This window comes from Diadema antillarum, unplaced genomic scaffold, assembly GCF_040938485.1.
Source record: "Diadema antillarum isolate AM-2024a unplaced genomic scaffold, OU_Dant_1.0 scf00000055, whole genome shotgun sequence".
Classification (NCBI taxonomy): domain Eukaryota; kingdom Metazoa; phylum Echinodermata; class Echinoidea; order Diadematoida; family Diadematidae; genus Diadema; species Diadema antillarum.
This window is the reverse complement of record NW_027270944.1, coordinates 669,070-741,158: the sequence shown is the minus strand read 5'-3', so window position 1 is coordinate 741,158 and position 72,089 is coordinate 669,070. Positions and strand designations below refer to the sequence as shown.

The window sequence follows — 72,089 nt, the reverse complement described above, 5'->3', positions numbered from 1 at the left end:
TTCGGTTTGAAGACTATAATTCCTATCTATAAAATACGCATGGTTCAGTGTATTTATCAAGCTGTGATACATCTAGGATTTGTCCTGAGGGTTTGTTTAAAAAGCATGTCATTGTCTAGTATGTAGGCATGCAAAAAAGTCAGACACCGACCAAGTTGTGGCATTCATTATTTAGTCAGGTCTCTCCCCTTCCCCGCTATCCTCATTGGAGATTAGACTGAGACGAGCGAGTGAGAAATACTTAGTGCACTTCCACACTGCAAAAACATCGGTGTTAGATTTAGCACCACGGGTGTTAAATCTAACACCGATCAAGTGTTAATAGAGGACCACACCCACAGGTGTAGAAAGTATGTTGTGATGGTGTTGAAAAGTGTTCACCTGGCACTTCATGGCGTTATTTTGACATTGCCGCTGGTGATATTTTTGACTCTGCTCTGGTGTTAATGCAACAATGACACCGCGTGGTGTTGATTTGATATTGCTGGTGTTAATGTTAATGGTATGACACCCGCCCAGCTTCAATAGGAGACCACACCAACTGGTGTTACTGTGGTGTAAATGTGTTCACACCTTTTTTTCAAAAATCAAGTACTTCATCGGAAAATTCTTGATCGTCTTGTTGAAGTTAAAAATCAACAAGAAAAAACAGTAACTAAGAAACTATTCCAAAAACAATTTTGTATTTTGAAGTGACACCCGGAGGTGTTGATCTAACACCACAAATGAGCACCGAAAATTTAACACCAGCTCGGTGTTTCATATCTAACACTGGACTTTTTGCAGTGCAGAGGTGTATTTTCACAGCGTGACATGTTTGAGAACTATAGACTATGATGAGTCATGTACCTCAGACTCCTAGCAGACCTTCAAATAAACATAACTTATAGTATAGACAAAAATAAACATGTTATGAGCTTTCTTGCATTGTTTAGTTTAGAAAGTTGTCAAAATGGGAGCAACGTTGCTGTACGTTCTAGGGAACAATAGACCATTATGTACGGTATCTTCAGTTGCTAAAGAGTTAGATGAAAAGAAGTCAGAAATACTACTGATATACAGATGGTATAACGTGGAAAGTTATATTAGACCACTCTACTCACGGACTGAAAGTATAAAATTTTCATTAGAATTTTAAAACGCGCCTGACACTACTTCACCTGACATCTGCACAATTAAAAGAATATTGAAGTTATGAAGCGGGTCATGCAAAAAGCTGTTCCAACAATACAAACAGGTAGTTATCAGTAAAACTAATTAGAATTCTCCAAAAGTTCGTAATGCAGAAACCAGATAAAATAATTGCGCTTCAGAGCATATGAAGCTTTTAAAGAATATTTTAAAGAAAACAATTTAAAGAATAACCATAATGACCGCCTTGAAAAAGTTGTAGACGTAAACTTTTTAAGAATTCTCAACTCACGAAACTGATGGTTTAGAAAGCTGTAACACTGGTACTCCACTCCAGTGGCGTATCTAGGGAAAACGGCGCCCGGGGCAAGCGCGAAAATTGCGTCCCTAATTTCTGAAAAAGACTAGTGTTCAACCCCAACCCGATCCCGGTAGGGACTTTAAGCAAAGTCCACATGATATGCTTTTCAAGCCCTTAAAAGGGGTCTTTTGAAAGTGATTTAAATGTAATGAATTTTGATAAATTTTGGCGAGCGAGCGCAGCGAGCGAGCCGAAAATTTTTGTATTGCAGCTGACAAAACATGGAATTCTTGTCATTTTTTGCTTATCAAATCTTACAATTCTAATCAAGATAGTGACGGCCTTATAAGATAACGATTTATCTATACCAAGAAACTGAGTACTTTAAAAATATTCTAAATCAGGGGGGCATTTCATGAAGCATTTTGTCCGACAACTTTTCGGACAAAATTTGCTCTCAGCCAATCAGAAGCAAGGATTTCAGTAGCTTTTAACAGTTTGTCGGACGAGATATCTGACAAATTGCTTCATGAAATGCCCCCCATGTACGCGCGAGTGAGCCGAAGTTTGTATATTTCCGCGTCATCATGACGTTTTGTTCTTATCTCCTTTTTGTTTTGATAAATTTTGGCGAGCGAGCGCAGCGAGCGAGCCGAAAATTTTTGTATTTCAGCTTACAAACCATGGAACTCTTGTCATTTTTTGTTTATCAAATCTTACAATTCTAATCAAGATATAGTGACGGCCTTATAGATAACGATTTTTACCAACAAACTGAAGACTTGAAAAAATACTCTAAATTAGTACGAGTGAGTGAGCCGACATTTGTATATTTCCGCGTCATCATGACGTTTTGTTCTAATCTCCTTTTTGTTTTGATAAATTTTGGCGAGCGAGCCGAAAATTTTTGTATTTCAGCTTACAAAACATGGAACTCTTGTCATTTTTTGCTTATCAAATCTTACAATTCTAATCAAGATATAGTGACGGCCTTAAAGATATCGATTTTTACCAACAAACTGAGGACTTGAAGAAATACTCTAAATTAGTACGAGTGATTGAGCCGAAATTTGTATATTTCCGCGTCATCATTACGTTTTGTTCTTATCTTGTTTGATTTTTTTGGCGCCCCCTCCCGTATTTTCGAAACCGTTGGTGCCTTCTTTTGATCCAATTGGCGATCGCTTCAGAACGAAAGAAATTGCAGCCGCTGCTCCGTGAAACATTTTGCCTGCTAAACATAAAATGACATGTGTGAACACAATAGACATTGTCATTTTGTCCGCGCCATCATCACATTTTGTTCTCACCTTCTTCTTCTATATAAAATTTAGAGAGCGAGCGCAGCGAGCGAGCCGAAAATTGTTGTATTTCAGCTTACATAACATGGAATTCTTGTGTGAACACAACAAACATTGTCATTTTGTGCGAGTCATCATTATGTTTTGTTTTTATCTTTTTTTGATTTGGTTTTCTGCCCCCCCCCCCCCCCACCATTCTTCCCCCCTTCCGGTGAGTTGTTTCTTCTTCTTCTTCTACTTCTTCTTTTTTCCTTTTTTCTTCCTTTTTTCTTTTTTCTTTCTTTTTCTTTTTTTTTTGCGCCCCCAAGGAGTGGCGCCCGGGGCACGTGCCCCCCTTGCCCCCCCCTAGATACGCCACTGCTCCACTCACAAAGCTTATGATGTGGAACGGCACAATCTCATGAAACACCTGGACAGGTAGGCTCTCGTTCACTACCGGTCGGTTGTCCCGATTGTAGCCCCGAAGTATATGGTTGAGGATGGATCGGGTGTCACCGCTTACCCCTCTGAAGTAGACGAAAGCTTGGAGATGGAAAAAACACACACACAAGTTTTTAGGCCTCATAATAACCTGAGATTGCACACTACGCACTTCTACCTAGTATTAAGTGGCCAGCAGCTTCACGTGTTTAACTTATTGGTGGGTATAAAGTACTTTCAGTGACCTAGTCCTGCGGGTTTTCACTTTGTTCTTGAGTAGTAATACCACTTATATTTTGTTTTCTCTACAGTACTTTCACGTCTACATCTGATAGCAAGTGTGTGTGTGTGCGTGTGTATGTGTTTCTATCTTACTTGTATTGCCCGCTGGTTTCTAAGCTATCGTACCGTTTTATAGGAGATTTGGTGAGTGGCATTAAGTCAGTGCACTAAGTCAGGGGCCCAGCCCCCAACCCAACCTACCCTGTCACCGGTATCGAGACCCCTGCAAGTGGTGCACGTTATGCAGCGAGGTCGAGATATTCATGAGGGGTAGATGTCTTGCTCTAGCTGTGCACTATTCGATTTTTTTTTCCACACAATTACTAAGCTTTAGAAGTAAGTATTCACACATCTAGAGCAAAAAAAAAAACAAAACAAAACACACACACACACTATAAAAAAAAAACCCAAACCCCTCAAATCAGTATGTGGCATGGTAAATAGCATCAGGTGCTTGGAGAAAAAAAAATGCAGAGGTATCTAGCTATCAAGCGCACATTTAATAAAGGCACTTAACGAAGAAAAAAAATTCTAGTTTGAGAGACTTGTATTTTCAATTGTCCCTGAAAAGTTCTAAGATGTTACCTGATAACATGCACAGAAAAACTGTGCGCCGGTTTGCAGCCATACTGATCTTTGCTAGAGAGAGAGAAAAAAAAAATGTCAGAGAAACCATTTTAACTGACTGTTTTAAGCTTTTCGTATATTTGATATTGTTAATGAGTTGAATTTTTTCCTATTCCTTCTTCAATTCGTATTCTTTCTTTTTTTTTCTCAAAAAAAGTCAGATCCACTGTCATTGTATAAGGTGCAAATAGAGATAACGTATCACCGTCCAATGAGAGTTCAGTTACTGAAACGTCATAGAAATTCTGGAAATTGACGCTAGATTAATTTCATATCTGTATCTGATGGCTCTATAAATCATGTCCTACATATAACGAGACGATGTATGATACAGATATTTTGTTACTTTGACACCTAGATATCCTCTGTTTTGCCAGAATACTAGTAAATATCAATGGGATGAAAACTTACAAATTGAATATGTCCCCAGAAAATTCAGTAGGATTGCTCAAACTTACTTTCATGATACAGTACAACATAATTATAGGCTGAATGAGTTGTATCATTACAGCATTTACATCATTCAGTGCGAGATTACAGGATATGAATCTTCAGCAACTTCACAAAAAGAAACAGTGAAAATACAGAAACAGAATACGAGACCCTTTTTTAATGAGCTGATGGATCATCGTTATCAAACGTTTTTTTCTTTTCTTTTTTGTTTCGATAATGTGCAATAAGATAGAAAAAATGCAAGAGAGACATAATCTATCTTACTTGAAAGTATAAACACGAAAAGACTGCAATTTTCTGAATGAATTCTTCGTCTTTGATTTAATAAAACCACGGAATAACTTACCCGACTCGTACGTCTATGTAGCTTTCATAGCCATCCTCATAAAAGCTTGGTTGGAAAGTCAAAAATACGCAAGACGGGTTTGCCGCAAGGCGACGAACTACCCCGAAGACACGCGAGTCACAGCGCAAAACCACTCTCCCGAGATACGCGAATTGTTCGAACGTTTTAACCTAGGAGTAGTAAAGATTTTATCCCGCATTGTGTCAGGAAAGTGACAAGTTTGTGCGCGCGCTCTGCTTTCCGTCCAGCCAAGAGATTGTATACAATCTCTTTGACATCAACATATTTTGCAAACCACACAGCGCAGTAACTTTGTGATGAGTGACTCGGTGACGTCATCATTCAAGTACTGACAACACTATTGACGGCATCATACGTACTGCGAACTTTATATGGTTGCCAAACTCCAGCAAGTTATATAAACAATCAACGGAGGAACATTTTAACAGATAGATAGATGAATAGATAGACAGGCAGACAGATAGATAGATAGATAGATCGATCGATGGATAGATAGATAGATAGATAGATAGATAGAAGGAAAGATGAATACCGGTAAATAGGTAGATCTATAACTAGATAGATAAGATAGATAGATAGCTAGATAATTGATAGATAGATAGATAGATAGATAGATAGATAGATAGATAGATGTAATAAAGAAAGAATAGATACTAGTATATAGATAAACATAGAATTCTTTGAATCAAAAATGTGCATAGAACATGTTTGTTATCAAACCCATCTGAAGGAGGGTTTATATCAGGTACCATTTTTTTTTTTTTGAATTCTTGCTTGTATGATCAATCGGCAATAACCGTCAAGAAAGATATTTCTGATAGAGTACATGTAGGTAGTACTTATACGTGTGCCAGTACTTGTATTATCTATTTGCGAGTGCATGTGTATGTGTGTGTGTGTGTGTGTGTGTGTGTGTGTGTTTGCATGTCCATTTACTTTAGCATTTCTGTGATAATACTAATGGTATTTGTAAACGAGTATTTCGATCCCACGGCAATATTATGATATAAACATGGGCCCTGCTGCATAAAACTATGGTAACTGCATGTACATTATAATGGTAACCCTACAATCGATGGTAACTACAATAGCAATGCTATTCCCACAGCTCATCAAAGCCAAGAAATCACTGATGGTTACCACTGATTGCAGAGTTACCATTATCAGTTTTATGTAACATGACCATGGTGTGAAAATTTTCATTGCCATGCACATATATGTGTATCATCCATCTGTTTTACTATGTACACCTAAACACGAAAGTATACATTTACATGTGCATGTATACCCCTAAGCCTACCTGCACGCACGCAAACACACACATCATATATGCATTTAGATATGAATATATATAAATATATATATATATATATATATATATATATACATATTACCTTCGTGCACACATAATACCTTCCCACACACACAAAATCATATGAATGTAGATATATATATATATGGGCACATGGGCATGTGGTGTGTTTGTGTTTGTAATATACATGTACAATTGATATAGACTATTTTTCTTTGAAGAAACACACAAAAATATTCAGGTATAAAATTAAAAAACAAGGTTTTGTTTAATACAGTAAAAATATGTCTATATCCATTGAACGAAAGGAAAATCAAAAACATAACATGCGATCCATCCTGCAACGTGAAATGTGCCAAAACTTCGAAACATCTGTATAAATCCATCTCCAACACACAGTCCTCGCTGTTGCAGGAACAAAACATTTCCCCCTCTTTCCACAAATGCGGGATGATTTCATAGTTTGTTTTTTCTCCTTCCCCAGCTGCTGTAGATAGGCTACATACAAATATAAGCCATTAAAAAAGAAGAAGAATCATACCAATATGTGGTGGGGAAAAATAAAAATAAAAAAACCAAACATGACAAGGCCTGGTTGGTTGTTGAACAATAAGCAAAATCTGACCGCATCATTTTCACATCTTTTTTGTTCTTTTTGTTCTCATTTCAACCTTATTTGTATAACACACAGAGAACATAGAAAAAGAACATGGAAGGCTGCAGCAAATATTTGATGGCAAGCAGATATTATAGGTTAGAGCTCGGTACAATATGAACCGTGTTTGGAATGAGAAAAAACAAAAATCAGTTTGGCACCTGGCACGGACACGTAATCACAACATAACAATAATACTTTGGGGTCTTCAGCTTTACATTCTTACACAAAGAGTGAGACAACTTAGACTAAGTATGACAAATGTTCCATACTGGTAATAACAATGATGAAAGCAATTACAAGATATAAGTGAAAGAAATAACGAACCACTCTGCACAAATCCACATCTGAACAATACAAACTAAAGACTATCTCACACAACTAAGTTTTCCTAAGAATAGCACCTGCCATCACAGCGCTACCTACCATGAATCAAAATGTGTGGTGAAGCAGTTATCTTGAACACTTTTTGTTCTACTCTTGACATCAAAATCTGGAAAGGGGTTGCCTCCCCGATAGAGAATACATGCAGAATGCATCTAAAAGTTGCTGAAGTAAAATTCTACAAAAAATATTTCAACTATGGGTTTTCTTATCTTCCAATCACACAATATCGCCAGTGTGTTTCGATAACATTTTAATATAGTTTTGAGAAAAAAATGGCGAATAGCAAATACAGACATTCAACAATGCACTGAAAGGCACTAAACGTTTCAACACCTTATCTCTACATACTACAAATCATTAAAACAAGGCAAGTGCCAAATTGTGTCTCGCCCATTCGCGTACAAGAAATGTTTTTCTAACTCCCAGAAGTTCATTGACCTGCCTATAACCTTTGACCTTGTGATGATCTTTAATTCCCCAAGGGACATCTACCGTCCAAGTTTGGTCACAAACGGACTTAGGGATCAAAAGTTATGAGCCACAATCGAAACGCGCCATAAAAATTTGACATTGGGCCCTAAAAGTTTGTTGACCCCTTTATGTGACCTTTGACCTTGTGATGACCTTCACCTCCCAAGGGACATTTACCATCCAAGTTTGGTCACAAACGGACAAAGGGATCAAAAGTTATGAGCCACAATCGAAACGCGGCATAAAAACTGAACATTGGGCCCTAAAAGTTCGTTGACCCCTGTCTGTGACCTTTGACCTTATGGTAACCTTCAACTTCCCAAGGGACATCTACCATCTAAGTTTGGTCACAAACAGACAGATACATCAAAAGTTACGAGCCATAAACGAAACGCGCCCTAAAAACTTAACATTGGGCCGTAAAGTTCATTGACCTCTGCCTGTGACCTTTGACCTTGAGGTGCCCTTCATGTTTGGTAAACTGTGTAACTTTGTATAAATACTCTTCCCTCCAAGTTTGATTGAAATTGAAATCCTCAGTAGAGAGTTATTCAAGTTTTTGTAGCGTTATGGACAGACGACGGACGGACGGACGGACGGACAGACGCTGCAGGCGATCCCTTAGTCTCCCCACACCTCCGGTGGGCTCGACAAAAATAGAACTGTCAATACGGCCACTGGTATGCCTCCTCTATAGCGCATCATTCTCCCAGTTGGTCTACAGTACATCTTGACAATGTGTGACAACAGTTTTACATGACTGGACAGACCTTTGACCTTTGACCCTTGGACAAAATCTTTCCTTACAGAATCAATGTGCAGTGACGCTTGTATATACGTGTGTAATTTCAGCAGTAAATAAAGTCATTTTAGCATTTGAATTTGACCTTTGACCCTTAACCTATGACCCAAAACTGCCCAAGACAATGATTGTCAAGCCATCATATATGCATATGTAATAAGTTTCATGAAGACACCTTGAGCCATTCCCAAGATATGGAAAATAAGTGAAATTTTAGCATTTTCACTTGACCGGTGACCTTTAGGCCCATGGCTCAAAACCTTTCCACAAGAATCTTTTCCTGGTAGGACATATGTATACACAAAAGTTTGAAGAAAATACCTTCACGCATGGCAGAAATATGGGGAAAAAAGTGAAACTTTAGAATTTGACCGTGACCTATAACATTAAGCTGTGCGGCCCAAAAGTTGATAAGCACAGCTTCGTTGACTCATACATTCATATGCCAAGTTTCATTTGGATACCTCAAATTGTTCTCAAGTTGTGTCGTCCGCAAAATTGATGACGGACGGAAGTACAGATTGATGGAAAGATGGAGGACGGCCCAAACACATAATGCCTCCGGCAACACTTAAGTGTAGGAGGCATTAAAAAAGGGCAAAATCAGTATCAATGAGGCTTCCCTATAGCTCTGTTATCCAAATACATAAATTCTGCCTTCTTGTGTCCACTTGATGTGTACTCAAACGATCCCTGTATCTCCTCATGCAATCACTACACAGCTCAATAAGTATTACATTTCATTCCCAAGATCATGTCCAATGATCTTGACCTATGACCTCACAGATTGACAATTTAACCATCTTTGCACGAATGAAGCATCTTGCCACTTACATAATCCAACCTATTCAACCACGTTAACTTTCCTGGACAAAGTTATGGCTGTCCAATGCCTTTCTTTGGTTTTGTTTTGTTTTTTTTTTCCCTCTCATCCTCTTTTTTTTTTTCTTTGCCGAAGACAGTGACCTTTGACCTTAAAGGACTTACCCACGCTGCCCTAAGTGCATCCCTTCATCATGGAACACACTAGGACCACGCATCAGCATAATCTACTGGGCCTTTTCTCACAAGTAAATTCAAGGTGCATACCCAAGACGGACATACGGACTTGAGGACAACCCTAAAACAATGTCTCTAATTCCATACTGCTTGAATGAACAAAATATCTTAATAAAATTTCTACACATATAACTCAAGTAATTGTTCTGGTATGCAGTTGTCTGATCAGCACTCTGTTCACAGTAAAAGATCAAAAACAATGACCTGCTTTCATAGGGCCATTTTTGCTGACCCTTTCTTTCTATGTATTTGTTTGAAGAAGGGCAACACAAAATAGCCCTTTGAGACCCAACCTGCCCATTCCTGTTAGATAGGGGAAAAATGAACACAAATACCCTACCATCTCCCCTTTTGTGTCTCCCCTTTTGGTTGAACTCTTCAACAAATATAATGGCAGTACCTTTGTCCTACATCAACCACATATAAGTGCATGGTTGCTACATCTTGCAAGTCACTTTGAGAGTACTAAGGAAACTATAACATTCACAGTAACCAAATCATCTACTCTGGCTGCATACGAGGATAGATCTATAAAATGAAAACAAAACTTCAGTAACAATGAGTCTCTGTTCTAAAAAAACAAAACAAAAAATAAAACAAAATGATTACTCACACACTTTCAACTTCATGCATATCTACAACTCTGTAACAATGGAAGACGAGGTTCCCTTTTGGGCACAGGGAAATGTTACCAAGAGTAATGTGACATTGTACAACAAGAGAAATGTCCAATTTTTGCTCCATCAACCATACTGCTCCAATACATTTAAGAGTAGGTTTACTGTTCAGCCAAGGAGATACACATGAGCCGAAAACAGCTTTTCAAGAAAAACAAATAAGGATAAGGAATACAAAGCCAGTACTCTTATAGCACAGAACAGTTCTTAATTAAATAAGAGGTCCAAACACGAGTGACCGTTATGTACATTATATACAGGTTATACAACACTGATACCTAAAAAGTGCGAAGCTAAGTCTTGCGAGTGGAGTGCAAAGGTATATGATCACAAACACAAACATGCTCTCACAGTTAATCTACGGCTCTAACTCCCTCAGAAAAATGAAAGAAAAGGCACACGAAATGTCCAATATAACCATTTGCTTGGGCTAGGGCTTTGGCACAGCAAACTAACCCATGACTAAGAGTCTCACTGTATAAAAGACTTCCTTTACCATTCATCTGCAATAGCAGCCTAGTCCCTAAAAACAAAACAGTGCCTGAATATGAAAAAAAAAAAATCACACCGAAAAAAAGAAGAAGAAAAAAGGACAAAACATCACGAAGCAGCCCTTTGTTTTCATTAAAACCTTGCTTTCATTTGCAGACATCTTCTTGGAACAGCGTTTAAAAGGCCTGTGCCATCTTTCACATTGTGCTTGTGTATTTGAGACAAAAAACAAAAACAAAAACAAAAACAAAACTAAAACAAGTAATGTCCTCACATTTCAAGAAAAATAGTTAAACAAGAGACCCGCGGGTCTAGCGCTCACCTGAGTATCGCAAGTTCACCTTTCACGCAGTCACTAATCTAAATTATTCACAGCTCTACCAAAATTTGACCAGGCATTCTCAAGTAGAAGATGAAACTGTACAATAAGGGCCCAAATTTTTTAAGATTCCTTAATTGGGGGGGGGGATTGGGGCCCCCTGGGGCCCTCTGGGTGGGGCATGGTGCCCATTTTTATAAATTGAGATCCTGACCCCCTAGGGATGCTACCTGCCAAGTTTGATGAAAATACATCATGAGGTTTTCAGGAAGAAGATGAAAATGTACAATTCAGGTCCCCATTTGGACCTTCCCAACCAACCCCCCCCCCTGCCCCCAAGAGGGGCACCCCTTGATCTCCTATGAACAAACTTGAAAATACAGTCATTAATGTACTCACTCATAGTATTATCTTACCTCTATAACTTCTGATTCTAGAGAAGATTTTTAAAGATTCCTTCATTTTGGGGGTTTGGGGCCCCCCTGGGGGCCCCCTGGGTGGGGAATGGTGCCCATTTTAAGAAATTGAAATCCTAACTCCCTAGGGATGCTACCTGCCAAGTTTGGTGAAAATGGGTCATGGGGTTCTCAAGAAGAAGATAAAAATGTACAATTTAGGCCCCATTAGGACCCCTCCTCACCCCCCTCCCCTGGGTCCCAAGGGGGGCACCCATGATTCTGCCATGAACAAACTTGAAACTACAGTTATCAATGTACAAACTCATAGTATTAACTTAGCTCTATCACTTCTGGTTCTGGAGAAGAAGATTTTTACAGATTCCTTAAGTTTGGGGCGTTTGGGCCCCCTGGGGGCCCCCTGGGTGGGGCATGGTGCCCATTTTAACAAATTGAGTTCCTAACCCCCTAGGGATGCTACCTGCCAAGTTTGGTGAAAATGGGTAATGGGGTTCTCAAGAAGAAGATGAAAATGTACAATTTAGGCCCCATTAGAACCCCTCCCCACCCCCCCTCCCCTGGGTCCCAAGGGGGGCACCCCTAATTTTGCCATGAACAAACTTGAAACTACAGTCATCAATGTACTAACTCATAGTATTAACTTAGCTCTATCACTTCTGGTTCTAGAGAAGAAGATTTTTACAGATTCCTTAATTTTGGGGGGTTTGGGCCCCCCTGGGGGCCCCCTGGGTGGGGCATGGTGCCCATTTTAACAAATTGAGTTCCTAACCCCCTAGGGATGCTACCTGCCAAGTTTGATGAAAATCGGTCTTGGGGTTTTCAAGAAGAAGATGAAAATGTAAAAAGTTTACGCACGACGCACGACGGACGACGGACGACGCACGACGGACGACGGACGACGCACGACGCACGACGCACGACGCACGACGCACGACGCACGACGGACGCCGGACGAAGGGCGATCGCAATAGCTCACTTGAGCCTTTGGCTCAGGTGAGCTAAAAAGGAAAAAAAAACCAACCAACAACAAAATTAGAAATCAACAAACACCAAGAGTTGCGCAACAGGCTGAATCAGCTCCGTTAAGGGAATACAAATGGTTAGTCCTGGAATGGTAAATGTCTCTCCAGCGAATGAGAGAGCGAGAGATGGCGGATTAGAGTCACTACTAGCCATGCCGGCTTCCTCATGGCTCCTCCTCCTCCTCCTCCTCCGCTGTATGTCCTCTCGTTCTTCCTCTCCCTACAGGAAGAAGAGTCTGTCGGAGAGCTCCAGTGACGGGGCCAGGTGGAGGTTCTGCCCGACGAGGTAGGCCAGCTTGTGGGCATACTGGCAGGGGGCTGGCACTCGCACCGTCCCCGGCCAGTTGTAGTAGAGGTGGGTGAGCTTGTACGCCAACCTGGCGATAAAGGAGACAGATATATATATATACACAGAGAGACTAGTTATCATGCCTTTATTTTGGCTGTAAGAAAATTGCGATTGAAGTAACCATTATGACGGCCAATAGGCATATATGTTAGTATACAAATGAATAGGCGACAGCTTCGGCTCCATGACATTTGCTCCTGCGACGATTGCTTTCATGAAATATCTGCCAGCTAAGCCAAATATGAATTCTACCCACAAACACAACCCTAGCCCTAATCCTTATTCTCACATCACACTAGACCTAAAACCCTAACCCTAAGTCCTTGGAGGAAATAAGATCAGAGCAACTGTCCCACAAGCAAATGTTGTTTCACCATCTGCTTCATTATCCAATTTTATCCACTTCTTTTCATCAGATTATAGTTGAGTGTAAAAATTCTTAATCTACAAAAAACAAACAAACAAACAATGACAACTGCAAATTTTGTGATCTCATTGATGGATCCTGACCTTAATATCTATGACTGCTGCTTTGAAACTAGACAGGAGAGCTCCAACACTAACTTACTCATATCTCTGTGACTTGGAAAGAAAAAATATGAAGGAATGCATCTCAAAGCGAAGAAACAACTGCAGCAGAAAATTTGTCATCAGAAACTTATTCCTTTGAATAGTGTACTGAATGATAATTCAGTTTGACGTGTCCCCTCCCCCTCCATTGTTGGCAAGTATGATCCTTTTCCCATTTAGAATTTCGTCACAAGACAACCCGTCATTCAAAATCTTGAAAGAGCACTGTGTGATAGGAGAGGGTCTGAGTGAGTGACATAAAAGGTTCAAAGTTTTGCAAACCTTTGTACATGGTCGGGCCGGAGCTTGGTGCTGTCGTGCACGACGACGTAGTGGGTCGGCGTGACCGTGCCCTGGCGCACGTGTTGCGAGACCAGGAAGAAGTCGTAGTAGTTCCGCCGCGTGATGGTGTGGTCAATGACCATGCCTGGCATGGGGTTCTCATACCTCCTGTTACGCTGTATATGTGTGTATGGTGGTCGTAAGTTGTGAAAGTAAGGGGATACCAGCGTCAGTATGCATTTTAAAGTGTTAGTACCACATGATGAATCACAGTTTGCAACTGTTAGTTAAAAACTGGTAAGCTTAGTGTAATGTAAGAGTGATTTAATTTTGCAAGTCCTTCTGCATTTCAATAGTGGCACAGACAAATATGACTTCAAACTACTTTAAGCTGTGAGAAGTGACTATATTCCCCCTGTGTCTGACAAACTACACCAAAGATTATTCTTTTGCATGTCACTCTTCCACAGAAACACACATTCATACTTGGACTGTACAGACAGCATCGCTTACATCTATGCTCAATTCATTTCTAGGACCATCAAATATCTATAAACAAAGCAGTCCCCTGAACACATGTCAAAAGAAATGTTAAAAAAACCAAAATAAACCAGATATCCCATGTCGAGGAAGGACAAGCTAAATTTAACTATCCTCTTTTGTACTGTAAACACGCAATTGCACTGTAGTAGATGGAAAATAATAATAATAATGATAATAATAACAATAATAATAATAACAATAATGATGGTAATAATAATAATAATAAGGAAAAGTAGAAATTACGCGGTGCGTAATATATGTCCCCGCCGAAGTAGCATTTAGTAGCAAAATGTACAATATTGGTAAAAAGATCAAGGTCAAAGGTCAAAGAAGTCAAAGGTCAAAATTCTATGTAGAAGTTTTGAAGCCCTTACCTAGTGCCATCACTTAAAGCAAACGGAATCAAAATCGGGTTAGAAATGGCGAAGGAGTAGCATTTTGTAGCCAATGTACAATATGGGTAAAAAATCAAGGTCAAGGGTCAAAGAAGTCAAAGATCAAAATTTTGTGTACAAGTTTTGAAGCCCTCACCTAGTGCCATCACATAAAGCAAACGGAATCGAAATCGGGTTAGAAATGGCGAAGGAGTAGCATTTGGTAGCAAAATATACAATACAGGTCAAAAATCAAGGTCAGAGGTCAAAGAAGTCCAAGGTCAAAATTCTGTGTAGAAGTTTTGAAGCCCTCACCTAGTGCCATCACTTAAAGCAAACGGAATTGAAATCGGGTTACAAATGGCGAAGGAGTAGCATTTTGTAGCAAAATGTACAATATAGGTCAAAAATCAAGGTCAAAGGTCAAAGAAGTCAAAGGTCAAAATTCTGTGTAGAAGTTTTGAAGCCCTCACCTAGTGCCATCACATAAAGCAAACGGAATCAAAATCGGGTTAGAAATGGCGAAGGAGTAGCATTTTGTAGGCAATGTACAATATAGGTCAAAAATCAAGGTCAAAGGTCAAAGAAGTCAAAGGTCAAAATTCTGTGTAGAAGTTTTGAAGCCCTCACCTAGTGCCATCATATAAAGCAAACGGAATCAAAATCGGGTTAGAAATGGCGAAGGAGTAGCATTTTGAAGCAAAATGTACAATATAGGTCAAAGGTCAAGGTCAAAGGACACAACTGAAATTCTGTATACAAGTTTCAAAGCTCCCATGTAGTGCTATCATATAAAGCAAACAGAATCAAAATCGGGTTAGAAATGGCGAAGGAGTAGCATTTTGAACATTTTGATCACACACGGACGCACAGACAGACGGACAGACAGACGGACAAACGGACACACACACGTACGGAGCCCGTTTCATAGTCCCCTGCTCAAACTCGTTCGGCGGGGACAATAATGATAATAATAATTATAACAATAATGATGATGATAATAATAATAGTAATAATAACAAGGAAAAGTAGAAATTACGCGGTGCGTAAAATATGTCCCCGCCGGAAGTAGCATTTAGTAGCAAAATGTACAATATCGGTAAAAAATTAAGGTCAAAGGTCAAAGAAGTCAAAGGTCAAAATTCTGTGTAGAAGTTTTGAAGCCCTCACCTAGTGCCATCACAAAAAGCAAACGGAATCGAAATCGGGTTAGAAATGGCGAAGGAGTAGCATTTTGTAGCCAATGTACAATATAGGTCAAAAATCAAGGTCAAAGGTCAAAGAAGTCAAAGGTCAAAATTCTGTGTAGAAGTGTTAGCCCTCACCTAGTGCCATCACATAAAGAAAACGGAAATGAAATTGGGTTAGAAATGGCAAAGGAGTAGCATTTTGTAGCAAAATGTACAATGCAGGTCAAAAATCAAGGTCAAAGGTCAAAGAAGTCAAAGGTCAAAATTCTGTGTAGAAGTTTTGAAGCCCTCACCTAGTGCCATCACATAAAGCAAACGGAATCGAAATCGGGTTAGAAATGGCGAAGGAGTAGCATTTTGTAGCAAAATGTACAATATAGGTCAAAAATCAAGGTCAAAGGTCAAAGTCAAAGGTCAAAATTCTGTGTAGAAGTTTTGAAGCCCTCACCTAGTGCCATCACATAAAGCAAACGGAATCGAAATCGGGTTAGAAATGGCGAAGGAGTAGCATTTTGTAGCAAAATGTACAATATAGGTCAAAAATCAAGGTCAAAGGTCAAAGAAGTCAAAGGTCAAAATTCTATGTAGAAGTTTTGAAGCCCTCACCTAGTGCCATCACATAAAGCAAACGGAATCGAAATCGGGTTAGAAATGGCGAAGGAGTAGCATTTTGTAGCCAATGTACAATATAGGTAAAAAATCAAGGTCAAAGGTCAAAGAAGTCAAAGGTCAAAATTCTGTGTAGAAGTTTTGAAGCCCTCACCTAGTGCCATCACATAAAGCAAACGGAATCGAAATCGGGTTAGAAATGGCGAAGGAGTAGCATTTTGTAGCCAATGTACAATATAGGTCAAAAATCAAGGTCAAAGGTCAAAGAAGTCAAAGGTCAAAATTCTGTGTAGAAGTTTTGAAGCCCTCACCTAGTGCCATCACATAAAGCAAACGGAATCGAAATCGGGTTAGAAATGGCGAAGGAGTAGCATTTTGAAGCAAAATGTACAATAAAGGTCAAAGGTCAAGGTCAAAGGTCACAACTGAAATTCTGTGTAGAAGTTTCAAAGCTCCCATGTAGCGCTATCATATAAAGCAAACAGAATCAAAATTGGCTCATAAATGACAGAGAAGTAGCAAATTGAACATTTTGATCACACACGGACGCACAGACAGACAGACGGACGGACAGACGGACGGACAGACGGACGGACGGACACACGGACACACACACGTACGGAGCCCGTTTCATAGTCCCCTGCTCGAACTCGTTCGGCGGGGACAATAATAATAACAACAACAACAACAGCAGCAGCAACAATAATAATTGTAATCACAATCATAATAATAATAGTGGCCATTTGTATAATGCACAGATCTATCCACCTGTCGGTGCTAATGTGCTAAAAAAAAAATGAAAAGAGAAAAATATGGATGAGGGTGGGGAGAGGAGGGGGACGGGAGGGGGACGGGAGGGGAGGGGGAGAGGGGAGAAGGAGAGGGGAAGAGAAGGGAGGAGGGAAGGGGTATGAGGAGAAAGGCTTCAATGGCAGGGGTGGACTGGAGGGTGTGAGCACTCACATCTATGGCAAAGATGCGAGTGTTGATCCGCTTCTGGACGACTACGATGGCTAGCTGGGGCTGGTAGGTCTCGCCAAACATGGCGAAGCACTGGGAGAGCTGCTCCTGCTCGTACGTCCCCACCACGTTCAGCTGGCCGTCGCCGACGCCATCGCGGAAGATGACGATCTTCTCTGGCAGGCAGTGGTTAATCTGGGGTGGAGGAAGGGTGAAGGGAAGAACACCCAGATGCAAAATATGTGTACTTATAATCATGAATACGGAGAAGAATAACAGGCTACGACAACTTGGAACAAACATTTAATTTAAGCACAAGCAGGGCTTAATACAGTGCACTCCTATTATAAGAAACATGGTTACAATGAAACTCTTGATGCAACAAAAATCTTGTTACAATGCAATAAGAATTAAGGTGCCAAAATCATGCCTGTATATCTTTGATACTTAATTGTTGAGCTATAACAAAATTTGAATATAAATGAAACTAGAAATGTCGCTATGGCGACTGGTATGCCTCCGCCATAATTCATGATTCTTCTAATAGGTCTATAGTACATGTGGACAATGTGTGATTACATTTTCACCAAATTTTCAAAATATTAAAATGACATGTTTGTCACAAATGTATTGAATGTTCACCTTCCTTGACCTACATGTATGTTTAATTGGATGAATAGGAGAGTATGTATTTGGGGACTTAAGAACTTTAACTTGACTTTGACCCTTCCATAAGTTTATGCACTGAGTAATTTTCAAGGTATGGAGAAAAGTGCAGTTTATGTATTGAACAGTAAATTATCATTTCCATCTGGCCTTTGATTTATAAGAGAATCACTGTCAGGCAGAACATACATAAATATGTACTAAGTTTCAAGATAACTTGAGCCACTTCCGAGATATGGAGAAAGAAGTAAGTTCAGCACGTTCACTTGATCTTTGACCTTTTGACCTTTGACCTTCTTGGCCTAAAAAAAAATCCCAGAGAATCTCTATTGGGTTATACATGCATACATCAAGTTAAAAAAAAATAATCCTGCTGGCATTGCATAAATATCAGGAAAATAGTAAAATTTTGAAGTATTGCCCTTGACCTTTGACCCCTGACCTTTGACCCCATGAACCCCAATTCCCTAGATAACCACCGCCGGTCAGTACATGCTTATATACTATGTTCCATGAAGATACCTTGAACAATTTCCAAGATCTACAGAGAAAAAAGTGAAATTTCAACATTTTACTTGACCTTTTGACCTTTGACCTTTTGACCTCATGACCCAAACTTTCACCAGAGAATCCTAATTGGGTAATACATGTATACACTAAGTTTCAAGAAAATATCTTCAGGCATTGCATAGACTTGGTGGATAAAGTGAAATCTTATGTATTTGACCTTGACCTTTTGACATTTGACCTTGAGCATGTGCACCCAAAAGTTGATAGGCACAACTTTACCCCCTAATACACATACATGCCAAGTTTCATTAGGATACCTCTAAAGGTTTTGATAGTAACCCTGTCCACAAAATTCATTACGGACGGACGGAAGGACGGACGGACGGACAACCCGAAAACATAATGCCTCCGGCACCACTTCGTGGCGGAGGCATAAAAACAAACAAACAAACAAACAAACAAACTGCGAGTCCAGAGGACATCATTCTAACAGGAGTCATCTGTACTAAAAGTCCAACATTCCATGAGGCACCACTACCATCTGTACAAAATACGATCCCATTCCCCCATTGGATGATATCTGCCAAATAAAATTCAGCCACCAATTTCCAAGAAGATAACCATGTGGAAAGTTAAAACCTAAGGATCCTGAGCTATTGATAAAGCTCACTCCAGCCAGGAGTACAAAAGAGTATAGAGTATAGAGTTTACTGTAAACACATGAGTGAAAATTTCATCAAATTAGACACATATCAAGAAAGAAATGAAAATCTGAAGTTTTGCTCCATTTCAAAAAACACTTGTTGAACAGTCAAGATTCCAAAGTCTCAAATCTTAATACATCTGACTGATCATGATTTAAGGTTACTGAGCCAGGAGCAAGATTGTGTTTTACACTTTTATAGCAGAAAAGTTGCATTTTTGTCAATGGAAAATAATGAGGGGATGACATAATTGACTCACTAATTGCATATTGAATGTTGACTGTTAGAGAACCGTTCTTCAAAAATATGCAAAATTTCACAAATTTCATGCTTTTTTTATCCAATTTTGACCAATTTTTTTCCCCAATGTTTTGCTTGTAAAATTTGATTCTTTCTTTCCAGACTAGCTTTTTCAATGATCAGAAAATTCCCCTTCAAATATGTCTTGCAAAACTCACATCATGGTACTTCTTGATGGCGGCGGCAAAGCACAGCTTGAGACCATCAATGAGCTCCTGTGATGCCGTCTGAAGACAGACCCTGGAGTACCAGCGGGTCAGGTCACTGTTTGGGGTGAGGGGTGTTCACAGGAAAAAACAACTTTTAGCATTTAAGCAGAGGTGATTCAAGGTTGCTGTTAAAAGTGGAAATTTTCCCTAGACACAGTTCGGCCGGGTAAGATAATTTTCAGACAGTCATATTTATTGAAGAAGCAAACAGCTCACCGTTGCCACAGCAGAAAAGGGTTTTGACAGCAGATACTGCGGTAAAAGGTAATTGGTCAGCGTTATGACAGCATATTTACTCAAGCTACAGGATTACATACATGATGACAACTACGAATAACACAGGAGTTATACCCCTATAATATACATATCTTGAAATCAAAGATATAAAATGAGATACATTTCAACAAGCATAAAATTTGCATGTTTATTCTTGCACTAGCTTCATGTTGTGCGAAATGCACAAAGATATCCACCTCACGAAAATTCCCACTTTTACGGCAGTAGTGTACTTGCAACACTTCCGTTTGTTTGTTCGCTTGTTTGTCTTTATAGAAGCAATGTCTGATTAAGTAACCAGTTTCTGTGCTCAAATGTCGCATAAGAGCTACTTCAAAAGCTATGTGAAAATTCTAACAGCTTCTTTCCCTGGTTTGCATTGAAATGATTTTGTAGCAACATGTCTTCAGAAAGATTTTGCAGAAACAACAGCACATTTTTCTTCCAAGAGATTTGATTTTGCTGTGTCGTTGTTATTCTTAAATCCAAGTCCCCTAACAGTGAGAAGAGAATGACATTATGAGAAATGTATGTCTCAAAATGATAAATTGTTATCAATTCTTGCCATCGATATCATCATCTTACCCATGAAAATGCAAATTGGATAATTGAGGTCACACGGCAAATAATCTCATACTTTTCCCTTCCTTGGTCCAGATTCCACAAACAATATAATTCAGTTTTCACATACAGTAATGACCCGTGTCACCAAGAAAAAGACTGGCTATCGTATAGCGTTGTTTGTGAAGGGTTTCTTACCGGTTCATGCTGGCAACAAATGCCCCTATGGACTTCTTGCCCCTGGCTGGATCGTGATAGACGTCAATGCCTATCACCATCAGCTTACTCTGTCGACACAGATAAACACAAGACAACATGATAACAAAATGCCATCACCTTTTTTAGGCGTTAACAGACATGCAAGTGCCAGTAGCAAATCTCAAAATATCCGTGAACATTAGGACATTCTTGATGAATGTCTACAGCAAACTACTGATGCTATAAATGCTCGAGCACAAATAAAATCAGTATTAATCTCCTACCTGGAAGTGATACCATGCGCGATACAAATGGAAGAAGACAATGCTGAATGAGAACTGAATGGGACAAGCTGCAGTCATGGAACTACAACACTTCAAGGCATATCAACATGGTAATTCATAAAAGTCTGCTAGAAGGTGGATCAGGCCCCCAGGTGCCGCCACACTTACCAGTGGGATCTCCAGGGCCCAGAGCTCGCCGCCCAGCTTACAGTTGATCTGCAGGGCAATCTTCTGTGTCACACTCCTCAGCTTCTGCATCTGCGAGATGGTACGTGCGTTGATCACCTACACATGGGGAAAACATCATAGCAAAGTATTCGCAGATGGGTCACATTATCAGTGCATAATGAATATTCATTGCGCTTTCCCTCTTGTTGTGTACCACAACACGACATTTATGCGCAAGGTCTCTATATCAACAATTCCATGCATGCTGATACAGCATCAGTTGGAGTGTAATGGCATCACTAGTTGAATGAGAGTAGCTTTTGACGAGGTTTCTTACAGGATAGCACTTCAGCCTCTCAGAAATCAGGTTTGAATTCTGATAATTATGCAATCTCCATAGAGCAAATGACAAACCATGGCATAGAATTCTGGGCTGCAATGTATGACAGTCCTAGAACAAATTGAGGATTCTACTGTACAAAGGACAGACTACATAAATATATTAATGAAGTTCGTGGAAGAGTCAGCATCACGCGAGTAGACAATATCAATTCTTATGCTGATACCAACCCAACGGGTAGGCATCATTAAAGCCATGGTGCATTTCCATGTTTAGTGACATATTAAATTCCTGGTAATAATTCTATTTTGATACAGCCTCGTTGCTCTGGATGTTTGGTTCTGCCAATTCTCAAATATTCTTTATCACTTGGAAATGCTGAATGAGAAATAATCTTGTAAACTCCATAGAGACCTGCCACGAAATACTGGGATGTGGGAATGGTGTAATACTGTTTTGTATGTTAAAATTATTACTTCTGAGATTCGGCTGTTCAAAATATGGTCTTGAAAGAAAGGAGTTCATCTTAGCTTTACTTGTACTCATTTCATGCAATGTTTGCTTTTATGACATGATGACAGAACAGTGTTTTTTGGCCTCTTGATTCACCATCTTATTTCCGTGCAAATCCCCAAACATTAAAATCTGGTTTTGAAGTATCAGGGTCTACAAATGTTGACAGGGCTCATGATTCTACTCACCTGGCTGGGAACGGGGGAATCCACACAGCACAGCTTCTTGAAGGCACTGTAGCGGTCGTCTCTTGAGGTGGGAAACACGGCAACCACCATTTGCAACTGGAAGAGAACAAACAGTGATTTTTTTTTTTTAATTCCTACCATCAAACTCTTTACATGCAATATTCACAGCCATCCACTATGCAATTATCTCCCCAAAATGTCAAATGAATAGACTCATAATGGATAAGAAGATTGATATGCAAATGCAGTCAGCAATAAAGTACATAAAGTATAAAAACCTATGGGATGATAGTACAGAAAAAACAAACAAACAAACAAAAAGCCAACTTGTCATTGAAAATGACAACGTGACTAAAAAACAAACAAGCAAAAAGAAAAAAAAAAATGCAGGGAATGACGAAATACACCAAAATTTGCGCTCAGAAATAATGTCTGGTCAGAGACAAGCTTTAATTCACTTTTCACTTTCAGCTCTGTTCCCGTCATCTGGCTAAACTGAAATTGTCCTGGCATACCTGGGCATTGATATTCTTCTTCACCACAGTGGTGTAGCTCTGTGTGCGGTCATCTTGCAGCTCAATACGGGCCGGATTTTGGACCTCAATGCCCATCTGGGGCCCAACCTGAAGGAAGGTCTTGACAAAGTCGGCCACCTTGGACGCGTCTCGCCGCGTGAAGACGATGAGCCAGTTGTGCAGCGGCACCTGAACAGAGCAGAGCAGAGCAGTGGTCAATCACTTTACGGTACCTCTTTCATGTGACATGATCTCCTGGGCTGATGACCAGCTTGCTGATCACTGTTTGTGAGATCTGGGGCAAACCTCAAGGGGTTGTTTACCATTCTTCCATATTTTCGAAAATAATGGCCCGTTTACACTAAGCACGGTACGAGCAATGGGCCGGGCTTTTGCTATGGTACACCAAAGGATCCATGTCTGGTTCTGTTAAAAAAGAATCAGTAATTCGGTACAAAATCACCCCAAATACTATTCTTATGTCAAAATCAAGAGCAACAAAATCAACAGTAGAAGATAAATTTTGCAACAAAATTATTAGTGGGGAAGTGATATTGTAACAGAACCAGACATGATTCCTTTTGGCGCACCATAGCAAAAACCCTGTTCCGTGACCCGTGACGGATTTGGTGTAAACGCAGCTTAAGTGTGGGACACACAACTCTGCCAGGCTTGCATCCTGCTTCTTGTAACGAGTGAGGTGAGATCATTCATCATCCATACCTCTCTCACAAAAAGGAGAGTGATGTCTCTATTTTACGTTCTATCTCAGGGCCCATTCTAAAGAGCAATGCACTGCATATGTTCCTCTCCCCCATACCCATTTAGGCAATCAAAGGCCGGCTAAAACTTACACCGTACTAAATCTTCATGTCCTATCTTTCCCCAACGGTGGACACCAGAACTTAATTCTGAATGCTCTGTGACATGGGTCTCCTTCAATCTATATTACACTTACAGTCGTATGTCACAAGTCCTGAAGTTTCACATGATATTCATCCAGATTTCTTTTTCTTTATTTTCTCAGTCCTTTCCCTTATTCTCATAAAGATTTGGGCAGAAAAGGCTGGCTCATTTATTACTTGCCACCAACTCATACCTGACAAGGCAATATATATCATGGTATAATAAATGAGTTTAACAGAGTTTAACATAACAGAGACCTCCCAACCTTTCTAACTGAAAAACATGGATGATTTGGCTCAAAAATAGGAAAGAAAGAGCAGTTTCCTGAGGAGTGTGTAGTAAAATTATCAAGAGAAATAAGAAACTCCAACTGAAACAAAAGCTGAGAATGGTTAAAATTCACATTCTTTCCTCCAAATTCAGAACGATTTGGAGGTCTGCATAATGAATGGTGTTGGTCTTTGGAAACTTCAATAGGAAATTGAAATTTTCAAATGATGAGCAATACAGGCATGCTCTGATCCGCATCGACTTTGACAATGATGTTCCAACCCAAAATCAGGGAAAAAATTACTCCCCCATCCACCTCTTTGCCACCCACTCACAAAATTTCACACCTACCCCTGAGATGACCGCTGAGCGTGTGGCCTCGCGACCCCAGTCGGCCTCCCGTGAGGCTGTGAAAGACGTATTCCCCAGTCTGATCTTCTCTGGTGGGAGCTGCCTTCCTGGGAGCTGGTGCATTGAAGAGATTTTAGACAAATGGATAACAAAAATGAAATCATGAATCATATCCAGGTCTCCAATGTGGAGTGAACACTCATGAGTAATATGGTCCCATTTTAACCTCTTCAGCATCAACAGTGTCTGTTGCCACAGGCAATTGTATTGTCATCTGGCAATGCAAGGTGTCCAATTGTGAACTTATGCCTTGTGAAATGCATACATGTGTGTGCGAGAGATATGCATGTGATATATGTATTACAAATATTTCTAGATCAAACATATTGTTCATCAACTGGTCAATGGTGGCCATCTGTTTCCAAAGGCCACCTTTTACACTTCCCATGAGCGGATGCTATGTATGCAGAAGTTAATCTCACCCGTATCAGATCATTGTCGAGCTCCAAGCCCCACCCACTCAGCTCCCTGTGGGCGTCCTCGTTGGCGTACACGTTCTTGATGAACTTTGCCACTGAGTGGCGGCGCTGCTCCGGCGTCACCCTCGTGTGCATCGCCAGGTCCTTCAGTGTCACGATGAAAAAGCAATAATACTCGCAGTAAGGTCACTTGCTACTAGAATGCATCACATAAACCGAAAAACTGCAAAAAGATTTTAAGCTTGCAATCGGCCTTTCCTGAGCTGGACCATGTGCATATCTTATAGTTACATCAATGGATGTTCTGAATATGGAGGTATAGCTTCAAGTAAACAAGACACAAAAAGAGACAAAAATGACTGCCCTGTCTTTCTTACTGCAGGCAAAAGCTCACTCTTGCAAAGTGTCATGACAGGATGCCTAAACACAGATACTGATCAATACTAGCTTAAAATGACAAATCATAAGGGCATTCACAATAGCAGTAGTAGGTAGCATTGAGGGCACTTCAAGCCCACACCAAATGTAAGAATCTAAATCAAAGCTACACCACGTAAAAACAAAATGTTTAGTACTGGCTGTTGAATATGACACAAATAATCAACCTTCTAATTTTTCGATGACAACACGAAACTAGAAAAGCTCTCTGAGAGCGCAGACCTCCACCAAGCATGCAGCTCATTTCCACCATTGATCTTGTTCTTCCATAGAGATATCAGTGATTTCCACCCATACGTACTACTACTAGTACTAGTAGTCACCCCATTTCCCAATATAGAAACCTTTGTTATGTCATAAACCATCAGATGCATGGCCCACCTCGCCCCAGCAGAAACTAGGGCACGCACTTTAGTGCGCGCATGCAAACCTCAAGTACGCGCAGCCTGAACTCCCAATTTCATTGACCCTACCTGCCAAAATATCAAAATCCTTCATAAATTCCCCCAAAATTCTTGGATCACTACCAAAAGTTAATCGTTTGTAACTCCTGTCATTCTCAACCTTTCCTGCGAGTTCATCCCAATCCGTTCACTACTTTTTGAGTTATTTTGCACACGGACAAACTAACTAACGAACGAACTAACTAACGAACAAACCAACGGTAACGAAAACATAACCTCCCCCCTTGGCGGATGTAATAAACATAAACTACCAATCTTCATATAACCCAATTGTATACTTCATCTTCTGCCGTGCTATAAGTAGTGCATAGAAGCTCTATTTCATATAAGATGAAAGCAAGGCCATTGAACAAAATATCTTTATGGAACAAACCACTCCAGAAATATATTTGCCATTGCACAAGTTATCATTACAAACAATAGACACATTTATAAGATTTAACAAGCAGATACATCCTATAAGCAAAATGTATCACATTCATTGTAGCCTATGCTCTAATACTACTGTGTAAAAGACAAAAATGCCTGCATTGAATAGATTATTGTCAAATGATATGTCAGTGAATAAAGTACCTTTGTATGAGGAAAAAAAAAAGACACACACACATACACACAAACAACAATCTTCGGCAGGACTAGAGCATAGCCTTGCCTAGCTACATCCATATTGTCAAAAGAGTGATCACTTGTGCCATCATCTTCATTAGCATTGACCATTTGTTTACTATGTCATCAAATATCCTCTTCCAGTGAAAGGTTCATGTTGATGTAGGGCAATTTGTCAATCAGTTGCAGTGAAAGCTTGTTGTCAAGTTGAAAGGATGGTGTAGGTGGGCTACCACAATTCAGAGGATGAAACACAGGGAACACTCGACAGAACTCTGCGAACATAGGGAGTGCAAAGAAGGATGTACCGATGTCATAGTGGCGACCATTCCATACCTTCATGACTCTGAAATCCGCTCGCATGTCGTCCGTCAGACCGGTTCGACTGGACAGCTCTGGAATGAGTCTGATCTCTTCCTCCTGGGGAGTCTGCGATAGTACAGGACATTTAACAAATGAACAGGAAGACAAGAACTGCATGACACAAACTGTATGAGAAGCTTCTGTTCAGGGTCGATATGGCATGACATTGTATCAACTTACTCATAACAAGTTCAACATCACGTCACTACAGAAGAAATTATTCATCTGACCATTCTGCTGGTGACTTCAATCTCCACAGGGAAGAAGAGTGTAACACATCTCCCCAGTGAGTGAACATGAAATTTTATATGTTCTCTCATTTACTATAAAATATTAATGAATTCATACATGCAACACCTCACAGAAGTCGATTGATGTGCAGTGATGAAGAAGGCCATGCCTTGCTAAAATGACGCCACAGAATCACAAGCAAGGCTGAATAATGATATGAACACTTGAAGTGTATCAGAACTCTATGTCTATGCACAACAACAAACAGGACAAATATCTGTCCTCTGTACTGTTGACTGAAATAATTTTTGCACTTTCTCTGTACAGTAGATACCCACCCCTGGCCTGTTTTGTTGTCTTCTCTTGATCCTGCTGATGAGAAGGGGCTGACCTGGGTCAGTGATCTCAAGGTTGTAGCTCTTCCTGGAGTTGGATGAAACATAAAAAACATACACACATCAACAACAGCCACAAATGCACACATAAAAAACACAAAGAGAGATAAACTACAGTGTTTTAGTTGATGCCAGTGATGACGGTTACAAATGTAATACTGGCAACAAGTCAAAATAAAACAACATCATGGTGTGGATTATTTGCCATATATAGTATCATTACATGTTATTGATAGCCTCCACACAATTGTGGAATTTGAGCTTTATTTCGTTGGGTGTTTTCTTCAGAGTAGGGAACATAACATCCATACCAAAAGGATCTGTTTAGAGCTCACCAATTTGCCCTGCCCAACATAGACATGAATACACAGTTTAATCTTACCTAACCCTTCTTCATATGGGACAAGTTACAAAAACAACAATAAAAGATGACAGTGGTTATCAAAGTGCGAAGTGGACAATGCATATCACAACAAATTGTGAACCACCGATGATGAAGAAGGGGCTTTTGGACCTGTCCCCATGCCAAGATCTGTAATATTGCATAAACTGTACAACAGAAATGCCACCAGATATTGCTCTTGTGGTAAAGTATATCACAGAATATCTCAAAAGTCCTTTCCATAATTTTGTCAATCTTTCAGAAAAAAACCCACAAATTCTGAGAGATGCTAGCCCATTTTTTAATCCCCCAGAAAATTTACCAACAAAAACTCTTTCAGTCATGTGCAGACATTATGCACAATAAACACGCACACCAACGAGTAAAGGCAGTGCAGACATTATGCACAATAAACATGCATACCAACACGTAAGGGCATTGGTATTGAAACCAATAAATGTACATTTGTGCATATGCTGCATCAGCTTATTCCCAAGAAGGAAGGGCAGCCACACTCACTTGTAGTAATCAATGAAAGAGATGTCCTCGCCACGGGACTGGAATGTGCACTTCGGGTTGGAACGCCAGTCAATGTCGTCGATGCGGTACGTCTTGTTGTTGTAGCGGGTGAGCACCACCATGCCGACGATCTGGCGCACGCACTCCTCGCGGAACTTGGCGTCGTTTGGGAAGCGCTGGTATATGGCTTGCCTGGTAGAGAGAAGAGAGAGGGTTATCGGATGACAATCCCCAATGTGCCTGCTTGTTTTCAATCACACCAACATTCTCCTTCCTTGGCGAAAAATTACACGAATGCTATCTTGCTTGATGCCAAATCATGAAGAAACTTGATAAACTTGACGAAATTTGAATACAGAACAGTAAGAATGATTTGTATGGCATCCTTCCACAAAACGGTGCTCTAAACATAACTATCACGAGAGTATCCTAAATCATCTGCATCACATCTACACTGACAATGACGACTGCACTCCTTGGGTAGCCCGCTTCCACTTCAAGGCACACAGACACTTGCTGAATTCACCTACACAAAAGCTCAGCTCTACCCCCCCCCCCCCCCACCACTGACCCATACGCGCTCCTGCGGAAACGTCAAGCATTATGTGTCTTGCTCAATGACACACATGCTGTAGCTGGGGCTTGAACCCTGGGTCTCCTTGTTTGCGCTGTGCACAGTCTGTAATACCACACACCACCAAAAATGCCTCAATGTCAGATGTAATGTAGCCATTTTTTTCCCTTTTCACCAGGTGGTCAAAAGATCGTTTGCTTTTAAAAGGACAGGTCAAGAGATTGGGGAACAAAACAGAACATACCGGGAATGATCGAGACGAATCGCGTGAGAAGAAAGAGGATGAAAGGCAAGTTGCCTCACAGATTAAGGGGACTGGAGTGGAAAAGGGTAATGGCCCTCTACACACACTCACATGCTGTCCAGCACAGACTCGTTGCATAGCACCTTGTGTGACACGTCTGTGTGCAGCATCAGGCCTCCTTCGTACCGGCTGATGGCTGTGATGTAACCCGGCCAGATTTCAAGCCTGAGGGGAGAATGGGAAGGCAGATAGAGTGCACACCAGGTACATTCAAACACTGCAAACATAGAAAATTTCTACTGTGTGGAAAGGTTTGCAAATTTGCATACTACTGAACAAGCAGAGAAATAACAACATGAACAACATAAATTCTGGGGACATTTACACATGTACAAAGATGAGATGATCAATGGCCTGCAAAACTGTACATTCACTGAAATTGAGCAAGCATGAAGAATTAAATCATTGTTGCCAAAGTTTCCACATTTAAAGTCGTCTAAGTATTGTACAGTACTTTTTGTCACCTATGTTAGATTGATACTATCCCTACCACAATTTTGTTGTTGTTTGTTGTTGGTGTTGTTGCATGTATTACGCTCTGAAATTCCTGATACTGGAATATCACTTAAGACTTTAAACTTGCATGATATTATTGATCATTTTTGGAGTTCGGTATATCAAAACCATGGGTTTGCACAAACATGAAGTCAACGCAACCATAGCAATAGCTTCACACATCAAGAAAATACGAAATATATGCATCAACAAGGATAGAAATCAATGCTAGGTTGCCAGCAAATAACTGGTATAATCTATGGGAAGCACAGGTTACACACTGTAACTGTTTTGATTTTGCTTTTGCTTTGTTTTTTCTTCTAGCTAATATTATCATCTAGCTTCATGACAGAAGATCAAAAAAGACTAGAAATGTCGCTATGGCGACTGGTATGCCTCCGCCATAATGCATGATTCTCCTAATAGGTCTATAGTACATGTGGACAATGTGTGATTACATTTTCACAAAATTGGCAAAATATTAAAATGACATGTTTGTCACAAATGTATCAAATGTTCACCTTCCTTGACCTATGTTTAATTGGATGAATAGGAGAGCATGTATTTGGGGATTTAAGAACTTTAACTTCGACTTTGACCCTTTCATAAGTTTACGCACTTGAGTAATTGTCAAGGTATAAAGAAAAAGTGCAATTTCTGTATTGAACAGTAAATTGTTATCATTTTCATCTGGCCTTTGATTCATAAGAGAATCAATGTCAGGCAGAACATACATAAGTATGTACTAAGTTTAAAGATAACTTGAGCCACTTCCGAGATATGGAGAAAGAAGTTCAGCACTTTCACTTGATCTTTGACCTTTTGACCTTTGACCTTCTTGGCAAACAAAAAACAAAAAACCAGAGAATCTCTAGTGGGTTATACATGCATACATCAAGTTTAAAAAAAATAATCCAGCTGGCATTGCATAAATATAAGGAAAATAGTAAAATTTTGAAGTATTGCCCTTGACCTTTGACCCCTGACCTTTGACCACATGAACCCCAAATTCCCTAGATAACCACTGCCAGTCAGTACATGCATACATACTTTGTTCCATAAAGATACCTTGAACAATTTCCAAGATACAGAGAAAAAAGTAAAATTTTAACATTTTACTTGACCTTTTGACCTTTGACCTTTTGACCTCATGACCCCAAACTTTCACCAGAGAATCTTAATTGGGTAATACATGTATACACTAAGTTTCAAGAAAATATCTTCAGGTATTGCATAGATATGGAGGAAATAGTAAAATTTTACGCATTTGACCTTGACCTTTTGACCTTTGACCTTGAGCATGTGCACTCAAAAGTTGATAGGCACAACTTCACCCCCTGATACACATACATGCCAAGTTTCATTAGGATACCTCAAAAGGTTTTGATAGTTACCCTGTCCACAAAATTCATTACGGACGGACGGAAGGACGGACGGAAGGACGGACGGAAGGACGGACGGAAGGACGGACGGACGGACGGACGGACGGACAACCCGAAAACATAATGCCTCCGGCACCACTTCGTGGCGGAGGCATAAAAACATGAGTTTGCTTGTTTTATCCAGTTTTTTTTTCATTTCTTCTTCCTTTTTCATCTTGAGTTGCATAAATGCCATGAAGTAAAGATCTATGCTGTAATTGAAGGAAACAATAATGATGAAGATGAATACAAATTCATCCCTGTGACTGTTCATATCAATCATTCCTTAGTGTATGGATCAATTTCTTGATGACTCACTTGTGTTGGGGCACAACGGACGGGTTGGTGGGATCGTAGTAATGCCTTCCCACTTGCTTCATCTCCAGTATCTTCATCACTCTGAAAAATCCATGCACATTTTGTAATACATAGTGAGAATCAAGGCTTTCAGATATGGACGAATTTGTTTTACAAGATCAACTCTTAGAGCAATATAAGCTTGCATAGACTTAGCTCACTACTAGCTGTCACAAGAGATGAAACTACTGAGCTGCTGTGCCGCTCATTAACCTTGTGCTGTCATTGATGATATAATGCACATAGATCTGTTTAGTCTGGTTTGTAGCTTCATGCCTTCCTGCCACTGAACAGCACGACAGAATGTACAGGAATACAGAACATCAAATAATCATGAATAATATTTTGTACGGGTGTAAACATAAAGCATGCGTGACTTTTTTAGCAAATGGACTCATTTCATCAGGAGTGGCCTACATCACTGCTACGTTTGGCTTGAAGGACGAAACAAACGGTCTACAAACTATGCTGCTTCTTCTTTAACACACCTGACTATTCCTCCATCCCCCTACCCTACCCTACCCCATTCCATCTTGCAGAACCTGCGCAAAAGAATGACTCACTTTCTGAATACAATGTTGTACAGCTGGTGGCAATCCTCAGGGTTGACTTCTTTGACCAGGTCCACTTTGACGGTGACTGGAGTATTGTCTGTCTGACGGACCGTCTGAAAAAGAGTTACCTGCAGCGGGAGAGTCGGCAAAGAGATCACAGCAATAGACGGACACAAACTTAATTTAATATCATACATGTAAGAGAACGTCATGAAATTTTAGAGTCTCTCATGCTTTGCAAAAGTGACATTGGTCATAATCAAATGTGCAAATTTGATATTGTAATATGATTGCTCTCTGATTACCCCACATCCAAATCTCCCAAGACTTCTTTTCTCAAGGTGAATTTCAAGAAAAAAGAAATTGCATCCTTTGCATCAGCAATTGATATGATTTAGCAGTGATGACATTGCCTTATAAAAGAGTTCAGAAATTTAGTAAAGTAATTGACAAGTAAGATATTATATTCTTATGCATTTTAAAGGAGTGCAATGACATCAGCATCCATCTAATTTACATATGATATTGTGAGTTATATCACTGCTCAACACAAATATGTGCAATTTTACTTCTGTGCAATTTCAATTGAAATTTGACCTCATTCATTTGACTGAAGAAAAAAACCTGAAAATGAAGTGGAGGTCTCCTTTAATACCAACACCTGCTCAGTATTATTATTGACTAGATAGAAGGATAAAAATGAAGGAAAGAAGAAAAGAAGCAAAGAAATGAAGAGACAAAAGTCAAGACATGTATTGGTACAGCACAGATACACTTGTATTTGTAGCCAGTTAGCATGGAAAATAGAAATGGTATCCAAACACTTACTTTCTGGGGTAATTTCTTTGGCAAGAACAAGACAGCACCATCAAAAGCTCGCACTCTCCCGATCACATCAGAGTGCTCGTACAGCATTCGTAACCGCATTTTTTTACTCTCCATATCTGGGTCGTAGGACACGGAATACTGCCAGACCGCCTGGTTTTTGCACTTGATGCGGATGTAGTTGCTCGCTGCTGGGACCCTGTAGAGTCGGACAGACAAACACTCCTTTGATTTTTGTGCGAGGCGGGGAGGGGGAAATGGTTGCTTTTTGGGGACAATTCACAGAGGAAGGTGATGGGACATAATTGTGTTCTTAATTGAATTTGATAAGTTAAGATGAATCATGATACCGCTCATACGCAAAGGCCTCCTGGCCAGCCCAGTTTCAGATGCATTGTGGGATTGTTCTGCAGCAAGATAGATTCGGTCTGGGCTGCATTTCGCTCATAAGACCAGTCCAAGCAGTATTGGTATATGTGATCAGGATGGGTCAGAGAAAGGGCACTGTGCACAGAAGTAGCTTGCCAACCAGCCCAATTCACATTTTTCATCCAGGGGTTATTTTAGAAGATTGCTTTGCTTGTCATTGTGAGACCAGCTCATTGTAGCATTGCGGTGACGGCCCATGACTTTAATGGCCTTCAAATTAGTCAAATAAAAAACTTATTAAATTTATTTTATGCCGAACTTACAGCAAGGAAAAGAGTAGAAATGAACGAAATGCACATATTAATTGCATTGCATCATATGTGGACGAGAGGTGAGTTAGACAACTGGAGGCAAAAATGCTCCCGAGCTATCCCACAGTGCATCTGTGATAGGGTTCTTCCATGGTGCTTTACCTATTGGCAGTATCCTCAACTGAATTCACTCATTTTTTTTTTCTCATGTTAATCGGAAGGTAGGAAGTTATCAAGAGAGGATTTGAAAACTGCAATGTGGTGATACTGTTGTCAGTTGGGTTGGAAATGTATTGTAACCCAGTTACACAATGCATTCACATTCCTCAATGACAAAGCCACTTTGCAGGCATGTTGATGAAATATTTCATGCTGGCTTGAAGTTTTTCATTTTGTCTGTCTGACAGACTGTCTTCCCTGTTTCCCACTCTCTCTCTTCTGCTATTTCTATGTCAACAATACATATCTGCAGTATTCCAACTGGGCATCCGATGTTGCTCGAGCATACAACAGGAACACCAGAGCTGAACAGTTGATACAGCTAGGGTTCACAGAGTGAAATAAATATCCACAAGAGGTTTCTTACACAGATACATAATGCAGGGCTGCACAATAACCCATTATTTTTTTTCCACTGGTCTGACCTGTCCCTGTCGGACCAGCAGGTATCCAATTTTCCATTCCTGAAAAGTTACTGGTCCCACAATGATTTTTACTGGTATGGACCGTCGGACCAGTGCCAGTGTGCAGCGTTGCCTACTGGCATTCTGTTGCTGTGAATAGATTATCTACAAAAGACTGGGCTAGCACAGACAGACAAAACCTGCTACAAATGTTATCCTAACCCAGGACTGTGCTTCACCCATGGGAAGCCGCTTGTAAATACAATTCTTTCACCCTGAAAAGTTACTGGTCTGACAGTGATTTTTACTGGTATGGAGCACCGGACCAGTGCCAGTGTGCAATGTTGTCTACTGGTAATCTGTTGATGTGGATGGATCACCTATAGAAAACTGGGCTAGCACTGATGGACAAAAACATGAGCATTACGAATGCTATCCTAACCTAGGGCTGTGCTTCCTCCGTGGGAAGCTGCTTGTAGATACAATTCTTTCATTACCCAATCCAGCATCAACCCATCTAATAAAACACTTACTCCTGCCCAGCACTGCCATGTATCTGCTTCTTCTCAAGAGAGAGCTGGCTCATCTGCTCCTCTATCGGCGACGAATGCCTCTGATCACCGCCCGGTCCCATCTGGGGCATGGGCGACTGGCGTGCTGACGAAGCCATCGATGACAGCTCAGTGGGAGAAGGAGATGCCCGGTGGGGAGGGGAGGGGGACTTCTGAGTGGGTGACGGCTGCCTGCTGTCCTTCGCCGGCTGTGGGGCGGCAAAACCCCTTCCCATTGCCATGCCCCGACCGAATGGCATAGCAGCGGACATTGGCTGGGGCTGGGCCAGCGGTTTGGCACCTTGGGAAAAGATACAGGTGGGACTACATTTTAACATGGAATACACTCATCAGTAGCTAACACTCACTTCACATGAATCCTGAATAAAGGAATTACTTTTAAGTGAATATCAATGGCCTTGAGACAACGACACAATCGCTTCAACATACCTGCATACATGACTAATATCCCTATTTTGTGAAACATGTAAAACTTAAATATTCCACGGTCTCATCTTACTTTTGAACCCAAAGGACCTCCTACCTGGTATTTCTATTTGCTTGGTTGCACTCTTTCATCACATACTTAAACATGCAGTGTCATTACAGTGTAACCTTGTGATTTCACCTTTTTTTATCCCCCCCCCCCCCATCACCCTGGAAATATGTTTGTATATTGTTCACATAATAATTTAGCCAAAAATGATAACATCGTATCAAACATCTCAAATTTGGGCAATTTACAATTCAGATTCTATCATTGGTAATATGCACATTGTATCACTCAAGTTCATCTAACTTTGCATTCAGTTCTTTTTTGCATAATCATACAGTGTAATCAATTGCAATAACAAAAGCTCTTCTCAGTAATGATTGTAACTGGTAGTAGAAAAAATAAGAAAAAAAAGAAGGAAAGTAAATAATAATGCCTGATTAAAGACAAAAACAAAACAAAACAAAACAAGCATGGACAGACATGAACATAGACACCAAAAATGCTTTAAACAAGCCTCTGCCAAGCCAGTGTAGTTGAGGCATACAGACAGAAGGAATATTTGTACATCCAGTCCTTTTTCAGTAGGTTAAAAACTATTCACATGCACACAGCTAGGAATTCCATGCAGGAAAAGGAAATTTTGCAATGCCACACACATGGGCACATGGCGTTGCGCAATACCAAATTGACTCTTGACATTCTGGCTGGAAATGAGCAAAGATGGGTGCAGGAAGGTACACCAACGCTCGTTGGGCTTGATGTGAACATTAATATACAAGTGTACTATCAAACTTGCATTCCCACGACTAGGCTTACACAAGGTAGGCGTGGAAAGGAAACAAATGTAGTTGCCTGGATTTTTGCCTTACAGCCAGAGACTCAGAACACAATTCAATCTATTGCCAATACCAAAGGGACAGAGACAATTTTGATTCTAAACCTACCATATTACATGAATCTACAACAATTTTCATCACCAATAAATGAATAACACACTTTATGCAAAAGACATGCAGCTGAGTAGCCTTTAATCTAATGCACTGGTTGCATTCTACATTGCTTTTCCTCTACACAAAAACCAGAAGAGAAGGGAAATTACTTGTACAAGAGGCCTGAGTGTATATGTACAATAGTATGTGATATAATTTTGGATAAGATCTAAACGAACGTCAAGCTTTCTTGCCCCTACCTGGCACTGGCTGTGCCCCTTCTTGCTTCATTTTCTCCTGTTGGGGGGTGAACTGGAGACCCCTGCCAAAGGCTGGCTTGGGCATGGCAGCTGGCTCTGAACCTGAAGCTGTGGGCCGCTGCGCCGTTTTGCCATCATTCTGCCACAAATTGGATCAAAAACGAATGCAAGGAGTGAGGAAAAAGAGACACTACAAAGATGACTCTATGAAAATGTCATTTCATTGTTTTATTTGCATTCATGTTTTCTGAGAAAAAAATAAAAGAAAGAAAATTAGCAAACAAAAACTTTTCACAATACGGTACATCTCACTGCCACATTAAAAGATCATTCTGTCACTATTAAAAATGACAGTCCTATTGCGGTTGAAAAGTGTTGCAAATTGGAATTACCAGATACAATATTTCTATCATAAAATCTCCAAAAAACACATGACGGGCCACCAAAATTTCAGAATGTAGAATTTGGTGGCCTGATCGGGCCACCAAAAAAGGTCGGATGTTTGCCTTTGGGCCACCAAAAATAAAACTTAGTGTGGAGCCCTGCTTTAACTCTCTTTTTGTTTCAAGAGCCATTTTGAAAATGGGTCATTAGGTCCATTTATATTGCTTTTATGTCTGGGGCCCAAACTGTTAGCTGCAGTTAATTTCCACTTTGCATGAAAAGTACAAGTGAGTGTCATGCACATTGGCAAATTAACACCATTTCCTAATGTGCTTTTCTTTTTGTGCAAGAATTGTATAAAGTAGAAACTCAAACACCAGCTTTACACTGGTATTTGCAGCTTTTCATTTTTCAAAATTCACTGTGTTGCTCTCTGCAATAACTACTGTGCACACGGCATATTTTGCTATGTTTTTATTTTCGCACATGTTAGCATTTCTAAAAAATGACAGCCCTTGAATACTGTATACGCCATATATTTCGCAAGTCTAAATTTTCGCGAATCAGGAATTCCCGGCGATTTTGCGAGTGGTTAAATTCGCGATCGTGGAGTCCTGTACTGAGCGGAGAAGTGTACACGCGTACGTCACATTCACATCGGGATCAGAGTCAATATTTTTGTGTCTTTAATTTCACATGTGACTCGTGAAATTCGCGAAAATAAAAACCTCACGAAATATTCGGCATATACAGTATATATAGCCTCCTGTGATGGAAAGGCATGAAATCAATAAAAAATTTCCTTTCAAACAAAAATTTTCCTTTCAATGTTTTGGTATATGTTCGTGTTGTCTGGGATAAATTATTTGTATAGGACCCCATTTTTCTTTATCTCTTCTTTCTTCCTTTAAAATAACAACAACAAACAGGATAGTGCTTATATTTCTCTTTCAGTCACTGTAATTCTTGATCGTGGCTTCAATCACTATTGTACATGTACAAGTTAATAGCACAAACGATACAATTGTGCCACATTATCTTGACAACAGACACATTTACCATGGTAATGATAATGTCACCTTTTGTAACCCATCTACAGACTTTGTTGTTAATGTATACATTATCTTTCTTGCAAGTACAGCCAGGATTATCAGTCTACAATGTTCATCCTTCCATAATCTGTGGCTTCCAAACATGAGCACAAGCTACATTGTAAGTGAAATGGTGAACAAGAGACAAGGCATGTACAATGGTACATTGTAAACCCACTATGTCCCACAACTCCCACCCCCCCCCCCAAAAAAAAGAAGGGGGAAAATGAATAATTCTTAAGAATGTTCAACATCGACTGATATCAACTGCAAACAAGAAGTCCAAAACTTCAGAACAGCTTTACAGTCTTATTATTCAGTTCAGCAAAACAGCAAGTTGGTACTCTGACAGCAGGACTCATAAAAGAGATGGCTCACCTGCTTTCCATTCTGTTCTCCCGGTCTTCTTGGAGGGTCTTCTAGGAGCTTGAGGAGGGCAGCTCCTCTACCACCGCGTCCAAAGCCCGACATGTGTGGTCTTCACAGAATCTCACGTAGCTGGCATTTGCGCATACCCGTACCTGCAACCCAACCAATCGAGCATTCAAGGATTTGTTTAGCATACAATCATGTACACCACTTGGATCAAAATTCTGCATGGGAAGTTTGGGCCGATTTCTTTGAAAATTTGTGTGGGATGACCCATGTGTCACATGTGATCCAAAACACAGAAGCACATTGTCTGACTTGCTTTCACAAAATGTTAAATAATAGATTCGATATTGATTATTCATCGAACACTAAACCCAAGCTCATTAGAAGCAGATGCAGACATTTTCACCAGTTCGAAGTACCATCCTCCAGACTGGAGGTCTACAGGAACTCATTCTTTCCCCGCACAATTAAAGTATGGAATGAACTTCCTTCTTCTGTAATCACACAAACTGATTCAGTTCAATTTAAAGAGATGTTACTTAATGGAATAATTGTTTAAACATCCACCCTCCAGCACCTCCAGTTAAAACTTCAGTGGGAGTATTCAGGAGGATCCCAACCAAGTACCATGTACCAAGGCACGGCATGAATGACATGATCACTGAAGCTAAAGTGATAACTGTGTGTGAAGGAGCGTCCCGGGCTGGGGTAAGTGACGTGATATCAGTACATAGTACATCTACTGTAGGGTAACACCCCCAGTATTTGGTCACTTAAGCTTTTTTGCAATATTTTTCAAACTAAAATAATACATACATCATATCTACAGCAATGTATGTGAAATATATCAAATTTCTTTAATCTCGATTTTCATTTTGTTGAATATCACACAGAATTTCACAAAATCCCAAAATATATCACCTTGAAAATTCCCCAGAATACGGTCACCGCAACCAGTATTCGGTCACGCGATATGCGCTTTCAAAGTCAATGCGTGTTCAAGGCAGCTGAAAAACGTGCCGCGCGCTACCTTGTTGGCGCAAAATTGCATCGCCTACGTTTCGGCGCCCGTTGGTGACCGAATACTGGGGAATCGGCACTTGCATTCAACCCTTGTACATTGAGACACTGTATCGGCACGTACGGAAATTTTGTTTTTCTTCTGTGTTTTTGAGGATACCATCACACTTAAAGCTTGTGATAAGCAAAAAATCCCGCGAGAGAATGGCGTATTTCTCGATTTTTAGCGCTTTTTCCGCGACCCGTACTCTTAAAACTGGGCTCAATCCGCACGTGCGCTTTTGGAAAGTAAATTAGCGCCGATTTTGCACTTTTGATGGTAAAATTTGGGATTTTGGATGGATTTTTGGAGGGGGCTAAGAAGGGAGTTTCCTGTTGTGAATGAATGTGCGTGTGCACGTAGAAAGCGTCTATGTGAATTGATGTGATTTGCGTGTGTTGTGACAGTTGAATTTACTCATTTACTGGCTGGTGACAAGTGATAAGTGACCGAATATCGAATACCAGTAGCTGACCGAATACTGGTAATTACCCTTACCCTATTAAAGTTTACGGCGCTAGTGTACTTTCGCACCTGTTTGTCAAATGACCTCCAAACATGCACAGACTCACCCTAGTTATTCAGTAACCCAAATACTTGCATCTGAGTGAGATTCAAGTCCAGTAGAAATGGCATTTTCACCATTTTGACACTTTTCTACTTCTCGGAATAATCTCAATCGCAGCTACCTCGCTCTGCGATAACTGCATTGCACAGCCAAACAGGAGCAGACAGCGCAGCACGAAACACGTTCACGGCGCAGCGGCAGCACAGCAGCAGCAGCAAGCGCCGCGATTGATCTGAATGTAGCTATCTTACAGTGACCAGGGCAAGTTCTTCTATGGTGTCTTTAAAAAGATAATACTTTTTCCACCTTTCTCTGGGCTTCGAGTCGCGGTATAGCGATTTAGGATTGTGGTTGGTCATATTGTGTGTGTGTGTGTGTGTGTTTGTGTGTGTGTGTGTGTGTGTGTTTGTGTGTGTGTATGTGTGTGTGTGTGTGTGTGTGTGTATTTTGTTACATAAAATTCTTGATTTACCTTAATTTACCTTGATATTAAATCAGGGTAAATTAAGAATTTTGTATTCGATATTGACAATGTAGAATTTTATGCTATTACAAATGAAATGTGTATTATTTTGCAATGAAATAATTTGTATACTATTGTTTATATGAAAAAGAAAGAAAAATAGAAGATTGACAAAAATAAAAAAGTGTGTGTGTGTGTGGGTGGGTGTATGCAATTGGTGTGAATGAAAAAAAGATTGGAAAATGCGGTGATAAGACAAGGGTGAAGAATACAAAGGGAAAGGCTAGGAAAAGCGGGAAAGGAAATAAATGAAAAGATACACTGTATCAAAAAGTTAAACCCACAAAAAAGGAAACAAGAGGTTTATAAAATAGAGTTCACTAACAAATGATGGAAGGAAAGAAAGAAGAGAAACTTGCATCATAAAGGAAAGCAAGGGAAGCAAGGGAGAGATGGATATGTTTGAATAGAAGAGAGGAAAGCAATTGCTATAAAGAAATTGTAGTTGGAGGGAAAACAACCTATGAAGGAAACCAAAAACAGGCAAAAAGTAGATCTATACAGTTAAATAGGAAATTAAGAAAGATAGACAAGAGGAAAATCACCAAGAAATAATTGCTAGGAAGGAAGGGGGAATTTGGGAATAGATTCTACCTTAAAATAACAGAAGAAAAGAAAGAGAAAGATATAGGTGGCAGCATACACTCGCGCATGCGCTCAACAGCTGCCATGAAGTTACAACCGCTAATGCCTAATGGAAGACTTGGCCTAACCAAGGACAAGGACAAAATAAATTTTAGCTTTTCAACGACACCATAGAAAAAGTCGCTGTGTCGCTACATTCAGACCAATTTGTAATTTCTGTGCTTGTGTACAGTCAGATTAGCAATTCCAGCGATCAAGATTTTCCAACGATTTTCCGACACTTGTAAACACTAAAAGTGTGAAAACTCAACGTACTTCTATTCGACTTTGGAGACTCGGGTGAAGTATTTTAGGTTACAGACTATTAGAAACCAGGGTGAGTTTGTGCATGTTTGGAGGTCGTTTGACAAACAGGTGCGAAAGTACACTAGCGCCAAGTTTACTGATACTACTGACCGATAACTAGTAGTAGAAAAACTAGTCTAGAATTCTAGATCTAGTCACGGTAGGTTACATTGTACCCAGGTATTCACTGCAAATGACATCTCCATCCTTACCGCACTAGCAATAGCATCTTGTTCCCCATCCAGTACTAATATTAGTACTAATCTACCTACATTACGATCGCCCCAGCCCAGGCCACCACACTGACACTGGCACTGCCTCCGTTAGCTTAAAATTCACCTTGTAAGTTCAGGGAGGTGCTAGAGAAGGCAAGGAGAGACAACTAACAGTTGGGCACTGCTCTCCTGTCATGCGCGGCACCGTCGAGAAGTTATGCATTCAACTACCTGCTCTACAGGTGTTACCCGTGTGCTTTGACAAAAGAGAGCATCAATAATCGGGACTAGCGCTCTCACATCTAACACTACTTGCCCCTACTGCAATTCGCTCTCTCTTTCAATGACAATGTGATGGCAACAATGAATTTGTGTACCTTGAATTGGAGCAGCGAATCAAAATGCAGTGACCAAGTGTAAAACTGACAATTTTAACAGCAAATAGTTTAAAAACACTCTGGAACACGCTTTACACTTAGCGGAGTACTTTATTTGAAAGATCAAAATATCCCAGATTAAAAGATAGAAGAAGGTAGTGGTGTGTGGATACTGCTGTCAATGTCTGACTCTTCTGATCTGATGCAGCCATACCCCATGGCACTATCATGCTATGTTGTAGCCCGACCCCGATCCCGGCGGCCGTGCACCATCATGGCATCGCGACACTTGTGCACAGTGCACAGGCCACAGCGACACGGTTGTGTATTCACCTAACGTATTCATATGGTATTCGGAGGCCTACTCACGCCTAGATCTACCTGTAAATTTAACCAATTCAAGTGTCACTGAGCATTGCTGAGAATGAAAAATAAACAACGATCATACCATGCACTTTGACGGCCACAGAATTAGAAACGTTCGACTCTGTCGCTTTTTGGAAACATCAAAACGCAGGATGCTTGTGTACGACGGTAATGGACATGTGAATACAGCTCTCAGTCAAGTCTGCATGTTGAATGTTTACTGTGTACATGCACAGCGTGCATATGCACTGCGCGTTGGACTACTAATTATGGTTGCTGGTTATCGGTTGTGTCACTGCGAATTGCATGCATGAACTCTCGCGCTTACAACCGCGCGCTGTACAAACTTCTCTGTACTGTACTGTAAAGCCTGTGTCGTATGCGTGCGATCTGCGACGCCTACATCATACACGCGTATAACGTATGCGTACACCCCGCGGGTCCTATACATCTGTTGTTCTGTAGCAAGGTATCGATAACGCAATCACCGAACACGTCCGAACCTGTACGAACGGCCGTTTCGGCCACTGCATAACGTCATAATTCGCTGCTTCTACAATTCAACGCCTGCGTTGAGTTTCATTGGGTAACTCGGAATATCACCACTTCTCTTGGGCTGCGGCGAATAATATGAATAAATTTAAAGGGTCATGGGTCGTTTCTAATATCCGGTCAAAAGAATTTGTCCAATCAAATTTTCTCCCGCCACTTGAATATTCTGGCGCCGCGCGAAACATTGTCAAATCGTCATTATCCTACAGACTGTGAAGAGAGGAGGTTCGTGTCATATCGTTCTCCAAACCACGAGAAGAATTCTGAAGTTTAATGTGATCAGAAGTGTCGAGCAGTCCTGAATTTTATTCATCTTTCACACCACCACTTTGGTTTCTGCACAATATCAAGATGTTCGAAGCAAGGCTACTCCAAGGAACAATTCTGAAGAAGGCTCTGGAAGCCATCAAGGAAATGGTGAAGGATGGAAACTGGGAATGTTCATCATCAGGTAAATTAAGCGCAGTGCAGTGCCACATGCAGCAAACTGTTGTAATAATATGTAACGTTAGATTTCTAAGAAATTCTACACTAAATTACAAGAACACTACGACTGGACCAGTATTGAGATCTGTTTCATCGCAGTTCTAATTAAAAATCGAGTCAAGTCGAAGTCGGACCAACACACTTCTTAGACAAGTCTCTAAAATTAAATTTACAATCTAGGTCTAATTTTAATTGATACTCAATGATAGATCTACAAACTAAACTCACTGACGATAAACCACACAATGATTTTTAATTATCATTAGATAGATTTAATTCTCTATGCGCTTGACATTACATATAACTGTTAAATGTATCTAACGGCTACAACAATCATCAATGCTTGGACAGGTGAGTTTTCTGCACCTTGTGAGAATCAAGGGAAGACAGGTTCCCTATTCAAAGGGGTAACAAATTCCAATCCAAAGAGTGGGAGCTGATAATAATCATGTGAAGGATCGCTTCCTTCTTACGTTTAGACTGCCAACAGATGAGTTGATGATCAAAGAGTTCTTCTTGGAATGTGATGATGAATATGTGTTCTGTATTGTGACGTAACTAGACCTCTGCTCTTTGCAATATGTACTTGATTGAGGAGAGCTCGAGAGAGATTGTTCTGAGCTTTAAAGCACAAATTCAGTGAACAAGTGACTCGCCGCTGCAGTGCAAGCTTCATGCTGGGCGCTAGAGCAGTTTCGGACCGGGTGCTTGAATTTCAGTTTTATGTCATAAAATTCAATCTTCAACTCAAAACGATATGTGAATACCTTTTCCTGTTTCTCTGAGTCTGAGCTTGTCATCTCTTTGAACCTCAAAATGATAAATTTTATTTCAAAAGTCAATGGTACACATTCTGTGTGATGCAGTTGATGGTTCGATCTGACTGTAGCGATCTCAAACCGATCGTAGAGACGTAGCAAGTTTTTCTATGATCATGATATCCTTAACTTAACATTGCTTAAGAATAGGATAAATTTTTTCCCCGCTTTCCATCAACTTGTATCTTGCCAGCAGCAAGTTTTGCTATATTGTCAGCATGATTACAGGCCTCCAGAGCAGAGCAGTTGTGCCTTGGGGTCTGTTTAATGTGATATTGCATGTGTGTGTGTGTGTGTCTTGTGTGTGTTTGCGTGTGAATGTGTGCATGGGAATGTGAATGCTGAGTGTGTGTGCTGGTAAGAAATTCAAATAACATGAATATTAAAGTGTGGTGTGTGCATTCTTGTTTTTCTTTCATTTTCAGGTACATTTGATTTATATCATTCTCTTTCCTTCCTATTTTAGACTTTTTTTTCCCCTCTCCAACATCAGCACAAGCCAATACTTGTTTTTTTCTTCTCACAAAGTCCTATCAATAAATATTTTTTCTTTCCTTTTTGTACGATATAATTCTTTTTCCTATCTATACATCCCTTTCTCTTTTTTTAAACTTTCAATCTATTTCATCCTTTCCTCCTTTCTGTTTGAACCAATCTGTCTCTTCTTTCTTCCCTATTTTCTTTTCCTTAACATTTTAAGGCTATTCCTATCATACAAGTCTTACTTTTTTATGCCTCCGCAACGAAGTGGCCGGAGGCATTATGTTTTCGGGTCGTCCGTCCGTCCGTACGTCCGTCCGTCCCGTTTTGTTTTTGTCGATATCTCAAGAACCGTGTGGTGGTTTTACATCAAACTTGGTATGAGGGTATATCCTTGGGGGATAATACTTTGTGTGGATTTTAGGGTCACAGGGTCAAAGGTCAAAGGTCACAGGTTATTTTGTGAAAAAAAATGTGAAATTTCATGTTTTTCTCCATATCTCGCAAATGGTTCAAGGTATCTTCATTGAACTTAGTATATATGCTTGTACCGATGGGCAGTGATTATCTAGGGAAGTTGGGGGTCATGGGTCAAAGGTCAGGGGGGTCAAAGGTCAAGGTCAACTCCTAAAAATATCACTACTTTCCTTAAAATGCAATATGTCTGAAGGTTTTTTTTTTAAACTTGGTGTATGGCATGTATTACCCAATATATATTTTGGGGGAAGTTTCTTGCCAAAAGGTCAAAGGTCAAAAGGTAAAAGGTCAAGTGAAAGTGCTAAATTGCACTTTTTCCTCCATATCTCGAAAGTAACTCGAGGTATCATCATGAAACTTACATATTTATGCATGTTCAACCTAACAGTGATTCTCTTTGGAACTGTGAGGTCAAAGGTCAAAGGCCAGGTTTAGATAATGCTATTTTCCCATTTGATACTGAAATTATACTTTTTCTCAATACCTTGAAAATTACTCAATACATAAACTTATAAAAGGGTCAAAAGTCAAGTAAAAATCATTAGTTCCCCCAAATACCTGCACTCTGACATTTTAATCATTCATCCAATTGAACCTAGTTCTAGGAAAGTGAACATTCAGCACATTTGTGGCAAACCTGTCATTTTAATATTTTGCCAATTGTGTGAAACTGTCATCACACATTGTCAAGACATTGTACTATAGACCTATTAGGAGAACCATGCATTATGGTGGAGGCATATCAGTAGCCGTAGCGATATATCTAGTTCCTTCTTTATTTTTTTTTCTTTTGAGGGCTATATCTTCTTTTCCCCCTTTCCACTGTCCTGTCTCTTTATCCCTTACCCCAGTCAGTTATCTCCTCTTTGTCTTCATCTCCCGTCTCCCCTCTCTTTTTTTAAATTTCTAATCGACCAAATAAGGCAAATACCATAATCGTTTTTCCGAGATCAATGAAAAATCAAATTTTTCATTCTCATTTCATTCAAACACACACTCAAGCAACGCAGAACACTCACCTCAATGAACTGCTTTGTAAACGACCAATACCGCAAGACTTGACAAACTTAGGAAAAGGATGAAAAAAGTTTCTTTTTGAATGTACTGTACCATAGAAAAACTCGCTGTGATCACAATGGAGTTTCTACATTCAGATCCAATGATTGACTACTGCGTGCTGCTGTGAGAACGTGTACTGTTGATTTTAATGCGAGCTTTTATAATTTTTGAAGAATTTCAAGTGCTGACAAGCCCAAATGGAATAAGATTTTCACTTAGCAGGGGGCATGTGGTTCTTTCTTCATGAGCACCCCAGTCATGCTCATGAGGCCCCCTGTTCACTTCTCATCCATCTCCCATCTGATATAAATTGTTGCAAGTTCGCAGTGATTTTGTTTGTTTGTTTGTTTGTTTTTATTGTATTGAGTGGGTGGGGGGGGGGGAAAGAGCATTGAATGCCATCCAGTTGTTAACTCTACTCCATTCATGTAACATGACAAATGATAATTTCGTTAATGAAATGGTTATTTCATCAACGAAATGACTGATTTCGTAACGAAATAGGCCATGCAACACTTGGTGCCCATAAAAAACTATGGTCTTTGTGCATGGTTAAAACGATGGTTTCAATTCTACCACCTTCGTGAATTCAGGCCTTAGAGTCGATTGTTACAGTCAAAATACTGTCGGTTCAAAAGTAGCTGTTGCTTGGGGATGTCAGACATTTAGGGCATTTCTGCCTGTGTGCTGAACTCTTGATTATTTGTTTCTCCCTCAGGTATCAGCATGCAGAGTATGGACTTCAGTCATGTAGCTCTCATCATGCTCAATCTCAAGGAGTCCTTGTTTGACAAATACAGATGCGACCGGAACGTCACACTTGGTCTCAACCATGAAACGTGAGTGTTCTTTAAAGCTGTTGATTCCCATTTGAGGCGATGTCTTCGACAGACCCTAAATGGAGTGTTCTCAACACTGGCATAGAAACGGGATAATAAGACATTCGGATGGCACGCAGGAGTAGTTATGCAATAACTTGTCTATGGATGATGAGTACTAATTCAATTCTGAGATAACTACAACACTCTATGAGCACTATAAATATGTCTTTGAGTATTATAGGCCTACCAAGAAAGAAACTGAACTATTGTTTGGATGTGGTTTTTAATACATCTTTGCATGACAGTTTAGAATTTACCAAAGACATGAATTGTCTTGTAGGTACAGTACAACAAACACTTCGTTCAGATAGATACATTTTAGCAAGATGTCAGCTGAAATAGTTTGTTGTAGAACATGTCACTGGGTAAAATTGCCTTCATTCATTCATTTATTCATTCATTCATTCATTCATTTATTTATTTATTTGTTTGCATGAAATCTCAGATTTTACATTGTAAAAAAGCAAAGAAATGGATATTTCCATATAAGGTAAAGAAGAGAAATCGGCTAAGTGTTCCGCTTAAGCTACAATGTACAATGAGAAGTACAAACAACTGATTGTATTACCATGCTTGCCTTTTGTTGTTGCTATAGACTCTCAAAAATCCTCAAGTGTGCTGCCAATGATGATGTCATCACATTAAAAGCTGCAGACCAACCAGATGAGATTAACATCCTCTTCCAGTCCAGCAATGATGAGAAGACATCAGAATTTGTTGTCAAGCTCATCGACTTTGATGGTGAACAACTTGGCATTCCAGTAAGTTTTATTTTATTTTAATTTGTTTTTATTTTTATTTTTTCAACATATTGGTAGGGGAATGTGTGTTGAACTATTGTGTTGTGTTTTCTTAAGAGAGCGGAGCCCCAAAGGGACTTGGCACAATACTGTGGTACTATTTGACTCATACCATGCAGTTACCCTTTCACAATTTATTGCTTTTGGAGTGATTATGGTACATTTGTCAGATGAGCAGTTACTGTTCAAGTTTATGCTCATAATGATGGAAAGGGAATGACACAAACATTGCATGGAGATGAAAGGGCAAAATTGTGAGGAGATTATAATATGAGAGTAGAGTGATTTAGTGCCCTTTTAGTGTAACGAAGTCCTCAGGACAAACAGTTTTCTTTCCTTAAATCAAAATTTTATTATAACTGAACAGTAAAGTACATAAAGATGTATAGATGATAATTTGGGAACCTGAATTTTTACTGTGTTATAACAAGTAGTTGTACATGTAACTGTGTTTGTTATAACAGGGGTGCACTGAATGATTTATCCTATCACCCAGCATCCCAATAACTCCACATCAAAGTACATGTCCCACTTGTGCTTCTGCATTAAAGTGGCAGATAAAAACAAATGCAATGTTTGGGGCGTAGGAGTGTAGGGGTTAAGAGGTTACTGTATAAGCTGTTATTTTCATGAGAGTTTGATTTTTGCGAATCACTGTTCGGCTGTGAATTTAACAACACCCGAAAATGTTGCCATGCGCTAGGTTAGTCATGCACTTACTATAGCCTTGAAGTCAATTCGTGAAACCAACATCTCTTGAAAATATCTGTACGCGAAAATAACAGCTTATACAGTAACCTGTGCTGTGCCAGTATATTCTTTTCCTAACCCTTCAGTACTTATGACTGCTGATTGGCACAGAAACCCCCATAGCACTGTACACTGCCCAAAGTCTGTGGTACAGAAAGGATTAAGTGAACTGTAACTTTCTTTGCTCACCAGGACACAGAGTACACAGCAACCATCAAGCTTCCCTCACAAGAATTCCAGAGGATCTGCAGGGATCTCAGCCAATTTGGCGACACCGTCGTGATTTCAGCCAAGAAGGGTTCTGTGGAGTTCTCCGGGTCCGGAGACGTGGGAACAGCCAAGATTGTGCTGAAGGAGAATGGTGGCATTGATGATGACGACAAGGTACGTTGGTTGGGAGTCTTCACCCATCACAGTTTGCACAGCTTGCCAGAAACAAACAAAATTACCCCATTTTGTTTACAGAAAGAAATTGTATTTATAGAAGGATTACAAGTCATGTGCTTGAATGTTTTATTTTGACCAAGAGAAACTTATGATCGTTCTTTTTTTTTTTTGGGGGGGGGGGGAAATGATGTGCCTAAGGCTGTATTGGACATGCAGTCTGCCTTAACAACATTAGATTCTTTATTTATATGCTTTTCAATGTAGGCTTTGCAACACCACAACATCGCATCCAACTCCTTTAATTAGGAGCAAGTTGTTTGGACTAAAAGGGCCAATACATGCATCCATTCATTTCTCTCCCCCTTTCTTTTCTCCCATTATTAGATTTCAGTTGAGATGGACAAGGACCAGCCATGCAGTCTCTCGTTTGCCAACCGATACCTCAACAACTTCACCAAGGCCACTCCCCTCTCAGACACAGTGACGCTTCAGCTTTGTCCAGAGAACCCCCTTGGTAAGTTTATGTCTGCAGGGAAATGTGGAAATGTGTGCCTTATGCCATTTTGGGGGGAACAGAACTTTGCACTAGTGCACTACTCAGAAACTCTAATGAATTTGTGTGTTGAAGTATATATGGGCCTACTGGGTAATTATTGTGATATGAATGTAATGTAGGGGAAAGGGGAAAAAATGCTTCAGCACTTCTGTTAGATCGTCAAAGAGAAAGGCTCATAAACTTGATCATCTGAAATTTCTCCCTAGCGTCATTTCATTTCTGTTTTGCGTGATCCTAACCCAATGCATAAGAGCTTTGAAAAGATTGAACATACATAAGCATTGAAATACGAGGGTATAATGGTTTGAGAACCCAATGATCGCACTGAAATTTTAAACCCAACCCAACAAGGAATGTAGTAGATTGATTTCAATTTCAATGTGAAGAACTCATACACTTGATATCTAGATAAAATATGGAGCTCTTTATGTGACTGTGTACCAGTCACAGCAAGAATGTATTTTTACTCCAGGCTGATTTGAGCTGCACACTTGAAAGTGCAAGGCACAGTATATTATATTAGACTGTACTTCCCCCCCCCCCCCCTATAAACACTTCTCCTTTGTTAGAAAAAAAAAAACAGTACAAAATGCATGACATTATGATTCAAATGAACTTTGCAAGTCATAAATTTGCAAGGGGTTATCATGCACAAGCTCAACCAGAAGATGAATGTGTGTGTTTGTATTTTCATGGCCTTTCCTTTTTTCCCCCTTCTTGTGCAGTTGTCTCGTACGACATCAGCAACATGGGCTTCATGAAGTTCTACCTGGCACCAAAGATTGAAGAGGAGGACTAGGCTGCTTTTAGCAAGCGAGGGCGGTGTGATCTCTGCTGCAATGGAGGACTTGCAATCCATGAACTCGTTTTGTGTGACACTTGACAATCACGCACACCAACAGAATAATGAACGACTCAGATTCATCAGTGTAGTTTGGAATCATTAGGCAGGAAGAGGCAATCGGATCAGACCAAACACCGTCACTGGACGCACAGCATTATGAGTACCAGGCTTTTTGTATTCAATTTACCCATTCTGGCGTAAGAAGCGGTGACAAGTGTGTTTCCTTCACTGTGTTGGCTATCTGTGCTCTAAAGTTTTGTTGGTGATTTTTTTTTTTGGGGGGGGGGGGGTAGGAATGAGGCTCGTATGATTCATCATGGGCTCTTCATTTCATGCGCTTCTTTCAGTTCTGATTTCCCGAAGCCATCATTCAATTAAACAGCTGTGTCTGCAATGTCCTGCACAACTTTGACCAAATATGAGGATTGTCATGGATGCTCTCTGTGTGAAGTAGGTTTTGATGAGATTACTCTTCGGCATGAATCTTAGCCTTTCTGTGGCTAGATTGATGTTGACTCGAGTAAAGAAAACAGTGTACAGTGCTAGATGCGACACAACCTGATGGTGATTTGTCCCTTGTGCCTGAAAAATGTCAATTTCCTCTCATTCCCTACACAATTGGTTTGCGTGCCACTACTACAGATGGATTCTGAACACACACAAAAAAGTTTGCTAGGAATACGTCCTTCAATGTACCTTTCTTTGTGTCCTGTGAATATGTATCATGTGTGTAAATATTTTCCTATAGCTTGTGTCCATTCTCTTGTTTGTGACAGTGGAATGAACTTGTAATATTTTTACTCTTGTCCAAAATACATTATCAAAGTCCTCAAGAGAGCTGCTGGCAACATGATTCTTATTTCATGCATACACATTTACAACCATATTTTGTATATCTGGAGCAGAGTAAAACTAATCTGTGTGACATCAGATTTGTTTGGCCGAATGTCATTAGCTATGTCGTCCTTTACTTCAAACTTTCAGATTCTTCAAATTCTTTCGTCAGTTTGCTTGTGCACATTCAAAGTTTGGATGGCACTAGTGCCATTTTGTCAAGTACATATTCAGTTCAATTAAACATATTGTATTTGTACAAAGTAATTTGGCTGTGTATTTGTGCTGATTATGATATGTAACAGGTGGGTCTTTCTAGTGAGTGGGTGAAAGGGTGTTAGTCGGAGGAATGTGCATGGTGTCTTTACGTGTGTGTGTGTGTGTGTGTGTGTGTATTGGTGTATCTGTGCACTTGGGTGTATGTGAGTGGAAAATGGTACAAACAATATCTTCAGTAGTGTTCATACAGCGTATCAATATTATGAATAAAGATTTTCAACTTGTCGAAACTTGAGGATTAAGGTCAGTTCTATTAGGAAAACTCTGCAATGAACGTGTGGATTTATATGCATGTAAATGGAGAAATGAGTGAATACATTAATGCATCCATTAATGGAAGAATATTTTAAGGTGATACATGTACAGTGTAGTGTATCTGAGTAAGCTTGGTTATTCAAGAGTTGATGCATGTATGATGAACTTTTTACAAACCCTGGTACACGTACATCAAAGTACAGCTTAGACTGAGGAATACTAGTACAGAAAAGTCCTTGACACATTGCAAGTTGTCTAGTGGATTCTAATCAACTGGTCTGGCAGAAATTTCATTTAAGACTGACAAACACTGAAATAAGGTAAGGCACATTCCTAAATGTATGTTTTCATTTTCATTTCATTTATTGTTTCTGCATGGTACAATTAATCAACAAATCACTCACAAAAAATACACATTGATTCATCATTAATCATGGCTGACTTTGCACATGAGAGGTAAGGAAATCATTGTGAGAGAAAACAGAGATGTAATAAAAGGGGTAAAAAAATAATCAAAGTACCATTCAGGAGGATCTCCAGTAAGCCAAGCTCAATATTTTGGGCCTCATTAAATACACAAGCTAGGAAATAAATTAAACAATGTAACAGTTTTAACAAACTATCAACTTCAAAATGATGCAGTCATGTACAATTGTACAAAATATATTTCAGTCACAACTGCATAATTATTAAATCTGGGTGATGATGTCGTTAGCCCTCACAAGTCTTGCACAGGTGTAAAGAGTGGAAATGCTACTTTATAAGGGGTGGGGGCGGTCTGCATGCAGTCACATCCACAATGGGTAGGTGTATTCATTGTGCCAATTTGTTAGATAATATTCCATGTGAAATTGATGTCCATCCCTTCTCCAGCTTTCCTTGGAACCATGTGCACGTGTGTGTGAGTGTGTGTGTGTCTTTGTGTGTGTGTGTGTCTTCATTGTGTGTGTCTTGGGCCTCATCAACCTATAAAGCCAGGTAGTTCTAAATTCCATGTAGGACCTACATGTATTCTCCACTTTGTCCAGTTCAAAGTTAAGAATCCTTAATACACTTTAGTTTACCTGCTCCCCATTATATAGGCAGTTTCCCTGCTCATCGTATAGACAGGTTTCAAATTATAGCAGTGAAGCATTCCTTCAAGAATAGTGTAAAATCAAACAAACACGACATGAAATTTCAGCAAAATTGGATACCGGTACATTGTACAGGTGTACTAAGCACTCGTGTTGTAATGAACACAGTTAGAAAAAACATCTTGTTGCAGTGATGTAAAAAAATCATATCCCAAAACTATCATCTACAAAATATGTATCTTTATATACCACTTTACTGTGGCCACAACGAAATTTGTATGTAACAAAAGAAAACTGCCAATTTGTTCATTTATTGGTTGTGATATAATATCACCTGGAAGTTGTCCAGCAGCACAGAAGATTTTCACTGGATTAAAAAAAAAAATAGATTAAACCATCTAAAATGTTCTGTGTACTTTTCAAGAATATATTCATGAACCAATGAGTATTTTTTTTTACATTACATTTTACATTACCAAATCCCAATTTACACATTTGTGATATATAGGCCTACAGTAACACTTTCACACAAACAAAAATACAGACCTTCCAATTTCCACGATTTTCATTTAAATGTTACAAGTTTAATGACAAAGACACCTTGTGTGCACCCCATTTTGGTAATTTCATTTCATTCCATCAATTCAAAGTCAGTTTCAACTTGGGGTGGATCCCACATGGTTAAATCCATGGTGAACCAATTTGAATGATGGTGACTTGCGGTGGTGAACTCGATAGTAAGCTTTTAAATTGTCGCAATTTCAACCACATTGAGTGGAATCTCAAACATAGGTTACACGACCAAATTATTCAAATTACTTTGATTGCATCATGAAAAGAAAATTGGCTATAAGCAGTGGATATCTGCATTGGGTATCCTTTCCATCGTTTAGATGCCTTGTTTTTGTTTTGTTGTTGTTTTGTCTTTGTTTTTAAACAATTTTTCTCTTTCGGTATTGCTCTGGAGAGCTGATATTGGATTTGTTTTCTCCAAGTTGAATGCTGTAAAACTTTACTCATGTGAAACTTTGCATAGCTCACACTAGAAGCAATACTTGGTGTTACTGCTTTGTCACACGCAATGCACACTCCTGGTGAACGGGAATGTACACAAGTACTTCGGGACTAATCGTCTTCCGACCGGGAATTCTCAAAGAGAGCCTCGTGAGACAAGGATCGAGGAGATACTGTACTAGTAGTGCAGAGCATAGGTCACATGACTTAAAAGAGGTCAGTGAACAGCTCAAGAGCGCATTGTGCAGGCTGTATTTGGCGATGAGGACAACGCAGTAAAAAGGTATGGAGATCATACATGCGTGCTTGCTACAACCTTTTCGTTCTTCCTTGATCGCGTGTACGTTCGCTCGTTGCCAAATCTGTGCGGCCGCGTCGTAGACGCAGCGAAAAAGCACACGATCTGTCGATGTCGTGTTTACGTGGATATCATGAGGGAACTTTATATTTTCGCGACGCGGACGTTTAGAGGGGAAAAAAAAACTGTTTTCGCTCATCAAAATCGATCTCACGTTGCCTGAGTTTTCACTACGCGTTTCTGGGCTATTTGCGCCCGCCCACATCACGACGCAGAGAGCTATTTCATGCCCCGATCATATGGGGCGTTATTTTACTTTTTCCAGGTTGCGTCCTCGCGTAATCTGTACGCTACTTGGCAACACGACGGACATGATTGAAAATGATTTTCAATATTCTTCTAATGTACTCTCCTTTATTTTGTTTGCAGATGACTCTACTGTATTTTTTTCTCACAAAAATCCAGAAGTTCTTTTGCAGACAGATAATTTAGAATTGTGTTGGATTCGCGCCAACAAATTATCTTTAAACTTAAAAAAACCCCTCATTTTACTCTCTAAAAAAAATCGAGTGAAAATATTCACTCTTAAAAGAGTGAATACAAAAAAGAGTGAAGTTAGAGTGAAATTGGAGTGAACTTTGAGTGAAAATGTTCATTTTCACTCATTTGGGAGTGACGTCAGGGATCACTCGAAGATTTTGGAGTGATCCCTGAGGTCACTCTAACACGAGTGAAAATGAGCATTTTCACTCAAAATTCACTTCAATTTCACTCGAAATTCACTCTTTTTTGTATTCACTCTTTTAAGAGTGAATATTTTCACTCGATTTTTTTTTAGAGAGTATGATGTTTAGTAATACAATCATACGATGTTGCCTGGTGACATTTCCTTTAATGGTGTGTTAATAGAAAGGGTTACATCAACTAAATTCCTTGGTCTTTATATTGATGAGCAATTGAATTGGAAAATTCAAATCAATTATTTATGTAAATTGTTATCAAAGAATACTAGTGTTATCCGTAAGTTAAAATTGGTTTTACCTCAAAACATATTATTCATGTTATACTCAACTTGAATTTTGCCTAATATTAATTATGGTGTGCTTGCATGGGGCAAATCTCATAAAACTCAATTGGGCAAATTGTTTGTGGTTCAAAAAAGAGTCATAAAAATAATTTTCGTGCTCATACCAATCCTCTTTTTTTAATGATAATCAAATCTTAAAATTAGAAGACGTTTAAATGTGCATTTGGGTTCATTAATGTATAATCTTAATTCAGGTGTTCTGCCTACGGCTTTGACGAAATCATTTATGAGAAATAATCAAATTCATAATTATGCCACGAGACAGGCTTCTGCATACCACTTACCCATGGCTCGACACTAACTTTTTTGTTTGGTGGCCCGATGGGGCCACCAAAATCCTAAATTTCAAATTTTTGGTGGCCCGAGAGAAAAATTTGGTGTCCCGAAAAAAAAAACCAATAAAAAACATTAAAAGTCCTTTTTCTTAATGAGTCAAATATTTAAGATTTATGATAGTAAGAATTAGAAGTTGGACATATCTACTCATAAATAAACTTCAATAAACTTGCAACACTCACTCTCAGGCATTCATTCAGTCCTTTTCATCCATCCTTTGAACAAATTTAACTGCTAATTTCCGGCGCAAAAAGTTACGAATTTATTGACATATATATACTTTTCAAAATATTTTGGTGGCCCGAGGCGGGCCACCAAATTTGCCCTTTTTTGAAATTTGGTGGCCCGACTTTCATTTTTGGTGGCCCCGGGCCACCGGGCCACCGTTAGTGTCGAGCCCTGACTTACCTCATGCAAGGACAACATTTACTTCCAATACTTTAGTGTATACTGGACCCAGATTCTGGAATTCTTTAGATTCGAGCATTACCTGTGCTGTCAGTACCTGTCTTTAAGCCTAAACTGAAGTTATATCTATTAAGTATAATTACTCGGTAGACTCGTAAACTTACACTCTAAATTGCTGTGTTGTCATTTTTAATTATGTTATTCTAAACAGTTCCTTATTTCGTTGCTGCATACTAGTAACCTTTGTTTAGATAACTGCGGACTTTCTTTTGTCTTCTCAGTTGTAGCCAATTACTTATCTACCCCCTCCCCCTTGTTGTTTTGTGAATTACATCATTCATTTATATACTTGCTTTTGTTCCTTCTTTCTTTTTTCTCTATCTTTGTGTTTGTTTTATGTTATATCCCTTTTGTAAATAGTTTTTTCTCTATCTATACCCCCTTGCTTGTTATACTTTTTATAGTTTTTTTATAGAAACACTTGTATTTAATTGGATGTTTAATACTCTTTTAATTATGAGGACCCCTAATTTCACAAGCTCTGCTTTTCTATAGGGTACAACCAGCGTATTCTATTATATGTATTTATTATTAGTATTCTATCATATGTATTTGTATGCTTGGAGAAGACAGGAGAATTGGCCAACAAAATCGTCTAACGTCCGCGTCGCAAATCTGCTCGCGCTACAGAGACGCTGCATCAAATCCGCATTGAGTAGCTCAGCACGCGTGCGCGCAGCACCTTCTGAGCCAGACACGATCCAGTGCACTGTATGTATTGAAAGCCATACACTGGAATGTCGTGACTGCGAGTACTGTGTAGCTTGTTGTCAGACACAAGCTAGCTCGCTGCACCATACATACAGTACACATTCACGTATCGCGCGCCGCCGTCGACGTCGCACAGCAATTTTCCTGCTACTGTACGTACGTACGATGTATGCGGTATCCGCACAGTGCAGTATCTACGCGGTATCGGTACGAGCGCGACGATAACTGAGCGAACTATAGACGACACTTCCAGCGACATCGAAAATTCTAACGTTAGGATCTTTGTTTAGCCCCGTCCACCACTAGACGGATTTCTCTATCTTTGTACAAACTCGTAGTGTAAGAATGGCATTAAAAAGAATATCGAAGGTAAGTCTTTAATAAAAATATTTTAACCGGATATTGTACAGGGAAGAAGATTCTAGTAACTATCAGAATGTGAAAAGGTTTTGCGTGTTGTGTTGGTATCCATCATTGTGTGCATCAAACAAGACCAAGAGAGTTGAGAACGCGAACGTGAACCTCTGAGCCATACGAGTCTGACTGAACTGATCTAATTTTTATATGCATGTGGAACAATTTTTTTGCTCACAAAAATAGTACTGTGACGATTGGGAAACCATGAAACAACGGACGACTTGCCTTGGCTAATTACAAAGTGAATGGTGACCCCTTCACATGTAATAATCCAACAATAACAAAAATGTCTCGCCAGTGTCAGTGACCATTAGGCCAGGCAATGATAAAAATGTGGGATGATGCTGCTGTGCACTGCCACAGTACGTTAGAGAAGTACTATCACAGTTGTTTAACTAAGTCTTATTTTTCTATTAATTCTGGTTCTATATATAATAGGCAAGATCTTAAGAGCTGTTACTCGAGGTCTGAATTTACTAGAAGTCTAGAGTTGTCTGTTGCATTCTCACCAACAGCAACATTCCAAGCAGGAAAAGTGCAAAAGCACTGTAAATTAATGTAAATTAAACAGCACAGTGTGCAAGAATCTTCAGCCTATATTGAAGGAGGCAGACTTAATCAGAAGAAGAAGAAAGCAGATTAGAAGCTACAAGTAGGTTTCAAATGCACTAGCAATCGCATAGACTGAATGCTAGCGACCCCAACATGTGATGTAACGCCTTAACAGTTACTAACAGTTACTGGTTACATAATTATTATGTTACAGCGTCTCGGGGAACTTAGGTTTCTACATACTTGATACATCACTAATACATGCATTGACATGTAACAATTTAGCAGGCGGTCAAATTTAGGATGGTGCTATTATAGTCCAAGCATGGGGGGCTTGATTTGCTTGTGACATGAAACCTTTCACCGAGACTGTACGGCTATTAAATGAAGGTCTGATGAAGTTTAGAGTAGGCGTCAAAAAATGCATTGCCTGAGGGGCAAAAGCAAACCACATGCAATGTTATTGTTAGATCTACATTAGGTTCATGGGTGCACAGCTCTAGTGCGTAGTACGCGTACTGATACCGGCCTGTCTTGCTGGCCTGATGAAATCACAAGCGATGATGGGATGTTCAATGTTTTACGTCTCGTGCTTGCCTGTGTGTATGGGGGCCTGCGGCCTGCAGTGCAGGTCAGTCACCTTGACCTGAATATCTCAACAATGGTATAAAAAACAAAGTAAAACAAAGCGATCCTAATTAATAGGTGGCTCCCTCCTCTATTATAGTTTTTTTGTTTTACTAGATGTCTCAGCCATTTCAAAACTAATTTTCGTCAAATAAACTTTGAATTCCTCATAGAATTATATGCTCTTTCATATTTCGAGGTTTCTCATCTCAAGAAATCAAAAAAATGTTGGAAACCTGTAGCCCCATCTCAGCTGAAACTGTACCATCCCTTTAAAGTCACTCTATTAATCTTCCTTACAATTGTCCATGTCTCCTATTTTCCTGTTGTGTCTCCCTCAGTGCAACCTCAACTTCCAGCTCACTGTCCACTGTCCTTTGACTATCACTATTTGCCATCCTTCATATGCTCTTCCCACAGATGTTGCTTCTCGCCTTCACTCTCTTCTTTCTAAGGTCTTTTTTTCCCCCAGCCAAACAAAATTCCTTTCATTTTCAAGGACTACATACATACAATATTGTAGAGTGTCACTGCAAACCTCTCTTCCTCAGAAGCATGTTCTGAATTGAAACAGTGATAGAAAAAGAAGAGTCATTCGGGGGGAAAAAAACCCAAAATCAGACATACCAGATATGTCAAGAAAGCTGCCACTTTATTATTGGCGCAAGAACGTCAAAACATAGCTTCCAAGGAACCTTGTAACTGTACCATTACTACCTGCATGATCCCCCCCCCCCCCAATGCATTTTGTTTGGTTCAAACAGAAGATATTTGATTTCTTGTAAAAATGTCTTCTCCATGATTCTGTTCAAGATATTTGGAGGATATTGTGTCTACTCCTGCACAATCTCCAGGGCCCCATTTCATTTAAAAATATGCTGTGACAGCAACTATTGCTGGAATGGCAGTTGTCATGGTAACGACAAGAATCAAGCTTCCTGATTGGCTGTTGCCACGGGAAGTTGCTATTCTAGCAAGAGTTGCTATCCTACGTTGTAGCATCTTTAATGAAACAGGGCCCTGATATCGTAACAGGAAGCTTATGTTTCGCTGCCGAGTGAAGAAAAGATCACTCCTTTTGTCTTTGTGCACAGAACAAATTAAAGGGTATGTTGCAAGTTTCATCATGGTCGAGTGATCAAGATAGCAACATGTTATTTCACACATTTCTTGTGCATTACAAAATGTATGTCTCCATTGTAGAGCAAAAATTGGCAGTTTGTGCAGTCATGTGGCAACTTAACATTGGACAATTGTACATGTCATAGTATGTGCAGTATGTGCTAAATACATACATGTATAGTTGAGTTCAGCATCTTCAGCTCGTGTGGTGTTGTAGTTCATCCGTGTTGGTATTGGAGCAAGGGTGCTTTGAAGACACAAGAGGAGGGATATTCACACGGCAATTTTGGAGTGAGATTTGGATTGTGATCCAATTGGCTGTACATGCACTTTATGCTTTTTGGAGGTACACTTTGCACAATACAATGACAGGAGAAACACAAACTTCGTATTATTTTGAAATTTGGTCATGGTTTGTGTTCTCATCAGTTCTGAAGAATGGGCCCTTGTGCAAAGTTTTTAAGTTATCTAGCAACAAGTCTAATTTTTTTTTGTGAATCAAGATTTCCCGACAATTTCATGAGTGGTTTAATTCATGATTGTCGAGTATATTACAGAACAGAGAAGTGTAACATGCAAGCATGTCACATTCATGTCGGGGACAGAGTTAATATCTTATTTCGAAAAAAGAATGAAAGTGGCCTAAAGATGTACATGTACCTAATCACAAACTGCAAAAAAAGATAATTTCCCATTTGTTTATGCTCCCAATTTTTAGAATTCTGGAGAAGAGACAGTGCTCTTTCAGAAAATTTGAAAAACTAAAAAAAAAGTAGGTTGGTTTTGACCCATTTCACATATTTTGAGTTCTGTAAAATCATGTCCTACAACTTATTGGTTTTGTGATGCATGATCACATACGCTGGTATACGTACTCGTCTGTATAAGATATACATTTGTAATCAATTCCTCCCTATAATTTGAATCCATATTTCTCTTGCTGCAGGAGCTGAGAGATTTTGATGTAGATCCTCCTGCACAATGTTCTGCTGGCCCTGTTGGAGATGACTGTAAGTTATATTTGCTGTTTTATTGTGATATTGCACAATGTTTTTGATCCTGTCTTTGCAGAGAAAACTTTATAACAAATGTGCATTGTGCTGTTGTTAAAGTTTGATGTCGTGATTATGAGGTATCAGAAAAGGATCAGCAACAGATATGGTAAGATTAATGCATATCACCTTGTAGAATTACCTGTTATATAAAACTCATACCCTGAATACCTGCAGCAGGGTGCAAATTCATGTGCATTAGTAAATGCAATTTCAGATTGTCTAGAAGGTTTACAGGATATGGAAAGGAGAGCTTTCTTTTCCTAGACTTCCGTGCAGACATTGGAATACTATCCTAGTAGTGCTCGCTCTTCTTCCATTCCATCTCAAACCCCCTCAGCAGCGGAATTCAGGAAATAGTCTGCTGCAGCACACAAATGTTTTACATGTGCTCAGATGGTGACATAATCATGCATTGCGCACACACACACACACACACACACACACACACACACACACAAGAAAATCCCATTTATTGATTTAAATATTAAAATGAAAGGCAATAACCTGAAGACAAAGTATTTGACAAAGTAAGTTTGTAATTTGCAGTGTCTTGTCTGCTGAATTTTATTATAATTGTTATGATAAATAGACACCATTAGAAGATACAAATGACACCATGGTGGTATTTGACAAGCAACAACAGATGTTGAATCAAGATGGTCAGCCTCTCATGAGACTCTGTACGAATAGGTCATTGGAAATGAAGATGGCCAATATTTTGTTAGGATAGATATGAAATTAAATCCAATTTACAGTGATTGTACTGAGTGTGATGCTGTCATCCAACCGTACAGCTCTTTACATTGCACGGTCAACCTCGCCTAAGTAAATCTGTGTGGACTGAAGAAATGGATCCCTGAAGAAATAGCTTTGACATAGACAAAATTTGACCTGAGAGGGATTAAAATCAATAGAATATAAAGAGAGGGGGTCTTGAAAAGACCTTTGACTTAAACGATTATTCGGCTTACACGAGGTTGGCTTAAGCAATCTGACTGTATTCCAATCCAAGGGAGGAAAATACAAAGTTTATTTTTGCCTGGAAGGGGATGATAGTTTCTTTTCATTCTGTAATTTAAAAGAGCTTTATTTCAAACAATTTACTTGCAAAATCTTTACAAGTCCCAATTTCTAGAATATATGGCACATAATGTATGGTATTACTAGTACAAGGAAGCAGCACAACTGATATTTTGTTGTCTTGAAAGTGGAAATATTCACAGGATACTTTGTGTGTTTGTGTGTGTTTGTTTGATCATGTAGATTGTATGATCATGTATTTCATGTAATCTGTGGTGGACATTTGTGAAACGAAGGGATTTTTTTTTCTTTTGTGTTAATCTAGATGTAAAAAACACATTTTCCTACATTTATTTTCACATAGAATCATAGTGCGCAAAATGTGCGGAAATATACAAAACCACAAAATTTCTCACTTGTATTACAAGTGTAAATCCCCATTCATCTTTTGACCATTTAGAATCATAATCAAGGTGTCTTTGCACATGAACTCCTGCTTTTTCATGTCTCTCAAAAGACAGTGAAATTGTATGTTACAATCCATTTTCACTAGATAACTGCATTTCTCTTGTTCACAGTGGATATGGCTTGTGTGGCATTAATAATGTACGGTTGTACTATGACGGCCAAACATTAATTCCTTGAAAAGGCAGTGAACATTCACAAAGCACCTTGGTACTGTGTATAGTTGATGAGCATCTTACAGAATATTGTCGGGCTGATGGTATTCACATAATTTAATATCCAGTCACAACAGGAGTGGCGCCTTCCTCAGCAGATACGAAATCACGTGTCTTGGCACGAAGCGACCTTCATAAAATGCAAACTAATTGCTTTCAGAGAAATCTTGTGGGGAATGAGCCAACAAGAGTGAAGGAAATTTGCTGTGAATTAGCAACGTTCCCTGCACACACATATGATGGATATACCATGGTAATGTGATTCATCACTTTGTGGTAGGCAGTATCTTTATTATTGTGTTTCCCTTTCTCACTCATCTTGCTCTAGTATACAACTGGCAAGCTACCATCATGGGACCTCCCAACAGTGCGTACGAACAAGGCGTGTTTTTCCTCACAATCACTTTCCCACCAGATTACCCCTTCAAACCGCCAAAAGTGAGTATTCTCCCAGTGACAGTCACTGGAGTGTGGAGCAATGATAAAGCCTGTGCTTGTAGTTCAGTGTTAGAAACAAGTAAAATGTGATGCAGCACAGGTGAATTACTACTGTGAAATTTGTGCAGTTTTAGCATTGTGTGATACAAGACGGTATATCAGTAACCTAAAGATTTCTTTACTGTAAGCATTTCAATGGAATGTGAGTAGGCCTATGTAAAAATTTGTATATATTTCATGCCTTCGGAGTGAAGAATGCCAGCGGCATTACATGTACCATTGTTTGTCAGATTGTCTGTCCATCCATCTTACATCTTGTTTTCGCAGTTGAAGGGAAAAAAAAAAAGCTTGATGGGTTTTATTGGTACTTTGCCCAGGTATGCTACAGGTACACATGAAATGAAGATGTGCCCATTTCCAGTTGTAACTTCATCTAGGAAGTTTGAGTGGTGATATGATTCCAGACAAAGGGCAGAAATGAATAGGCAGATATTTCCATAAAACAATAGTGGTCAAAGGTCAAGGCTAAAGGTCACTGCTCTTTTCAGACCTCCCAACCATTCTAATTTGTTCCAGGAAAGAATCTTAGGTTTGACTATTCCCAGCTCTTGTTTCAATAGGAGTTTCAGATTCTTCTTGATAGTTTTACTGCACACTCCTGAGCTGCTCTTTCTTTCTTATTTTTGAGCCAAATCATCCCTGTTTTTCCAGTCGGAAAGGTTGGGGAGGTCTTTTTTGTCATTTTCTTCTCTTTTTTTTTCAATCTTTGAGAAACAATTCACATGGTAAATGTGAACTGGTTTATATGTGTTTGTTATCCTTGGCAAACTCATTTTGTCAGAGATTAAAGAATTTGTTCATTGAGAATTTATTGAGCGTGTATGACAAGCATGTCACTGCAGCAGTGAGTGTTTCGTGCCTCACTGGATCACATCAATCAGCAGTCCACTAGGCAGCAGTGTGACATATGATGCTTCCCTCTGTCTACACAGAAGCCTGTCTGAAATGGCACAGTGAAATGTCATGGGGCTATTGCGAGAGGTTCATAGCAGCTACATGTACTGAGTAAAATGAAAAAGAGCAAGAGCAAGATTATGTTGTAGGAGTCCCTATATTGTATTCTCTGACTTGTAGCATGGGGCTTAAGAAATTACTGTTTTTTTCCTTCTCCCTTTTTTTAAAATGTACATCTGATGTTGTGTATGTGACCGACCCATTGTATACAATTTAAAAACAATAAAAAATGGAACCTCGTTATGATGAGGTCAGATACATGTATATCGTGAGATATCTAATACTGTAAAAGTGAAAATTTTTGCGGCTTTGAAATTTTTTTGTGCGTTTCGCGCAGCCAGAAACTAGCATGAAAATAAATGCATGCGAATATTTCTGCTGCCCGTATGCTCCAATACACTAGTTGATGTCTTGATTCTGCGGAATTAAAAACACACGAAACTCTTCTTGCCCGGCCGAGCGCAAAAAAATTAGTCGCACGAAAATATCCACTTTTACAATATAACAATAATTTTGCAGGTCCCATTCATTTTATATTCTTGTGATTTTATCCCTGATACAAGAGGATAATTCTGTTCAGTGGTCCCATGCAGCTTATTGTTATGAGATTCCCCTGGAATTACAACAAATGTCATGGCTGCCAAGGAAATGGTTGTTTATATAAAAAGACAAGTGAGCGATTTTGAAGGCAAAATCCATCATCATACTGATTTTGTGATAAGAGACAAGTCAGAGAAGTAAATAAGTGATTTTTTTTTTTGGGGGGGGGGTGGGATACTTGAGGCACACAAAGAAAGAAATGAACTGTTCAAGTTTAGAGAGTGAGGCAAATTGGCAACTCTGATTAACTTACCGTAGATGTTACAGTTAACCAGCTGTTAACCATCCGTTTGCGTTTGTTAATTTAATCTTTGTCAAAAAAAAAAAAAGAATCTTCAGACATCCTCTTGGTATACAACTTTATAGTAATGTCTTTGCATGTTATCAATGGGTAAGTACCATCTGTGCCCGAATGTTTGAGAAAAATTAAATAAAGAGAATTTCTTTGTACAAATCGATGGGAAAGCTGCTCAACAAATGTATGTAACGCAGAGTAGCCAGTTTGCTTGCTCTCTGAACTTAAAGGGGAAATCCAGTGCAAATATAAGTTAGTCTGATAAAAACGAGTAAAATTTTTGACTGAAAATTTGACTGAAAATTTGACTGAAATTGGATGAAAAATAAGGAAGTTATGACATTGTGAAGTTTTGCTAATTTCTGCAAAACAGTTCTTATACAGTTAATATGAATATATATGCAAATGAGTGAGCCAACCATGTCATACCCTCACAATTTTCCATTGATTGCATTAAAAAAAAAAATGACGAAAATTCGTTTCTGTCATTGAAGTGTGAAACATGATGTCATTCCTGGTTGAATAACTTCAGAATAGTGATCAGTTAGATATACGAGTACTTGAGCCTCGGGCATAATTGCATTTGAATGAAATACTGGAAATTTCAAAGTTTAATGTACAAACTGTATATAGTACAAGTTGTAAGTTGTGAGGGGATGACATGCTCACTTTGCCATTTGCAAATAATTGTTCAAGACCTGTTTCCCCCCAAAATAGCAAAACTTCAGAATGTCATAACTTCCTTATTTTTCATCCGATTTTGATCAAAATTATACTGTTGAACTCGTAATATTTTACTCTTTCTTATCAGACTAACTTAATTTGGACTTGATTTCCCCTTTAAGTCATAACTTCCTTTGTGTTTTGATTTTCCCCACAAATTTTCACTGATATACTTTGCTGATATTTCTGTTTTCATGCAATGCAACATGATATCAGGATGGACTTTTCCTTTAAGCTTTTTGTGAATCTCTCCTTGCCCAGCTCTAGGTACATGTACCTTGTGTCAGTATGCAGTCACATGCAAGCTGTGCATTGAGTAGTCCTTATGAAGCGTGGTGGTGGCTGGATTTTCTAAGCTACCGAACTTTGCTGGCTGAGTTCTGTTATGATGTTCAGTTGGTTTAAAAAAAATCTCCTAAGGATACAAAATGTTGAAAAAGAGATAACGGTATAACCCGTCATTTCAAGATCTGAATAGATATTACCATGCTAGTAACTTGTTTCCTATTTAGTGGTTAGTGGTTAATACTAACCCTTCTGTCTATGGGGAAAATAAGAGAGACCAACTGTATTTTTTTTTCAGTATTTTGTACTTTTTTGTTTTGGATTTTGTTTGTTGTAAAACACACTCTAGGTTCTATGAATAAAGCTGTTTTTTTTTTTGTTTTTTTTTTTAACCAGATTATATTACTACACATGTCTGCTGCAGGAAAGGTAAAAATACTGACCTTTTCCATATGAAAAAAACAACAACAACAACCCTTTTCAAACCCCAGAACACTACAAAGCTGTTAAGACAAGATGAACATCCCTGCAAAATTGAGCATGGTACATCCGTTCACATATTTTGTTTTCTTCTTCTTCTTTTTTCCTACTTTTTTTGCAGGATTTATTAGTCATTTTCATTCATGGGTGTAGAGTGTCCCACCCGCTGCATGCTTACTAAATTCAATATGAGAGATATAGGATCATTCAGGTCAGTTTTGTGTTTGTTTGTTTGTTGTTGTTTTTTATGTTGGAAAACATTGTTTGACAATGCCTAAATTGGTCTGGTATTGGAGAAGACAGTGCTTAACGTTTGGTTTGGTTTGCTGATTTTCTTGCACCATCATCCAGGTTGCATTCACAACAAAAATCTACCATCCAAACATCAACAGCAACGGAAGCATCTGTCTGGACATCCTCAGATCACAGTGGTCACCCGCACTCACAATTTCCAAAGGTAAGCATTGGCTATTAGAACATGTCAGAGTGACACGCCAGAGCTCTCAGCCTTGCCTCAAAAAGTACAGAGCACACTTTATCCCTGTGCAGTATATGTCTACTGAAGGCAGAGACAGAATGATACTTGTGTCACTGGATTCAAAATTGCAATACAGTAAAGTAAAACAAGTACATTTATCTTGCCTTCTCCCCCCCCCCCCCCCCCCAATGGTGGCACTGTGTTTGATATTCAGGTTAGCTGGCAATCTATGCATTGATTAATGTCTTGTAATCATGATAGCTTGAGAAGGCTGTAAATGGCACAGAGAAGACATCTGTTAGAATCTTGATGTGTGTGAGTTTGTGTGTATGTGTGCACTTACCCATGGTATAAAACAAGGACACACATACAAACTTTACATTTGAACCGAGGACACACAGAGAACCGAGGACGTTCCAAATGGTCTGCTTTTGCATGTACATAGGGGTACATGTTTGCAGGTCCTCGATTAGCATTATTGTAGTAAGTCCTCGGTTGGATGGTAATATACGAATGAGTCCTCGGTTGACAAGAGTCCTACTTACACACAGGTCCTCGGTTATGTGGTAAAATTCTTGTGGGTAAAACAGGTCCTCAGTTTCCACCATAGACACGTACATTGTATGTGTGTGTGTATGTGTGTTTTTGACCAGAGGAAGAGGAAATGTAAAGAGGATATGTGATCGCCAGCTCAGAGGTCATGGGCGATGGCTGGCAGATGCACGTTCATATTTCTAGCAAGCAAACTATGAAGATAAAATGTACAGATAGATATTATGTGGTGACTAGGTGATTAGTGGTTGAAATGTTGGGTGTGTTTGACTTGGCAAAAGTTTGCTGGATGCATCAAGGAAAATTTAACACATTCCAGTCATCAGTCCAAGTGAGTAGATGAGAATGAACATTGACAGATGGAGGCATATTTGCTGTGATTTCAAATTGTTCATGTACCAGTAATTAGTATGACTGGATCAGTGTGGAACTGATATACCTAAGGAATAATCAGAATTCTGTTCCAATATGGTATTGATGACATTGAGTTGGTACGGTGTATATTCCTGTAGAGGTATTTTTGCAACATTCAGCAGATTTTCTTGTCTGTTGTATTTCAAATTTTAATTAGACATAAAGTTAAGTACATGTATTTGAAAATACCGGGGTACTTCAAGCCATCGATGCATGTTTTGTCTTGTGGTGAATCACAGTGTAAATGTCACAAATTTCTAGACAGTTTCTCAAATGAAACAATCCACTGTAACAGTCACCACAGTGGAAGATTTCAATATGGAAAGAGGTATTAACCCTAATTTCAGGAGCTTTGATCAAACAGTGGCTTACGCTATGAACATTTTGCGTTTTTTTTTTCTCCCCATGTCCAGTTCTCTTGTCTATTTGCTCGCTCCTAACGGACCCAACCCCGACGACCCACTGGTGCCAGACATCGCCCGCATGTACAAGACCGACCGACCGAAGTACAACCAAAATGCGAAGGAATGGACTCAAAAATATGCAATGTAATGGCAAGAAAGCAACGGCAAAAGGGAAGCAAGAGAGAAATATCCCCCTCCCCCAGTGCCCTCCGCTCACTTCTAGCTCAGTGTGAAACACGAAACATTGATCACATACACCTTACAACCCTCTTTCTACGCTTGATATTTTTTAACAAACCAATTATGCTCATTTTCGTCTTGAAATGGTTCATGAGTTTAACAATCATCTGTAATGTATGTCTGTGTGTGTGGATGTTGGTGTGTGGAGGTATTTGTGCGAGCATGTGTGTCTTTATGTGCGTGTGTGTGTTTGTGTGTGTCTGTGTGAGTTTGTCTTCACTTTTTGCACAGACAAATGTCAGAACAATTGTATTTGAAGAGTATTGTTAATGTCAGATTGAATGCAAGATAGTTTTGTCATCTGAACACAGTGCTGGACTGAGGCATACATGTAGTTCTAACCTGGTCAAATATTGTTGCCTTGTCCGTTCAGACACTGTGGATGGTTTCATTGTATACACTGTAGCGCCAAGATGCTCGCTGGTTACAAAGTAGCATGTGGACAAAATCCTCCTCTGTTCTGTCTCAAAGTGACTGGCACAAGGTCATTGTCCAGTAGGTTTTTGTCCTTTGACCTTTTGACTGTATATTTTCCATGTAGAATAGATTCACCTTCAAATACCGATCCATTCTGCCAAACCGCGGTCATACATGCTCAGCCATAATGAGCTTTTACACCAGTTGGATCCTTCTTGATATTCTGTTCTTATGTGTGGGTATTTTTCTTTTCTCTCTCTCTCTCTCACTTTTTCTAGGAAAAACTGCTCCAGATTAGGTTTCTAGTCTTTTTGCCATGTGTGAGGATGGAAAATCAGGAAAGTAGATCAGTGAAAGTTTAGGGGAAAAGGAAGTGAAAAATGGAGTACAGAGATAATATTAACATACCAGTTGGATTACACTGGTCGGGTAGTGTACTGACTGCACTGGTTTAAACAGTATTGTACTGGCAGTGTTTGATGTTGGATATTCAGTTTTTGACCAAAAGCTTGTTAAACATATATACGTCATATGTTTTTCTTGATTTTTTTTTCAGCTGCCTCAGAAGAGTACAATATTCGTACCAATGGTTGTGTAGAAATAACACTGTGAATAGTTTGGTATCATTGTAACTCTACTTGTGGAAGAAATGGCTACTCCAGTGTGAAGGACTGAACTCGGTAGCTGCTGGTAATAGAAGTCATAGTATATAGATATGTATATCTCATTTTCTTTTTGCATGATTATCTACCAATGTGAATGTATAGGGGAATGAAAAAACGATCATGTCACCAGTTGCAAATACTGACTGTCCACAATATCGAGATGCCATGTTGGAATTGCATTTCAGTGCATGTGTCCTTCATATTTGAGTATATTCACTGGCACGAATTACATGGTAGTCAGCCAACGTGACACGAGAACTCTGCCAACCCGCAATCACTGAACTTTTTTGGCTAGTGACATCTTAGCAAATTATGGCAGCTTGAAAAAACAAACAAACAAAAACAATAAGAGTAGTATGACATCCGTCATTTCTCTGAGCAGTGCATTTACATCTTTGAATTTGTTACAGATTCCATCTGGTGTCGAGATTCACAGGTGCATCCCGGTATTGAGATTGAGGCAGAGGGGACAAAGAGATTTAGAACTAAGAGGATGGGTGTGATAAATAGTGGAGTGGCATATACTGTATTCGCCATATATTTCGCGAGTCTAAGTTTTCGCGAATCGGGAATTCCCGACGATTTCGCAAGTGGTTAAAATCCTGGAGTCCTGTACTGAACGGAGAAATGTACATGCGTACGTCACATTCACATCGGGATCAGAGTCAATACTTTCGCGTGTCTTTAATTTCGCGAATAGCACCCGACTCGCGAAATTCGCGAAAATAAAAACCTCGCGAAATATTCGGCGTATACAGTAATCCTCTGCTGGAGACATTGTGCGTGCCGTGGCGAAGCACAATCAGTGTCTCAAGCTGGAAGTGGCTGCAGTCTCTGTGATGAGTAGAGGCGGGGATTTGGTTATCTCAATGTGCTGTGACAGATTGAAATGCATGCACGACATTGTTTATTGTGCCAATAAGTTTGTTTCACCCCCTCCCCCACCAACGAAATAGTGGCACATTGGCTTTCTATACAGACCTGGTTGAGGATAGAGTTTTGTTTTTTGGGGTGATTTTTTTTTCTCTCTCTATCTGTTATCTTTGTTTTCTCATAATTTTCTGCTCTATTTCATGTTGTAGGAGTAAGAACATGTTGGTGTACACAGGTGTATACTGTGAGTTTCTACCATTTCTGAAGTGTACTTACATGTGTCATCGCTATGTGTATCGTGGCTAACCTTTGACACTCTGGCGCTGTTTTGATGGTAGAAAACGTGTTGATATCGGCAGCAGACGACGCTTTCACGCCTTGTGTTGTATGTTTTTTGTGGTTCATGCCAAGTGGTCACTGTTTTCCGCCTAGCTGGAAGCAGGAAAGATTGGATGACAATATGCCAGAACCATGCTGAATGGCCTGCATTGTATTACCATAATGGGAAAAAATGGAACAATGTTTGTTCCTCTTCTCTTTTTCTTCTCTGTTTTTCAATGTTCGGTGAGAATTAGAATGTTATGATGTCATTTTGCTCATGAGCGTTATACACTTATGTGTCTTTTGAAAAAAAAAAATGCATTTATGTTACATATATGTGTCTATATACAGGCTCGGCGATACGGTGCCATTAACTTGCCAAAAGCTTGCGCTCTCACAGCCTAATTTGCATAAAGTAAACAACTTGTTTTATGCAAAACTGCGCTAGAAAACTGCTGCAGGACAATTGTAATATCTTGCTTTAGAAGCCATCAACTGATGAAATCTATACAAAAACTTAAGGAGAAACTATTCTCTACCTCACAGTGTTAGTTATTTTGGGTTTTATTAGGTATAAACCATTTTGGGTTTTATTGGGGATAAACCTGTGAAACTTACACCCAAACTTGGCTTACAAACAAGGAAAATTTGGTATGTAAAAAAGCGTTATTTTCTTACATTTTTCTTCATTGCCCAAAAATGAAACTTCAGTATATGACCCGTGGTAGTATATGTCCATATTCTGTTCCAAATATCCTTTCTGTAATATATGTCACACGGTTATGTCCGGAAAAAATCGAAATCACCGTCACTTGTGACCTATCGAATCCTTGTGGCATGCACACTTAAAACCTATAGCGTAAGTGTTACCCAGTCCGAGGTATTGGTTTCCGTGCTGCATGTAACAGGTGAAGCACATTGCAGGGTTTGTCTCGCACACTGCCCTGTGGACCGAACAGTGAGACACAACCGTGTCACCGAACCTGACACCGCTGATTGGCTAAGCATGCGCTGACCAGTAGAAAACGAATGTGCAGATGAGTGATCTAGTTGTGCATGTCCAGTATTTTCTCATAAATTTGGTTATATATTTGCTCTGATTTTGACCTAACTACTAATTGCACAAACACAAAACTTTGCAGGTAGTGAATCTGGGGTATACAGACCAGCAATATGTTGGTGGTAAACTAAGGGAGATATATGGAGGCAAACTTTTGAGATTTTTTTTGTCCTTCGCTTCACACAGTGCTTTGATGACTGTTACAAATGCAAAAGCTTATGCGTCTTATCGCGGAGTTAATTGCACCGTATCGCCGGGCTTGTATACCCTTGGTACATATATATGGTAAAAAAAAAAAAAAAAAAGTTCCCATCCCCAAAGAAACAATCAATCATGAACTTATGTGATTTCCTTTTTTTTATGTGTGTGTGTGTGTGTGTGTTTTGTATGTATGGCTTTGGAAGAATATTCCTATGTTCATCCCCTGCCCCCCACGACGAGTCAAAGCAGAATAACATAAAGCATTGCAGAATTTATTCTTGTTGTACTGCTGGCTTTACATTGTTGTCCCAGCAAGGCCATAGGGAAATGGAATATGAGCTTCCACTGTTTTTTGTAATGATCTCATTGCATTCTGTACAAATGAGTCTCCCCCCCCCTTTTTTTTTTCTTTCTGCTGGCAACGAATGCAGCCGTTGTACTCTTTGCTCCATTCATTCTATATTAGCTAGCAAGCTGCAGGAAGTGCTGCAGGATACAGTTCACCTTACCTTGCCAGTTCAAAATTGTCACATGATAAGACGG

The 72,089-nt window shown here is 39.5% G+C and overlaps 2 protein-coding genes and 1 pseudogene across 2 annotated transcripts; 2 read left to right on the top strand and 1 right to left on the bottom strand.

The window, feature by feature from the left end:
• Positions 1-12,474: 12,474 nt before the first annotated feature.
• Positions 12,475-42,361, bottom strand: LOC139715771 (piwi-like protein 1). The gene is made up of 21 exons (XM_071627311.1): positions 42,248-42,361; positions 38,130-38,272; positions 36,277-36,415; positions 34,574-34,892; positions 32,741-32,936; positions 31,922-32,040; positions 31,320-31,400; positions 29,137-29,250; positions 28,208-28,399; positions 27,250-27,334; positions 26,654-26,746; positions 24,813-24,953; positions 24,331-24,444; positions 22,804-22,992; positions 22,289-22,384; positions 21,248-21,364; positions 20,796-20,884; positions 19,710-19,815; positions 17,375-17,566; positions 13,696-13,871; positions 12,475-12,871 (listed from the first exon to the last, which is right to left on the bottom strand). Exons 2-21 carry the CDS (start codon positions 38,220-38,222, stop codon positions 12,715-12,717), a joined length of 2,808 nt encoding a protein of 935 aa, XP_071483412.1. The 5' UTR covers positions 38,223-38,272; positions 42,248-42,361; the 3' UTR covers positions 12,475-12,714.
• Positions 42,362-42,906: 545 nt separating this feature from the next.
• On the top strand, positions 42,907-50,446 carry LOC139715770 (proliferating cell nuclear antigen-like). The gene is made up of 6 exons (XM_071627310.1): positions 42,907-43,168; positions 46,756-46,876; positions 47,514-47,679; positions 48,661-48,852; positions 49,240-49,369; positions 50,137-50,446. Exons 1-6 carry the CDS (start codon positions 43,069-43,071, stop codon positions 50,208-50,210), a joined length of 783 nt encoding a protein of 260 aa, XP_071483411.1. The 5' UTR covers positions 42,907-43,068; the 3' UTR covers positions 50,211-50,446.
• A 6,400-nt stretch (positions 50,447-56,846) lies between these two features.
• LOC139715794 (ubiquitin-conjugating enzyme E2 2-like) lies at positions 56,847-71,733 on the top strand (annotated as a pseudogene).
• The last annotated feature ends 356 nt before the right edge of the window (positions 71,734-72,089 follow it).

Excerpts from the sequence above, each read along its gene's own strand:
- LOC139715770 (XM_071627310.1), top strand. The coding sequence starts at position 43,069 with ATGTTCGAAGCAAGGCTACTCCAAGGAACAATTCTGAAGAAGGCTCTG. Across the intron at positions 46,877-47,513 it reads CTTGGTCTCAACCATGAAAC|ACTCTCAAAAATCCTCAAGT; the intron begins GTGAGTGTTCTT and ends TTGTTGCTATAG. Across the intron at positions 49,370-50,136 it reads TTGTCCAGAGAACCCCCTTG|TTGTCTCGTACGACATCAGC; the intron begins GTAAGTTTATGT and ends CTTCTTGTGCAG.
- LOC139715771 (XM_071627311.1), bottom strand. The coding sequence starts at position 38,222 with ATGTCGGGCTTTGGACGCGGTGGTAGAGGAGCTGCCCTCCTCAAGCTC. Across the intron at positions 19,816-20,795 it reads TTTGTTGCCAGCATGAACCG|TGACCTGACCCGCTGGTACT; the intron begins GTAAGAAACCCT and ends CACCCCAAACAG. Across the intron at positions 17,567-19,709 it reads CCATCAAGAAGTACCATGAT|ATTAACCACTGCCTGCCAGA; the intron begins GTGAGTTTTGCA and ends CCTCCACCCCAG.